Source organism: Orcinus orca, chromosome 4 (genome assembly GCF_937001465.1).
Source record: "Orcinus orca chromosome 4, mOrcOrc1.1, whole genome shotgun sequence".
NCBI classification, from domain to species: Eukaryota; Metazoa; Chordata; class Mammalia; order Artiodactyla; family Delphinidae; genus Orcinus; species Orcinus orca.
This window is the reverse complement of record NC_064562.1, coordinates 35,616,229-35,688,317: the sequence shown is the minus strand read 5'-3', so window position 1 is coordinate 35,688,317 and position 72,089 is coordinate 35,616,229. Positions and strand designations below refer to the sequence as shown.

At 35.4% G+C, this 72,089-nt stretch overlaps 1 protein-coding gene across 2 annotated transcripts; it reads right to left on the bottom strand.

The window, feature by feature from the left end:
- Positions 1–35,284: 35,284 nt before the first annotated feature.
- On the bottom strand, positions 35,285–71,526 carry RBM46 (RNA binding motif protein 46). Of its 2 annotated transcripts, XM_049709096.1 has the most exons (6): positions 71,220–71,523; positions 67,477–67,638; positions 66,180–66,647; positions 64,886–65,668; positions 43,743–43,802; positions 36,095–37,299 (listed from the first exon to the last, which is right to left on the bottom strand). In XM_049709096.1, exons 2-5 carry the CDS (start codon positions 67,625–67,627, stop codon positions 43,747–43,749), a joined length of 1,458 nt encoding a protein of 485 aa, XP_049565053.1. In that variant the 5' UTR covers positions 67,628–67,638; positions 71,220–71,523; the 3' UTR covers positions 36,095–37,299; positions 43,743–43,746. The 2 variants fall into 2 exon arrangements, with proteins under 2 accessions (XP_049565052.1, XP_049565053.1); XM_049709095.1 differs by lacking the exon at positions 43,743–43,802 and having other exon boundaries at positions 35,285–36,238; positions 71,220–71,526.
- Positions 71,527–72,089: the final 563 nt, after the last annotated feature.

Genomic DNA, 72,089 nt, shown 5'->3' with positions numbered 1-72,089 from the left:
AGCAACCTTAAATGAGCAACCAAATGAATATTAAGTCTATAATGATTTACTCAGCCTTAATAAAAATAAATCCTTACCTTTGTATAGAACTGTGTACTTCACAAAGGGCTTTCACATATTATCTGAGTCTCCCCCAAAACTTCACGAGACAAATTGAGACTGTTTTTTCCATTATAGAGGCAAGGAAAATGAAGCTCAGAGAACTCAAGTATGATGGAATTACAGCTTGGACATATTTAATGTTCTAAGTTCAACAGGTACAAGTCAGCCAAATGAGAAAGTACAAAAGTGTGGGCCATTAGCTTGCCAATATGCTCAGTGAGGATGTGCACCAGACTGAGCAGAAAACAGGACATGTTCCCTGCCCTCCCTCAGTCCCAGGCCCCTCCAGGCATCTTGTGGAATGAGCAATACTCCTCACTGAATGGGAAGCTAATGTTTGTTTAAAGACAGGTATTTTTATACCTCGTTTTCACTACACACATATACAATTACTACCTCTGTTGTCTGCCCAAAGAAGCAGCAGTCTGGTCCAACAGGAAGTTGGTAGAAGACTCACTCAGAAATGGTGAGCTGATCTCTAGTTACATAGACAGAGCCTAGAGAGGTGGCCTTCTGGCAGAGTTATACACCATCCCTATCTGCTCACCCAACCACCCCACATCATGGCACAGAACATGGCCACATTCAGTCTAGACCATCAATATCAGAGAGAGAGAATTTTTTAACTGAAAAACACTGAACTAGAGTCCAAAATGATTTTTTAAGGGATATTTTGACCATATGGAGTTTTTCTTTGTCCATTGATTTTATGACTTCCTTACTGACACTTAAGTAAAAATCAGTATGGCTGGTTGAATTTATATTTTCAGATTTAAAATCCAGATGTCAAGGCAACCAAATGAATGGCAAAAATATGGCTTTTATGAAAAATAGCTGCAGGGAGCCATTTAAATACGTCTTAGTATTCCCCACAGGAACACCTGGAAGAAGTACTTTACATGAGGTTATGCAAGAAGCACTAGGAAGTGAGACTGATAAAGGAGGAAACCAGTACAAGATGCATTCAGGAGCAGGTTACTGTTGTGGGAGACCTCTGGAAAATGGATAAAACCTACCTCAGAGTTGTCCCACCAGAGGGTGGGGAAGCTAGAATTCTTATCAACAAACTCCTGTTTGGCCATTGGTTAAAGTCTGCTCTCAAGGCATTTCTTTTCCTGCATGTCTTGCAAAGCCAAAGCTAAAGGAGTTCAGCACTGCTAAAACCGGCTTTATGAGAAATGTTAAAGGGACTTCTTTAAGCTGAAAAGAAAAGACACTAATTAGTAACAAGAAAAAATATGAAAGTATAGATCTCACTAAGTAAAGTCATATATCATAAAGGTAGTAGATTAATCACTTATAAAGCTAGTTTGAAGGTTAAAAGGCAAAAGTTGTGAAAAATGCCATAACTACAATAATTTTTCAAGGTACACACAAAATATAAATATATAAAATGTGACATCAAAAACATAAAACATGAGGGGAGGAGTAAAAATGTAGAGTATTAGAAAGTGTTCAAATGTAAGTTGCTATCCACTTAAAATGGACTGTTTTATATATAGCCTGTTACATGTGAGCCTCATGGTAACAACAAGGCAGAAACTTGTAGTAATTACACAACAGAAAAAGAGAAAAGAATCTAAGCATAACACTAAAGAAAGTCATCAAATCACAAGGGAAGAGAGCAAGAGAAGAACAAAGGAACCAAGAGGAACTATAAAACACTAGAAAATAATTAACAAAATGTCAATAAGTACATACCTATCAATAATGACTTTAAATGTAAAGGGACTAAATTCTCCAATTAAAAGAAATAGAGTGGCTGAGTAAATTTAAAAAAATAAAAATGACCCATCTACATGCTGCCTAGAAAAGACTCAATTTAGATATAAAGAAATACACAGACTGGAAGTAAAAGGGTAGAAAAATATGTTCCATGCAAATGGAAACCAAAAGAAAGCTGGGTAGCTCCACTTAGACAAAATAGACTTTAAAACAAAGACTGTAACAAAAGCAAAAAAAGAGCATTACATAATAATAAAGGGATAAATCCAGCAAGAATATATAACAATTGTAAACATTATGCACCCAACATAACAGCATCTAAATATATAAAGCAAAATTAATAGACCTAAAGGGAGAAATTGACAGCAATATAATAATAGTATGGGACTTAAATACCCCACTTACATCAATGGATAGATCATCCACATGGAATATCAATAAGGAAACTTTGACCTTAAATGACACGTTATACCAGATAAACTTAACACATAGGGAACATCCATCCAAGCAGTGGAATACACATTCTTCTCAAGTGTCCATGGAAAAGTCTCCAAAATGGGTCATATGTTAGGCCACAAAACAAGTCTCAGTCAATTTAAGAAGAATGAAATCATATCAAGCATCTTTTCCAACCACAATGGTAGAAAACCAGAAATCAATTACAAGAAGAAAACTGGAGGGCTTCCCTGGTGGCGCAGTGGTTGAGAGTCCGCCTGCCGATGCAGGGGACACGGGTTCGAGCCCGGTCTGGGAAGATCCCACATACCGCGGAGCAATTAGGCCCGTGAGCCACAACTACTGAGCCTGCGCGTCTGGAGCCTGTGCTCCGCAACAAGAGAGGCCGCGATAATGAGACGCCCGCGCACCGCGATGAAGAGTGGCCCCCGCTTGCCGCAACTAGAGAAAGCCCTTGCACAGAAACGAAGACCCAACACAGCCAAAAATAAATAAATAAATAAATTTAAAAAAAAAAAAAAGAAAAGAAGAAAACTGGAAATATCACAAATATGTAAACATTAAACAACATGCTACTGAAAAACTAAGGGTTAAAAAAAAATCAAAGGAGAAATCACAAAATGCCTAGAGACAAATGAAAATGTAGATACAACATACCAAAAATTAAAGGATACAGCAAAAGCAGTTCTAAGAGGGAAGTTCATAGTAATACAGGTCAACCTCAAGAATCAAGAAAAATACCAAAGTAAATAAATATAACTTTACACCTAAAGGAACTAGAAAATAAAGAACAAATAAAGCCCAAAGCTAATAGAAAAAAGGAAATTAAAAATGTCAGAGCAGAAATAAATAAAAGAGGGACTAACAAGACAATAGAAAAGAATGAAAAAACTATTAGCTGCTCCTTTGAAAAGATACTCAAAATTGACAAACATTTGGCTAGATTTATCAAGAAAAATAGAAAGACTATTCAAATAAATAAAATCAGAAATGAAAGAGAAGTTACAACTAATACCACAAAGTATCATAAGATACTACTATGAACAATTTATGCCAACAAATTGGATGACCTGGAAGAAATGGATAAATTCCCAGAAAAATACAACCTTCCAAGACTGACTGATGAAGAAATAGAAAATATGAATAGATGGATTACTAGTAAAGAGATTAAATCAGTAATAAAACCTCTCAGTAAACAAGAGTCCAAGACCAGATGGCTTCACTTGTGAATTCTACCAAACATTCAAAGATTTAATACCTCTCTCATACTCTTCCAAAAAGTTAAAGAGGAGGGACTGCTTTCAAACTCATTATACCAGGCCAACATTACTCTGATATTAAAACCAGTCAAGGTCATCACAAAAAGAAAATTACAAGCTGATACCCCTGATGAACATAGATGCAAAAAAATCTTAAACAAAATATTAGCAAATTGAATTGAACAATTCATTAAAAGGATCATACACCATGTTCAAGTGGGATTTATTCCACAGATGCAAGGATAGTTCAACATCTACAAATCAATCAATGTGACACACTACATTAACAAAATGAAGGATGAAAATCATATGATCATCTCAATAGGTGCAGGAAAAGCATTTAACAAAATTCAACATCCATGTATTATAAAAACTCTCAACAAAGTGGGTATACTGGCAATGTACCTCAACATAATAAAGGTCATGTATGCCAGCCCATAGCTAACAATATACTCAACAGTGAAAAGCTGAAAGCTTTTCTAAGATCAGAAACAAAACAAGAATGCCCACTTTTGCCACTTTTACTCAACATAGTACTGGAAATCCTAGCCACAGCCATCAGACAAGAAAAAGGAATAAAAAGCATTGAAATTGGGAGGAAAGAAGTAAAACTGTCACTATTTGTGGATGACATGATTTTATATATAGAAAACCCTAAAGACTCTACCAAAAATCTGTTAGAACTAATAAAGGAATTCAGTAAAGTTACAAGGTATAAAAGCAATATTCAAAATTTTGTTGTTTTTTTATGCACTAACCATGAACTAACAGAAAAAGAAATTAAGAGAACAACCCCATTTACAGTTGCATTAGAAAGAATAAAATAACTACAAATAGGTTTAACCAAGAAGGTAAAATATCTGTACACTGAAAACTATAAGACGTTGATGAAAGAAATTGAAGAAGACATTAATAAATGGAAAAATATACTATGCTCATGGATTGGAATAATTATTATCATTACAATGTCCATATTATCCAAAGCAATGTACATATTCAATGCAATCCCTGCCGAAATTCCAATGGCATTTTTCACAGAAATAGAACAAACAACCCTAAAATTTATATGGAACCACAGAAGACCCTGAATACCTAAAGCAATCTTGAGAAAGAAGAACAAAGCTGGAGGCATCATGCTTCCTGATTTCAAACTATACTACAAAGCTCTAATAAATAAAACTGTATGATATTGGCATAAAACAGACACATAGATTATTAAAACAGAATAGAAAGCCCAGAAATAAATCCACAAATACATAGTCAATTAATTTACAAGAAAGGAGCCAAAAATATACAATGGGAAAAAACAGTCTCTTCAAAAAATGGTGTTGGGAAAATTAGCCACACGCAAAAGAAAGAAATTAGACTAGTATGTTACACCATACACAAAAATTAACTCAAAATGGATTAAAGACTTGAGTGTAAGACCTGAAACAATAAAACTTCTAGAAGAAAACATAAGGATCAAGCTCCTTGACATTGGTCTTGGCAATGATTTTTTGGATCTTACTCCTAAAGCAAAAGTAAACATGTGGGACCACATCAAACTAAAAAGCTCTATGCAGCAGAGAAAACCATCAGAAAAATGAAAAGGCAACTTACCAAATGGAAGAAAATATTTGCATATCGTATATTTGATAAGGGATTAATATTCACTCAATAGTAAACAAACTGACAATCCTAATAAAAAATGTACAGAGGATCTGAATAGACATTTTTCCAAAGACATACATATGGCCAACAGGCACATGAACAGATGCTAACATCACTAATCATCAGGGAAATGCAAATCAAAACCACAATAAGATATCACCTCACACCTGTCAGAATGGCTATCCTCAAAAAGGCAACAAATAACAAGTGCTGGCAAAAGTGTGAAGAAAAAGGAACCCTCATGCTTTGCTGGTGGGAATGTAAATTAGTGAGCCACTACATAGAGGTGTCCCCCTCCCCCAAAAAAATAGAACTACCAAATGATCCAGGGATTCCACTTCTGGGAATTTATCCAGAAAATGAAAATGCTAAAGCTTGAAATGGTATATACAATCCTATGTTCACAGCAGCATTTCTTATAATAGTGAAGATATGAAAACAGCCTAAGTGTACATCAGTGGATAAAGAAGATGTGGTATATATACACAATGGAATACTACTCAGCCATAAAACAGAATAAAATCTTGCCTTTTGTGATGACATGGATGGACCTTGAGGGTATCGTGAGAAGTAAAATAAGTCAGACAGAGAAAGACCAATACCATATGATTTCTCTTATAAATGGACTCTAAAAAAAAACAAATGAAAAACCCAAATAAAACAAGAAAAACCCATAGAACAGAATGATGACTGCCAGAAGGGTGGGTGTCGGGGGTGAGCAAAACAGGTGAGCAAAATAGGTCAAGAGGTACAAACTTCCAGTTATAAAATAAATAAGTCATGTGGATGGAATGTACAGCATGGTGACTATAGTCAATAATATTGTATTTTAAAGTTTAAACGTTGCCAAGAGAGTAAGTCTTAAAAGTTCTCATCACAAGAAAAAAAATATGTAACTTTTATGATGATGAATCGTAGTTACATTTATGGTGGTGATTATTTTGCAGTGTATACAAATATTGAATCATTATGTTGTACATCAGAAACTAACATAATTTTACATGTCAATTACACCTTAATAAAAAGAAAAAAAACCCCATCAAAACAAAAGTTTAACGTTGTGTAGCTTCAATGTATATCTTTCTGTACTCCTGCTTCAGTTGGTCTTTACTTTTACAAATTCCTTTTGGTAACCAGCTCACTGATGCACTAGAAAAGATGATTTTAAAATATATCACCCAGTATTTTCAGTTGCTTACAGTGAGACAGATAATCAGGGTGTCTCGTATGATGAACCTGGAAATTAAGGAAATATTCTATAGGTTCTTACTGCTTTATAGTGGAATTCAAATGTGTACCTCATTGGGATAATTCTATTCTGGATTTACCCAAATCAACCATCCCATTTATGCTGTGAGTAGTATTTGCCCAATGGCTTGGGCAAATTAGTTTTGAAATGCAAAGACTAATTCCAAAATGCTTTAAGAGCAAGGACCCTCTCTTACTCATCTTTTATATTCCCAGGCCAGAATGAATAGAAAGATAAGTGAATGAATGATTTACATTGACATTATAGCTACATATGTGTTAGGATGTAAGAATTCCTCTGAGAAAATATGGAAGAAACCAGAGTTTTTTGTTTGTTTTTGCTATTCAGACTGTGAAATATATTGAGTAACTAAAGCTTGCTAAAAATGGAAATGTCTTCATCTATGCAGATACAGTTAACAAATTCCACAGAAAAGCCTTCCTATGAATTGCTGTACTTCAGTTTTCTGATTATCTACCTAAATAACTACAGAAAAGAAAAAGTCTGTAAATAGTACTGCCAAACAGATGCATATTGTCCTGGAGTTGTTAAAAATTAATGAATTATTAGGGGGACCTTCAAGATGGTGGAGGAGTAAGATGTGGAGATCACCTTCCTCCCCACAAATACATCAAAAATACATCTATGTATGGAACAACTCCTACAGAACACATACTGAATGCTGGCAGAAGACCTCAGACTCCCCACAAGACAAGAAAATCCTCACATACTTGGAGAAAACAGAGCCAAAAGAATAGGGATGGGACCTGCACTTCTGGGAGGGAGCTGTGAAGGAGGAAAGGTTTCCATACACTAGGAAACTCTTTCAATGGCGGAAACGGGGGGGTGGGTGAGGGGGAAGCTTCAGAGCCATGGAGGAGAGCGCAGCAACAGCGGTGCAGAGGGGAAAGCTGAGAGATTCCTGCACAGAGGATTGGTGCTGACCAGCACTCACCAGTCTGAGAGGCTTGTCTGCTCACCTGCTGTGGTGGGTGGGGACTGGGAGCTGAGGCTCAGGCTTTAGAGGTCGGATCCCAGGGAGAGGACTGGGGTTGGCTGCATGAACACAGCCTAAATGGGGCTAGTGTGCCACAGCTAGCCAAGAGGGAGTCTGGGAAAATGTCTGGACCTGCCTAAGAGGCAAGAGACCATCATTTCAGGGTGCATGAGGAGAGGGCATTCCTTCCCTGTGTGCCCACACAAAGCAGAGCACTGCCTAAGCAAGCTCCAGAGACAGGCACAAGCCATGGCTATCACCTCGGACACCAGAGACGGGCATAAAAAGCTAACACTGCTGTCGCTACTACCAAGAATCCTGTGCGCAAGCACAGGTCACTACACCCACCGCACCCCCTGGGAGCCTGTGCTGCATGCCACTGCCAGGGTCCCAAGATCCAAGGACAACTTCCCCGGGAGAACACACAGTGCACCTCAGGCTGTTGAAATGTCATGCCAGCCTCTGCCACTGCAGGCTCACCCCGCATTCCAATTATGACTACTGTACTCCTCCCTCTCCCCAGACTGACAGAGCAAGAGAGCCCTGATCAGACACTGCTTTAACCTCCTCTTCTCTCGGCGGGGAACAGACACCTGAGGGCGACCTACATGCAGAGGCGGGGCCAAAACCAAAGCTGAACCCCAGGAGCTGTGCGAATAAAGAAGAGAAAGGGAAATATCTCAGTGCAGCCTCAGGAATAGTGGATTAAATCCCCACAATCAACTTGATGAACCCTGCATCTGTGGAATAACTGAATACACAATGAGTGTTCCCAAAATTGAGGCAGTGGACTTTGGGAGCAACTGTAGACTTGGGGTTTGCTGTCTGCAACTGATTTGTTTCTGATTTTTAAGTTTATCTTTGTTTAGTTTTTAGTGCTTGTTATCATTTGTGGATTTGTTTATTGGTCTTGTTGCTCTCTTCCTTTCTGATTTTATTATTTTTTCAATTAAAAATTTTTTTTCTTCCTTTTTTTCTTCATTTTCTTCTGAGCTGTGTGGCTGACAGGATCTTGGCGCTCCAGCGGGGTGTCAGGCCTGAGCCTCCAAGGTGGGAGAGCTGAGTCCAGGACATTGGACCCCCAGAGACATCCTGGCCCACATAATATCAATTGGCGAAAATTCCGCAGAGATCTCCGTCTCAACACTAAGACCCAGCTCCACTCAATGGTCAGGTGCAGTGCTGGATGCCCCATGCCGAACTACTAGTCAGACAGGAACAAAACCCCACCCACTAGCAGAGAGGCTGCCTAAAACCATACTAAGTTCACAGACACCCCAAAACACACCACTGGATACGGCCCTGCCCACCAGAAAGACAAGATCCAGCCCAACCCACCAGAACACAGGCACCAGTCCGCTCCACCAGGAAGCTTACAAAACCCACTGAACCAAACTTAGCCACTGTGGGCAGACACCAAAAACAATGGGAACTACCAACCTGCAACCTGCAAAAAGGAGACCAAAAACACAGTAAGTTAAGCAAAATGAGAAGACAGAGAAACACACAGATGAAGGAGGAAGGCAAAAACGCACCAGACCTAATGACAAATGACCAGACAAATGAAGGGGAAATAGGCAGTCTACCTGAAAAAGAATTCAGAGTAGGCACCATACTACAGGATACAGACTACTGGTCTGCTCGACTCTTATACTCTATATTTCTGGCCAATCCACACGTCTTCAACACAATTAATTTCACCAGCAAAAACTAATTTCTAACCTTCATTTTGCTAATCAACAAAGCAACTACTGTTGATTAGAGATAAAAGTAGTTGAAGAGCTCACAAGAACTCTCTCCAGGGCCCTTTTGATTAAATGCCACAGCACCACCCCTGTGGTGTATATTCCCTCCTCAGGCAACTCACCGCTGCCAACGTGGATTAAATCTAATTAATATACTCCTCCATACCACACCATCTCTGATGAAGGATTCAAAAAGTAAATTAACACTGACACAGCAGGCGGAAAACAGCAATAAATCCTTTAGTGAAATAGAGTAAATATTGGCAGGGCCTTTCTACCCCACATGGACATTTTGAGACACACGTGTCTCCACCTTGTTTTTGGCCATGCCCAAAGGCATAATCCTTGCCTTCATGGTCATGGCCAGGCCTCTGGCACATCTGTATTCCAGTTCCTGCAAGAGGAAAAGAACTTAGTCTGAGAAAAGTGACTAGTCTTTAAGTTGGAGAACAGATGTAAGTTGAATACATCACTACCCCTCATGTCTACCTGGTCCAGGGTTAGTCACATGGCCACACCTAATTGCAAGGAAGAATGGGAAATATTGTCTCTACCTAGATTGACACATACCCAGGAAGAAAGAGGCAACTTGCAGTTGGCTATAGTCTTCCCCTCTGTCCACCCAAGTATCCTACACACCATTCTACCTGCAATACAACACACCGCCCTCCTCCCAAGGGAAAATACTCAAAATTCCATCCGTTTACTGCAGCCAGCTCAAAATTCAGGATGCCTGAGTGATGAGAAGCTTCTCCATCTTGTCCAGTGTGGCTCCTCAAGCCCAGAAAATGTATAACCTAGAAAGCAGGTTAGATATGTATCTACATACTTCCCAGTAGACACACAACACACAAATGAGGACCAAATACTAGCCTGAGCATTTTACTTCCTTATAACACTTTGCTAACAGTGTCAAAGGGTCATAGGAAAGCAAACCTTCAAATTAAGCAGTTTGGGTGCTCTAGGTCTCTGAGATCACTGGGAGTGGCTTCCTGAGCTGAGGGAGTTGTCAGTAGCTTCTTGGAGGTTCCTGAGATTTACAGCTGCCTACAGGTGAGCTCTCAAGCACTGACTGGTAAGATCAGCAATGGCAACTTCTCTGCTCTTCACTCCATTAGTCGTTCCATTAGTTGTGGAAGCTTCTAATTTCCTGTATTAAAATGTTTTATTCTTGGAATTTTGACTTTTATTTTCCTAAGCAAACCCAAACTGTTATGCCATATTTCATCAAACCTAAGTCATCATCAAATATAAGACCTACCATCAACTTTTTCAACATACGAAAAGAAAGACTATTGCTAGGTAAACTATGGTATGTCACTGATTGTTAAAACATTCTGATTTCAGAGATATTTGAATGTTTAAATATGCCTTTTAGAATCATATGGAAAGAGTTAATCCATTTGGAATTGTTTTTTTTGTATGAGATGAAGTAGGATCAATTTTCATATTTTTCCACATGGATACAATTGTCTCAGCACGATCTATTACAAATAATATTACATTTCTTCTCCCCTGACCTGTAGTGCTGTCTCTTTCAAATATCAAGTACCCATACTTGTGTGGATATGATTCTGGGCTCCCTAGTCCATTCCACTGGCTTGTTTCTCTCCACACCAATACAAGATGCCTTAGTTACTATATTGTCAAAATAAGTTTTGATAGCAAGTGAGCAAATCTTCCCAGCTTGCTCTTCTTCAGGGTGAGCTTGGCCTTTTGTATACTGTATACAGTTTAGACTCAGCTTGCTAAGTCACACACAAAGCACTCTGGGGATTTCAATGGCATTGACTCTAAATGAATTGGCACAGATAGTGCTTAGTCTTCCAATTTGTGAATGTAGTGCATCTCTCTCCATTTTTGTAGTATCCTTTCAATAAAAATATTTTTAATTTATTTAAATAATCTTAGAAGCCTGCCACATATTTTGGATTTATTCTAAAATGCTTCATATTTTTAACACTTTTGTGAATGGTATCTTTGTACAATTTAATTTATGTATGTTGTCTTTGCAAACTCTTGCAAGACTTTCTGTAAATAATGACAGTTGTGTTTCTTCCTTCTAAACCTTGTACCTTTAATTTCTTTTTCTCACCTTATTGAGCTCACTGAAACCTTGAGTAAAGTGTTGGGTGGAAGTGGTGATAGTGAACATGCTTGTCCTTTTCTTGATCATGAAGGGAAAGAACTCAACATCTCACCATTAAGTGTGATGTTAGCTATAGTTATTTTGGAAAATAAGAATTCTACCTTCTCTCTATTCCTAGTTTGCTAAGAGATAAATAGACCATTTTAGCAAATGTTTTATTATGTGATGACAAATGTTCAAGGGCATTCCAACCTGCAATATCTTTCTCATCACAAGCCACTTACACAACACATAGTATGCAACACATCATCATTTTTTGTTATGACAGGACACCATCTCCAGGTACCTATTTCTGAATTTGTTAAACTATTCTAACAAAGATATCCCTGGACACATAGTTGAAATGAGATGGTTCCTTTCTTTCTTACATAGCAGTCTGTCTGTCTACTCTCACAGGGATGCTCTGTTCTATGTCATCATTCACTTGAGATTCTTTTGAACACACTAAAGCTTTACTACCTAAGGAAGAGAAGAAGTGTAATAGTGTTTTGAGGAATTCCAACACAAAAATCACTGCTTAAAATGGCCATAAGTAATGTGACAGACTGTACTAAATATCCCTTCAAAGTCTATTCTTCCTTGTTCCCTCTTACATGTCTGCCCAGCTAAGGATGACAGTTCTGAACCTCCTTTGCAGCCAGGTGAGGCCACGTGACTCAGTGGCCAGTGGGAAGAGAGGGAAAGGAAGGCGGAGAACTTCCAGGTATCTCCTTTTTATGGACAAGCTGCCTTTCCAGGACCTTGGCTCCTTATTCTTTCCTGCAAACTAGAAGGCAGATACACCAGCAATCCAGTTTTGAACCAGCAGATGAAGATGATGATTGAGAGTGGCAGGGCAACTGGCAGAAACTTGACCTATTCTTTCTTTTTTTAATCAAAATGTAGTTGATTTACAATGCTGTGTTAATTTCTGCTGTACAGCAAAGTGATTCAGTTATACATATATATACATTCTTTTTTATATTCTTTTCCATTATGGTTTATCCCAAGATATTGAATATAGCTCCCTGTGCTATACAGTAGGACCTTGTTGTTTATCCACCCTATATATAATAGTTTGCATCTTCTCACCCCAAACTTTCACTTCATCCCTCCCCCACCCTCCTTCCCCTTTGCAACCACAAGTCTGTTCTCTATGTCTGTGAGTCTGTTTCTGTTTCATAGATAAGTTCATTTGTGTCATATTTTAGATTCCACATACAAGTGATATCGTATCTACTCCCTTAGCATAAACACCTTTTGGAAAAGACATTTTATTATCAGTCAATAAAATAAGAGTTTAAAAATTAATTGTGAAATTTCCTATTTCAGTATCGCCATTAGAAGGTAATAAAGTGTTCAGCTGTCTAGGAAAAGATCGTTGGAAATAGATTTTTTAAAACTAAGCCAACTGTTCAAGCATTTTCTTGTTTTACATTCTCAACCACTAAATGCAAGCCTAACAAACATTTATTGCAGGCCTATACTATTGCTTGTACTAGACATTATAAGAGGTGGTAGGAAACAATAACCAGTAAGACAGACAGTGACTCCATAACAATAATGAATAAGACAGACACCGACACACATTTTTCCCTCTATGTCTCTCTCTACTTTCTCCCTTGTCTCTGAAATTTGGCTATGAATTCAGGTAACCACTAAGGAGTATATTTTAAAGTATTTGCTGATATAGGACAGAACTCAGCCTCAAACTAAATCAAATCCTCCAGCTAATTTCAAAAAGATATCACATAGTTATTGCTGCAGCACAAAGAAAAATTATCACTGTGGTAGTTTGTTCTGGTTCTACTATTCTGAAGAAACTCAAATATTAGAGAAGAATAAATTACACTGTAAAAAATCAGTTGTTTGCTGATCATTATTTTAAGGAGTAACTAATAATAAACTTTAATAACATTTGAAGTTCATAATCTAAGAAACAATATTGCCTAAAACTATGACGCACTAATTATGTGTTAAGGACCTCACATATAAGTGATTCAATCCTTCCACAAAAACCTCTATGGGTAGATATTACTAATGTCCTCATTTTACAGATAGGAAAACAAAGACTCAGAGGGGTTGAGTAACTTGCTCAGCTAATACAATATTCAAGTGTCCTAGGCCTAGATTGTTAGTATATCATCCTTCTTTGTAGTCACTGCTTGATCTCATTTGGCTTCCACATAACCTTATCTTCCCTTTGCCTCATTTTCTTATCTATTTAAAGTGTATTTCATAAGAATGGACTGTCTGTATAAATAAGAGCTATCTTAACTTCTTTAGAATGAAGAAAGATGTATAAAAGTTAAATAGTCACTCAAATTCTATAACTTTATGTGATGTGAAGTCTTTAATGTTTAACTTATGTGTAATTTCCAGAATAACTGTATTTAAATGGCTTTAGTTACTATAAAATATAGTAATATTTTAGGAATTTATTCTATAATCCAATGTATATAATTATCAATGAGCCATAAATATTTTTCATGTTAAGAATCATGCAAAATAGAATTTGTCAGAATTCTTGGGTTTTTAGGGCACAGTCCTGTCGCAGTCTGCAAGTCATGAATGCAACTGTGTGTGAAGTCACATGTTTTATACCTCCCAACTACCATCATAAAAGACAATAATCAAACAGGCTAAAAGAAAGATTGAATTATCTTTCCCATACCTCTATAAAATTACATTAAATTGTTGTCATATGAATAGGCAATCAAAGATTATACTGTCAGAAATATAGGGAAAATGTCATACAGATATGTGTCAGATAGTAATAAACTATCAGATAGTAATAAACTATATTTTTATATTATAAAAATATAATTATTTTTCTGGATTTTATGGATGATTAGGGTATTTATCATCTTTTTAAGTTTGTAACTTACTGTGATTTCTTTCTTCATTCCAAATAAATATTCTTTCTTATATAATTTTATGTTCTTTTTCTTATTAAGCATCCTACAAATTACATTAACTTCTGTCTTCATCACAAAACCTGGATTCTTCTATGTTTGAACTTTTTGTTTGATTGACATGATTGTGATGAGGATAATACAATATGAATTACACAAAATAAAATAATGCCTTTTAAAGAACTTGGAACAGTAAAAATTACTGTAGTACTGAAAAAGTTTTGGTGTTTTACTGCTTTGACTATGACTCGTTTCCACCTAAATTTTCCACATGTGGTAGGAAGACTTCCATAAATGGGTTTTCCTTTCCAGCTCAAAATGGAATGTGGTTTCTTGGGTATAATATTCAGTTGTGGGGCATAAGTACTGAGTTATGTGACATCTCAGAAATTGGAGATAAGTTCCCTGCACTGAAGAAGTTTAGGAATTCCTGAGGAATTTCTTCAGATGCACAGTTATTCACTTGTTGAGCATCTACCATAAGCCAGACAATATATTGTACAACAAGACGAGTCAGAAACAGAGTCAGTCTTCAAGGTAGTCTCAGTGATGGCATTAATCCACTGAGAAGGGATGCAATTTTTTAAAAATCCAAAAGTCATTTGGAAGCAATGGAGTGGACATGTTGAACAAATTTGAATAGCATGTTGAGGCTGAAACAAGAAGTGACTAAAATAATGAGATTAATTTTTCTTGTATGTCCTTTTCAGATATGAATAAAACTTTAAAAATATTTGTTTACAATAATCACTCATGACTTTATTGTCACAGTTTTGACACTGTGCTTTGGAGACCTGCTTATATACACACCTTCAGTAAAAAGAAACAGTGCAGCTATATATTTACAAGTTAAATGTTTTGAAGAGTGAGAAGTTCACCAAAGCAGATTTTACTGAAAAACCACACCGTAAAGTCGATTTTTGAAATTGCATATGCACAAACATGGGCTGGCGAGAGCATGATTTTCTCTGAAGCCAAGCATCTGCTTGAATTAACATTAATTACCATTAGGTAACTAAAGCTTCACTCATATCTGTGAAAAACAGCTGTTGGTTTGCAATTTCAGACCAACTGTCAGGATTTCTTCTGCTTTCTTGAAGAAAAATTCAACTGAAGAAGATGTATGAAAGAAACACACGTTAATCAAATGTCAATTCAATGAAAATTTTTATGCCTACGGAAGCCCGATACCATCACTAAACTTATATGTGAACTTGAACCTCCTTAAATATCTATTCTTTTGCTTAGATTAACTTTAGTTTTACTTGTTATGGAAATCAGTTGAGTTTAATTCCTTTATTGCTTGTCTGTATTGGATTCATGGGTTTCTTTCCCATCCACATATCTAAGAAGAAAAGTCTCAGGATGACATATTCTGAAACTTAAGCAGCATAAACACGAAAGAAGGGTTCTGCCAAATGCTGCTTAGCGCCATCCTCACAGTTCCCCAAATTTCAAAACGTATACAGCAGGCTTTCTTTTCTTCTGAAGATGTCTCAAGGCCCATTCTGAACCCTGAGAGCCTATTCCTATAACGTGGAGAATCTAGTATCAATCATTTTCATTCATAATGGCCCTTTTCACAGTGCTACATATTTAACAGAAAAGTTGTGCATATTACTTATTGTAAGTAGATATTTTTTCAAAATTTATTTGTATTTTACCTTGTCCCACGAAGGTTGAGAAAATTTACCAAAAATAGATTTACTACAATCTGATAAGATAAAAATAAAAATAGAAAATCAAGGCCAGGAGGAAAAGGCAGTCATGCAGACAGTAATAACTGGCCTGCAAAGTGTATGGTCGGGTTAGCCAGTGCTCCACGAAGCACTAAGAGGGACCCCGAGTCTGCTCTCCAGACTACCTGTTAATTACCCTCATTCTTCAGCCTGGGATTTGAGTCACTTTCCAGCTAAATTAACAAATCCCTCTTGAGCACTTTCTAGGCGTTAGGGGCTGTGCTCAGCAATGGAAGACGCACAGCTTTATAAGGTGATTCCTGTTTACAATCCAGTGGAGAAGACTGGCGTGTTCACAGCTGGCTCCACACCACTGATAGGAAAAGTTCAGCAGTGAAACAGACATGCACATAATGAAAACAAGAGAGCAATCAATTCCACTTGGAATCAGGAAGGGCTTCTGAAGAAAGTGATACCTGACTTGAGCCTTAAGAGATAGAATTTATATTATACATTTGTATCATGTGTTTAATATATAATATATTATATTTTTCTAGATAACATTTATTAATTAGATAACCTTTTAATAGCATGTGTTAAGGAATTGTGGATGGGGTGTGGAAACGGCAGACCTGTTCCCTGTACCCGTGAGGCCATTGTTAAAGCTGAGCATTGGGCCTCTATTTTTAGCTGACAAAACCAAAGTGATAACAGGCATAATGACCCAGAGGTTGTACAGACCAAAAGATGAGCTGGAGGAGTTGTGGGATTCCTGGCGAGGTGGGAAGCGCACAGGGTTAGAGCCTGGGGGCCCGGGCCAAGCCGGGGAAGCAGAGGGGTGGGTCAGGGCAGCACGCGTCTGCAATGTCAATTATCTTCTCGGATGTCACTCTCCTCCCTATATAAAATGGCCCATCTGGGGAATTTTCTGGCAGTCCAGTGGTTGGGACTCTGCACTTTCACTGCCCAGGGCCTACGTTCAATCCCTGGTGGGGGAACTAAGATCCCACGTCACCATGGCTCCTCATCCACCCAGAAAAAGGCCATCAGTCACTTTCCCTTATCTCTTTTTCCTTCATAGCACTTACCAAGCACTACATTTGTATTGTTGTTAATGATCTCTCTCCCCAGCTAGAACATAAGCTGCAGGAGGGCAGAGATGTTTGACATTTACCTATATCTAGAACACTGTAGAACAATACCCAGCACACATATAGTATCACTCTATAAGAATTTACTGAATTTATTAACGAATGAAAGCCAGTCCACAGAGAAGGTAAGGAATGAATTAGATATGAAAGTAAAGCATAGATGAGGGACCATGAGAACGAGAGATGGTACTTGATTTTGGATAGGCTCTTTACTGCTGGTTATAATCCCTCATGAGGCCAGATTGTATTATATGCCCTTGCATTCTGTGAGATGCATACACCTGTATTCTTCCAAAATAAATATCCTTTTTTTATATAAGCTTGTTTTCACAAATTTAATTGTCTTGTAAGCAAAGGAACCCTGTAAAAGACAACTGGGAAAATAGGTATAAGCCAGACAGTTACAGTGGAGTTTAGACCTGGGTGCACCATGGAAGCCGTGCAACAAGGATGATATAATCAGAGCGAGCTCTGGGATGATCATTACAGCATCATCATCAATCCAACATTCATTCAATTAACAGTTATTTAGAAACTTCAATATATTATTCTAAGTGTTGTACATAATTGGGTCCTTGTTCTCAAGGAAATAGACAACAAACAAATACAAGTGCTGATAATATATAGTGACAAACTTTGTCAGCGGGAGAAAGTCTTTAATACAAAGCTTGACTTGAAGGCTACTGCAACAGTCCAAACAAAAAAAAATCATTCAGGGTCTAGGGAGTGTTGGTGGCAGGTGAGCAGGATAGAAATAAAGCAAGATACATTTGGAAATACAAAGGGAAGACTTTGTAACTGATGGGAGTAAGGGGATCAGTATTTTAAACCTCAGTGACCTAAAGAATGAAAGTAATTCCATGGTAATAAAGTAGTCTGGAAAAAGATTACTGTAATTGGCTTAGGAAATAAGAGATCTGGTTAATTGGATTACAGGTATGTTGAATTTTAGATATGCACAGGATATCCAGAGGGAGATTATAAAGAAAAAGAATATCTAAATAATAATAATGATAATAAACATAAGTGGTTATACACTTAGGTTTGGGGAGAGAGGAAAGATCCTTATCAATTCACTTAATTTTACTGTAGCTCAGCTTCATTGCACCACTAACATTACAGGGTTTGAAGGAGGATTAAAGAAAATAGTATGTGTGAGAGTACTTGCCAAATCACATACAAGTAAAGCTTTCTAAGAAACGGCATCAAATGATGCAGGAAAGTCAAAGAAAGTGAGGATCTGGCAAAGGCCTCTGGGTGCTGCCATTAGCTGGTTGAGGACAGGGTGAAAAATAGAAAGTAAAAGTAACTTCTCTCTAGGTCAAAAGATAAAGCAAGATGACAACAACATGCCTTATTTATGTCCCTGAAAAACAAACATCTTAAAAATCAGACTGAAAAAATTCTTCAAATGCTTAGTACCAAAACTTATGTTTTTTCTCGTTGAACTCAAACTCAAAAACATGACTGTTTTCACTTTTGTATCCCTAGCACATAGCACAGTGTCTCATACAAGAAAGGCTGTCAGTAAATTGAGGGAGTGGCAGTCCCCATTCTATTCATTCCTGAATATCTCACTTGTTCCTTTAGCTTTTACCTGTGACCTGGTAGCCTTTTCTAGCTTTGCACATAAACAAACTAAATAGAATAGGTGGACAGGTATGCTTTTAGATTACGTGGACCATCTAAGAACTGTATATGCAGTAAATATGGTCAGCTAAGATTTATTTAAGATAGCACACATTCTTTTAAAGTCCTTCTTTTTTTATTAAAAAATATGAGAATAGAATTATCATTCACCCAAGGAAAATAGAACAGGAATCAAGCAGACACATTTTCAACTTTTATTTTTAAAAAGAACTTACAATCTTTACTAAAGCCAGTTTGCTGTTATTACAGGTTTTAATTTTTTTTTTCCTCATAAACTGGAGGATGTTTCCCCCTGCAGGAAAATTCAGGTAAGTTCACAAACTGTTACAGAAAGATACATCTGGAACAGTCATTATTTTGGTTGGGAGAAAACGTAGACCCCACCTGAAAAGAGCTACTGAGAAAAGGCAGTTTGGAGGAAATAGCTACTGAAGCGCATTCTTTTGCATAAATTTTGACAAATGTGGGTGAGGAGGACGTGCTTATTTGTTTACTCCTGCCCATACACCTCAAACAAAAAGAAGCACAGAGTATAACATTTCCCCGTTCTGTTCTGCCCTTAGAATAGCCGTGGATTCTCTGATTGTTACAGAGCAGGACTATCTAAGGAGATGGCTGAAAAGGTGAGGTAGCTTATGAGTGATTCATATGATGCCGTGATGATTTGAGGAACATTTTATGCCTGGGGTTATTCTCCCATATCAGAGTGAGCCTATTTATGTATTCAACTTTTAACATTTTATTTGTTCATCCACTGAGTTTTTTGTTTTAATGAATAATGTGAGGTAGGATCTAATGATATTTCTTTCCCAAATTTTTAAGCATTTTTCCTGGATATATTTGACATTTCATCTACATTGACCTATGCAGGTTTCAATCTGACAGCTTACTCCTCCCCAAAAATTAAATTTTCAGATACTAAGTAAGTGATTAAGGTAACCAGCAACTTAGTAGAAATGGGTGCTCCATACTAAAGACAGCAAGAGATATACTCCCCATCCTGCCAGTGCAGGACATAGAAACCATTCTAGATATTTCAAGTGAAAAGGAATTTAATACAGGAAATCCTCTACATACGTAATGCTGCCTCACAATGCATCTTTGTGTATATTATTTTTCTCCCTGGAAGACCATGCCCTCTTCTCTGCGTAGAGAACAATTTTCCTTAGTTCACACAGCATATTATCCAGAATTATCTGTGTGGCACCCAAGATCATTAATCATTATGTACTATTTCAGTGATTGTATTGGAGAATTTAAAAGGCCAGAGAGCAGCAACTCAAGAGAAATTGGCATAAGATACCAGTCCAAAAGTCAAAGAGCCTTCAGTGGATGACAATTTGGTTTGCATTCCTCTCTCCAAAGTTGTCTGAATGTTGCCTTTTTTTTGAAGAAATGAATTATTTACTTCATTACTTTATTAGTAATAACAAATGACTTGCAATGTATCTCACAACTGATCATGACCAAACAGTATGCTCATCCTTAGAACTTTACATAAGATTTTGTAATTATTTTTTTTCAAAATAGTAAATGGACATTGTTACAAGTCTTTCAGTATGTTTGAGTTCTTAAAAAAAATCCAGCAGTCTCTGCCTCCCTGTCTGCTAACATCAAGTATAGTTTTTTAAATTTTTTTCACCGTTGGTTTTCTTTAAGTCATTTTTTTGTCAGTCTATTGCCTGTTGTGAGCCAAGCCATTTCTGAATCCTGGAGAAGTGGCAAAAGGCAAGCCACCCTTTCCTTGAGGAGCCTATGAATGTTGCCTTTTAAGCATTACCTATTGTTGAAGAACATTCTGAAGAGCCCTTTTGTATTGTCCATGGTTACATAATCAGAGCTGAGGTGTTTTACCTTAACATTTGTGCTTTCCAGGATTTCATGACATCCCGATGTTTGTTTTATTTATTGAGGACTGAATATCGGTGTGTACACTTGTGGTTCTTAGTAATATCTCTGTTACCAAGTAATCTGGAAGCTTTGACCTAGAGGGGGCTTTCATATATTTGGTTGATCAGTACTGCCTAATTATATCAGCTCCAAGAGAAGAGGGACAATGTACAAGTAATTACTGTAAACCCAACACTAATTACAACAGGAAAAAGTAGGCATAAAATAAATAGCTGCTGAATGAATGAATATAAAGGGTCTACATATTGAATACATGAGATCCTCAAATTAGAGGTGAAAGGTGACTTGAGGCCTACTACTCCAATCTTTCCTGAGAATGGCTTCTATTAGTTTGGAATGTCAGTATCATGGTATAAAAGGTGATTGTGAAAAATGTTTAAATGTGGAGAGACTCAGCTATATAAACATTTTTTAAACTTTATGTTGATCTGAAATACCTTATCACCTACCCCTATGACATATTGGACAACAGAAGACCCATAAAGTTTCCTAAGATTCTGGACACCAGACTAACCTTGTGTTTTTACTACATGACCCTAGAATTCAGTTCCAGTAACATCTATCCAGATGCTTCTTAAAATTATCTGGCCACACCATGTCATATTTTATTTCTTTATATGTTTATCTCCCCTACAATATTGTGATTGCCTTCAGGTCAGGGACAATATTCATGTGCATCTTTCTAGAATTCAGCACACAGGATGTGTTCCATAAATGTTTGTTTAATTGAATATAAATAATTCTCTCTGGGTTATTATCCCTGGTGATCCTCTTTCCAGCTAGTCATGAGACCTCTATATTACTGAAATAATGAAGCAACTGAAATTTGTGTTTTATCTATAACAGCCTTTTTTGGCCTAAGGACTTGACACAGCTGGTGATTACTTGGCTTGGCTTTGACCTTGGTATAATTCTCTCCAACCTTATATAACACCATGTTTTGGCTAAGCAGGAGCTGGGGCTGAAATGCTTACAGAAAGTGAATTCAGGTGTGGATATGACTCACTGGTTCACATAGGGGTCATTTCTTTCATCATCCTCAAAATGTAGCACATGTTATACTCTTATAATTTGTTTATTTCACCTACAGTAGATCCTGGAAATCACTCCATATCAGTTCATAGAATTTTTTCTTTCTTTATAATTGCATAGTACTCCATGGTGTGGAAGTGTCAATGTATTCAACCAATTTCTCATTATGACTATTTGTTTGCCACATTTTGCGATTACAAATTGTGCTGCAATGAATAGAGTTGTACATATGTACTTTTATTTCCATTTGCCTGGTATACACTTGCCATCCCTTTGTATTCTGCCTTTGTAATTGCTTTGTTTTATGTCTATCTCTTATATAGATCATAGAGTTGAAACCTGTTTTGTGAGCCAATCTGAAGCAAACCCATTCACAACTACCTTATTATTTTATGATATAATTACTATGTGTATTAAGTTATATTTATTTTTTTTCTCTACAGGTAGCTTTTCCTTCTTTTTTGATTCTTTTAATATCGTAGAAGGCTTGCATTTGTGCTCTGGCAGTCACATTTTTTTATTGAAGTACAGCTGATGTACAATATTATATGTTACAGGTATATAATATAGTGATTCACAATTTTTAAAGGTTATACTTCATTTATATATATTATAAAATATAGGCCATATTCCCTGTGTTGTGCAACATATCTTTGTAGCTTATTTTATACATACTAGTTTGTACCTCTTAATCCCCTACCCCTGTTTGGCACCTCCCCTCTTGCCTCTCCCCACTGGTACCCATTAGTTTGATCTCTATATCTGTGAGTCTGCTCTTTTTTGTTATATTCACTAGTTTGTTGTATTTTTTAGATTCCACATATAAATGATATCATACATTATTTGTCTTTCCCAGTCTGACTTATTTCACTTAGCATAATGCCCTCCAGTTGCATCCATGTTGTTGCAAATGGCAAAATTTCATTTTTTTAGAGCTGTGTATTTTATTGGTATATATATCCATATACACATCTTTTTTACACATTCTTCTGTTGATGGACACTTAGGTTGCTTCCACAGCTTGTCTACTGTAAATAATGCTGCTATGAACATTGGGGTGCATATATCTTTTCTAATTAGTGGGGTTTTTATTGATATATACCCAGGAGTAGAATGGTTGGGTCATATAGTAGTTCTATTTTTAGTTTTTTGAGAAACTTGCATACTGTTTTCAACAATGGTGGCACCAACTTACATTCAACCAACAGTGTACAAGGATTCCCTTTTCGCCACATCCTCGCTGACATTTGTTATTTGTGTTCTTTTTGATGATAGTCATTCTGACAGATGTGAGGTGATATCTCATTGTGGTTTTATTTGCATTTCCCTAATGATTAGCAATGTTGCGCATATTTTCAGTGCTTGTTCGCCATCTGCGTATTCTCTTTGGAGAAACATCTATTCAAGTCTTCTGCCCATTTTTTGATTGGATTGTTTGTTTATTTGATATCGAGTTGTATGAGCTGTTTCTATATTTTGGATATTAACTCCTTATTCGTTATATCATTTGCAAATATTTTCTGCCATTCAGTAGGTTGTCTTTTTGATTTGTCAGTGGTTTCCTTTGCTATGCAAAAGCTTTTAAGCTTAGTTAGGTCTCATTTGTTTATTTTTACTTTTATTTCCTTTGCTTTAGGGGATAGATTCAAAAAAATATTGCTATGATTTATGTCAAAGAATATGCTGCCTGAGTTTTCTTCTAAGAGTTTTATGAAATCCTGTCTTACATTTTGGTCTTTAATCCATTTTGAGTTTATTTTTGTATATGATGTTAGAGAATGTTCTAATTGCATTCTTTGACATGTAGTTGTACAGTTTTCACAGCACCACTTACCGAAGAGACTGTCTTTTCTCCATTGTATATTCTTCCCTCCTTTGCCATAGATTAACTGACCTTTAGTGTGTGGGTATATTTTTGGCCACTCTATTCTGTTCCATTGATGTTGGTGTTGTTTTTGTACCAGTACCATACTGTTTTGATTACTGTAGCTTTGTAATATAGTCTGAAGTCAGGGAGCATGATTCCTCCAGTTCTGTTCTTCTTTCTCAAGATTGTTTTGGCTATTCAGGGTCTTTTGTGTTTCTATACAAATTTTAAAATTATTTGTTTTAGTTCTGTGAAAAATGCCATTGGTATTTTGACAGGTATTGCATTGAATCTGTAGATTGCCTTGGGTAGTATGGTTATTTTAACAATATTAATTCTTCCAGTCCAAGAATATGATCTATTTTTCCATCTGTTTGTGTGGTCTTCAATTTCTTTCATCAGTGTCTTATATTTTTCTGAATACAGATTTTTACCTCCTTAGGTAGGTCTATTTCTACATATTTTATTCTTTTTGATACAATGATAAATGGGATTGTTGCCTTAATTTTTTTTTCTGAAAATTTGTTGTTGTTGTATAGAAATTCATCTGATTTCTGCATATTAATTTTGTACCCTGCAACTTTACTAAATTGATTGATAAGCTCTAGTAGCTTTCTGGTGGCTCCTTTAGGATTTTCTATGTATAGTATTATGTCACCTGAAAACAATGACAGTTTTTCTTCTTCCTTCCCAATTTGGATTCCATTTATTTATTTTTTTATCTATCTATCTATTTATTTTGTCTGATTGCTGTGGCTATCAGCAATACTATGCTGAATAAAAGTGGAAAGAGTGGGCATCCTTATCTTATTCCTGATCTTAGAGTAAAGGCTTTCAGTTTTACACTGTTGAGTGTGATGTTAGCCGTGGGTTTGTCATATATGGCCTTTATTATGCTGAGTTATGTTTCCTCTATGCCCATTTTCTGGAGGTTTTTCTTTTATCATAAATGGATGTTGAATTTTGTCAGATTTTTCTGCATCTGTTGAGATGATCATATAGTTTCTATTCTTTGATTTGTTAATTGACTGATTTGCAGATATTGAAAAATGCTTGCATCCCTGAGATAAATCACATTTGATCATTGTGTATGATCCTTTTAATGTATTGTTGAATTCGGTTTGCTAGTATTTTGTTGAGGATTTTTGTGTCTATGTTCATCAGTGATATTGGCCTGTAATGTTCTTTTTTGTGATATCTTTGTCTGCTTTTGATATCACGGTGATGGTGGCCTCATAGAATGAGTTCAGAAGGATTCCTTTATCTGCAGTTTTTTTGGAATAATTTGAGAAGTATACGCATTAACTCTTCTCTAAATGTTTGGTGGAATTCATCTGTGAAGCCATCTGGTCCTGGACTTTTGTTTGTTCGAAGTTGTTTAATCACAGATTCAATTTCAGTACTGGTAATGGGTCTGTTCATATTTTCTATTTCTTTCCAGTTCAGTCTTGGTAGATTGTACATTTCTAATAATTTGCCCTTTTTTTCTAGGTAGTCTATTTTATTGTTTGTAGTGGTCTCTTATGAGCTTTTCTATTTCTGTGGTGTTGGTTGTAACTTCTTTTTCATTTCTGATTTGGCCCTCTCCTGTTTTTTTCTTTTGATGAGTCTGACTAAAGGTTTATTAATTCTGTTTATCTTTTCAAAGAACCAGCCTTTGGTTTCATTGAACTTTTCTCTCTTTTTTTTTTTTTTGTAGTCTCTCTTTTACTTCTTCTCTGATCTTTATGATTTCTTACCTTCTACTAACTTTGTGTTTTGTTTGTTCTTCTTTCTCTAGTTGCTTTAGGTGTAAGGTTCTGTTGTTTATTTAAGATTTTTCTTGTTTCCTGAGGTAAGAGTGTATTGCTATAAATTTCCCTGTTAGAACTGCTTTTGCTGCATCCCATAGGTTTTGGTTTTTGAAAACTTTGTGGTAGTATTTATTAAAATTGAACATATATATACTCTATGACTCAGCAATTATTTTCCTAGATATATAGCCCACCCTCCCAAATACATATGTTCACCTAAAGGTATACACTGGAATGTTCATAACAGTGTCAGTAGTAATGGCTCCAAATTGGAAACACCCAGATGTTCATCAACAGTAGAAAGTAAGTTGTAGACCATTCATAAAGTGGAATCCCATACAGCTACAAAAAAGAAGGAAGTGTTGCTCCATATAACAACATGGATGAATCTCACAAATCTAATATTAAGTGAAAGGGGCAAGACACAAAGAATACAAATGAAATTATTCCATTTATGCATAGCTCAAGAACCGGTAAAACTACTGATGGGGTTAGAAGTCAGTTTCCTGGTTACCTTTGGGGAGGAAGAAGGGGGTGAGTGATTGGGAGGGCCATGTTGGGGACTCTGATGATGTTCTATTTCTTGCCCTGCGTGCTGGTATCATGGTATATTCATTTTGTTATAATTCATTGAGCTATACATGTCTGATTTGTGCACCTTTCTGTATGTCTTATATTTTCATTGACTGAAAAACAAAGGAGCATCTGAACTAAAGTGTTAGAAATAGAGGCAAGTGTGGGTTTCTTAGACCACTTTTGTGTTTTTTCTTTCAGTGTTTCCTACTTTTGTGAATTTAATCATTAAATCCACTAAAAGATATGTTGAGAGTGAACATATGCCAGGAACTATTTTAGATACTTCAGATATATAGGGAACAAAATAGAAAAAAATGATGCTATCATGAAGCTCACATTTTCATGGGGACAGAAAGGCAGTTGAACAAACAAATAAATAAAATGTCAGGTGGTGATAACTGCTATGAAGAAATATTAGGGGTTAAGGGGTTAGAGAATAAATCCCATAGGTTTTAGATCATAGTGTTTTTGGTTTCATTTGTCTCTAGGTATTTTTTGATTTGCTCTTTGATTTCTTCAATGAGCCATTGGTTGTTTAGTAGCATATTGTTTAGCCTCCACATGTTTGTGTTTTTTGCAGGTTGTTTTTTTTTAATAGCTGATTTCTAGCCTAATGGTGTTGTGGTCAAGAAAGATGCTTGATATGATTTCAGTCTTCTTAAATTGACTGAGGCTTGTTTTGTGGCCCAGTATGTGATCTCACCTAGAGAATGTTCCATATGCACTTGAAAAGAATGCTTATTCTGCTGCTTTCAGATGGAATGCTCTACAAATATCAAGTCCATCTAGTCTAATGTGTCATTGAAGGTCAGTGTTTCCTTATTAATTTTCTCTCTGGATGATCTGTCCATTGATTTAAGTGGGGTGTTAAATTCTCCTACTCTTATTGTGTTACTGTTGGTTTCTCTCCTTATATCTGTTAATATTTTATTTATGTATTTCGGTGCTCCTATGTTGGGTGCATATATATTTGCAATTGTTATATCTTCTCGGATTGACCCCTTGATCATTATGTAGTGTCTTTCTTTGTCTCTTGTAACAGTCTTTATTTTAAAGTCTGTTTTGTCTGATATAAGTATTGCTACTCCAGTTTTCTTTTGATTTTGATCAGGCCCTTTCTTTCTTTTGATCAGGCCCTTTCTCTCTCTCTGCTCCTGGGACCCCTATAATGTGAATATCAGTGAGCTTGCTGTTGTCCCAGAGGTCTCTTAAACTGTTCTCATTCTTTTTCCTTTTTTTTCTGTCCAGCATCAGTGATTTCCACTACTCAGTCTTCCAGTTTGCTGATCCATTCCTCTATAATCATTTAGTCTACTGTTGATTCCTTCTTGTGTATTTTTCATTTCACTAATTGTATTCTTCATCTCTGTTTGGTTCTTCTTTATATTTTCTAATTCTTTGTTAAAAACTGCTAACTTCTTGCTCTGTGCATCCACTCTTCTCATGAGTCCTTTGATCATCTTTATGATCACTAACCTGAACTCTACTTAGGTAGATTGCCTATTTCCACTTCACTTAGTTCTTCTTCTAAGGTTTTATCTTGTTCCTTCACCTGGAACATATTCCTCTGTTGCCTCATTTTGCCTAAGTTGGTGTTTGTAGTTTTATGTATCTGGTAGGTTAGTTATTTTTCCCAACTCCAGAAAAGTGGTCTTCTCTAGGAGACATCCTATGCATCCCAGCAGCACACTCCCCTCTTGTCACCGAAGCTATATGCTTTAGGAGTTTCCCTTATGAGGGCTAAGTGGGTTTTTCTGCTGTGGCAGGCTGACTATGTGGGCAGTCTTGTAGGCTTGACTGGTCAAGCAGTCTGTAGGCAGACTGCAGAACCCCAGAGGACCCCAGGATTAGTGCTGGACTACTGGCAGGCAGAACAGGATCATGGAGTCTGGCTCCAGGGCCTAGGAATCCCAGACCTGGTGTCAGATCACTGGTTGGTTGGGGGACCATTCCTGACACCATTGGGTACAGGGTCCAGGGTGTCCTGAAGCTTGTGTTGGCCTGCTAGTGGGCAGGGCTGGGGCCCAGTTGGCCCCAGAGCAGGGTCTCACCTGCTGTGGGCTTTTGGTTTCCTTGTATCTGGTGTCTGCCCCCTGATGGGTGGAGCTAGGTCCTGGGCTCTCTGGCTGGTAGGAACACGTCCAGAGGCAGCTGTGGGCTCATGTGGTCTTAAGACAGCCTGTATGCTGATGGGTGGGGCTGTGTCTTCACCCAGTTAGTTGCTTGGCCTGAGGTGTCCTAGCACTGGTGCCTACAGGCTATTGGATGGAGTTAATGAGCTAGAGGGAGGATTCTGCAATGACACCCACCTGCACCATCATCCACACAGCAGAAGGAACTCCTGTGAATGGCTGCTGTCAATGTCTGTGTCCTTGGAGTGAGCTGCAGTCACCCCCACCTCTCTTGGAGACTCTGCAAGACCAGCAGGTAGGTCTGGCCCAGCCTCCTATCAAATTATTGCTTTTGACCTGGGTCCCAGAGCATGTGAGATTTTGTGTGCACCTTTAAGAGTGAAGTCTCTATTTCCTCCAGTCCTGTGGAACTCTTGAAATTAAGCCCCACTGGCCTTCAAAGCCAAATGTCTGAGGGCTCATCTACTCAGTGCTGGATCCCCAGTCTGGGAAGCCTGATGTGGGAGCCAGAACTCTCACTCCTGTGGGAGAGCCTCTACAATATAATTGTTCTCTAGTTTTTGGGTCACCCACCCAGGGTTATGAGACTTGACTATATCACGAGTCCATCCTGCCTACTGGTCTCATTGTGGTTCCTTCTTTATGTCTTTAATTGTAGAAGATCTTTTCTGTTAGGTTCTTGTCTTTTTCATCTATGGTTGTCCTGCAAATAGTTGTGATTTTGGTGTGCTTATGAGGGGAGTTGAGCTCAGGGAGTTGAGCTTCTATCTTGGCCAGTCCCTTGGTGGTAACCTTTTTACTTATATCTTTTATAAAGCTTTTTAGTCCCTGTTTTCTTATTTGACATTTTACATTCTGGTTTGTCAGTCATTAAAGGAATCCTCCTAGTGCTACCGACCAATTACAAAACAAAGAGCTTATTCCACCTTCATCTTTCCCTTCTCCCATTTTTAGTTGCATTATTTCTACTTTGTTATAACAACATTTATGTATATTCCCACCCTTAGCCCCACCTTTTAGTCTTAGATCTACAATTAGTGAAATGCTCACCATCATTTCTTTTCCTAAAGTTTCCCTAGTCATATCTTTGTTGAAAGATCACTCTTTAGATTGATCACTCTTTAGATCACTCTGTAGATTCCTCAAGAAGCCTCAGAAGGGTATTTCACGAGTGCCTAAGGTGCTTTTTGGTTTTGTTTTTTCTCACATTGCCAAATTCTTGTTTGAGGATATTTCAGTTTAGTATATTGTGTCATTGTTTTCTGCTATTTAGTGGTTTTTTTTTCAGGAAATTTTCATCAGTTGAGATGTGTTCTCATTACTGTCTTCTTTTTATAGTGGCTTTGTAAAGAAGTAGACTGATTTTGTCTGCTCATTTCACCAGATAGGCTTGGCAATTTGGAATGGTTCATAAGGTTCCATGTTCAAAAACGTCCTCTGCTCTCAGTGTAGTAAAGTACAATTTTTTAAATGGATTTTTTTTTGTGGGTGATAGGGGTTGTATGCTCCCTTTTCTCTGGTGATTCTCATTTGTCTTGAAGAATCCTGAATTTCACCTTTTGCATTTTTTCCCCTTCACTGTCCAGAATCCAAAGGGCATGTCCCAGTACCTTTTGACCTTCTTCTCCAAGAAGAGACTGCTTGTATATACCAGGACTTTTTCCCCACTATTTTCACAGTTGAGGTGGACTGTTAGCTTACATTAAGCTTTCTACTCCCATTTCCTTTTCTACAGTTTTCTAGACCCCTTAACACATCCCTTGTCCTCCACAAAGGTTTGCATCAAGAACTCAAAAAATAACTCTACTGGAAGAACAAAGCTGGAGGCATCAGGCTTCCTGATTTCAAACTATATTACAAAACTATAATGATCAAAACAATATGGCACTGGCATAAAATAGACACGTAGACCAACGGAACAGAATAGAGAGCCTGGAAATAAACTCACAAATATATGGACAATCAATTTACAACAGAAGAGCCAAGAATATACAATGCGGGAAGGACAGTCTCTTCAATAAGTGTTGTTGGGAAAACTGGAGAGCTACATGCAAAAGAATAAGACTGGACCCTATCTTACACCATACAAAAAAATTAAATCAAAATGAATTAAAGACTTGAATGTAAGACCTGAAACTCTAAAACCCCTAGAAGGAATTATAGGCAGTAAGCTTCTTGATATCAGTCTTGGTGATGACTGTTTAAAAAGCAAAGGCAACAAAAGCAAAAATAAACAGTGGGATTACATCAAACTAAAAAGCATCTGCACAGCAAAGTAAATCATCAACAAACTGAAAAAGCAACCTACAAAATGGGAGAAAATATTTGCAAATCATATATCTGATAAGTGGTTAATATCCAAAATATATAAAGAACTCACATAACTCAACTGCAAAGAAACAATCCAATTAAAAATGGGCAAAATAGCCATTTTTCCCAAGGAACACATACATATTTTCAACAAGCACATGAAACGATGCTTAATATAACCAATCATCAGGGAAGCACAAATGAAAAGCACAATGGAGTATCACCTCATTCCTGTTAAAATGGCTACCATCAAAAAGACAAGAAATAACAAGTGTTGGTAAGGATGTGGAGAAAAGGAAACACTTGTGCATTGCTGGTGGGAGTGTAGATTGATGCAGCCACTATGCAACACAGTATGGAGGTTCCTCAAAAAATTAAAAATAGCACTACCATATGATCCAGCAATTCCACTTCTGCGTATTTATCTGAAGGAAATAAAATCACTATCTGAAAAAGATATCTGCACCCTATGTTCACTGTAGCATTATTTAAAAAGCCAAGACAGAAAAATACCCTAAGTGTCCTACGATGGATGAATGGACAAGAAATGTGGTATATATACACAATGGAAAGTTATTCAGCCATGAAAAAGGAAAATTTGCCATTTGTGACCACATGGTTGGACATTGAGGGCATTATGCTAAGTGAAGTAAGTTAAACAGAGAAAGACAAATACCATATGATCTCATGTGTGTAACCTAAGAGCAAAAAACAAAAAATCTGAACTCATAGGTACAGAGTGCAAATCCAAGGGGCTGGGAGTTGGCAAAATGGGTAAAGGGGGTAAACGAATACAAAATTCCAGCTATAAAATAAATAAGTCAGAGGAGTTAAGATGGTGGAGGAGTAGGAGGACATGGAGGTCATCTCTCTCCACGGATGCATCAGGAGTACATCTATAGATGCAACAATTCTCACAGGACACTGGCTGAAAACTAGCAGAAGACCTTGGACACCAGAAAGGACTATAAACATCCCTGCATAACTGGGTAGGACAAAAAAAAAAAAAAAAAAGAAGGGATAAGGAGGAGGAGAGGAAGCAGGACAGGACCTGAACCCTGGCGTGGGGGAGCTGAAGCAGAGGAGAGATTCCCGAATTTGGGGAAAACTCCTCCCTGAAGGGGAAACACCCTCTCTGGGGACAGAAGGAAAGCATTTGAGGCTGTCGGAAGAGGGTTAAGTGGCCGATCTATGGCAGACGGGACAGAGTGAGAAATACACAGACGGTCTGTACTGCGGCTGTACATGCCCCAGACTGGGACGTGTGTTCACAGGTGTGCAAGGGGGCTGGGAGCTGGAGTGTGGAGATTGGAGAACAGGCCCGGAGCAAGAACTGCTGTTGGCTGTGGGAAGATGGACTGAGGGGATGGGAAGGAGGAAACCTGCAGAGGAAGACCAGACAGCCATGGAAGCAGGGCACTATTGCTGAGTCACATGCAGGGGGAGGAACCACTATTGTAGCCTCTCTTTCTCCACATGCCGGTGCCTGCTGACAGACAATACAAGAAGCCATCTCAGGGCAGGCTCTTGTGTGCTGGCTGACGAGCAATTAAAAAAAGCCCCCTCAGGGCTGGTGCTCACAAGCTGGCTGCAGGGCAATTTAAAAAAACGCCCTCCCAGGTCCGGCCCTCACGCACCATATATCGGGCACCAGAAAAGGCCCTCACTAAGGCCATATCTCTTGCACCCCTGGCCGCCAGATTCCCTGTGCATTTGGTGCCAGCAAGGTTGCTGCAATCCAAGCAGTCATACCACCTCTGCACCCAGTCCTCACTGAGGCAGACCCAAGAGCTCCAAGGCAGCCTCAGGACCAGACCCCTGTGGGTGGACCACATGCAGAGGTGGGGATAAAACCAAGCAGAACCCCAGGGATGGGGCGACTAAGAAAGGAGATCAAAAATCTTTCCATAAGCTGTACAAGCTGCAGATTTAATCCTCACAATACCCTGCATCTATGGAATATCTGAGTAGACAATGTACTCATTTGTGTTCCCACAAATGAAAACAGTCTAGCTCTGGCAGCTGTGGACTTTGGGGGCAAACACATGCAGGAATTGGGCCAGATCAGAGTCTGAGTGGTCCCCACAATGCCCACAACAGGTCCAGAAACCAGCCCAGAGGCAGAGGAGGGGCTCTTGGGGAGGTGGAGGGGGGCTGTGGCTCATAGCATGTGCCAGGACACTTACAACTGAGACCCCAAGGGAAACATAATTATTAGTGTTAATTTTATTATGTTTTGATTCATTCTGTCATTCGTTCTGGCTTGTTTTTTTTTCTTTCTTGTTTGTTTGTAGTTGTTTTAGTCTTTTTTTAGTCTTTTGGGATCTTTGTGTTTTATAACAAATTTTTTATTTTTATTTTTTTGTATCTTTCAATTTTTACTTTGCTTTTCTGTTGTTTTCCTTATTTTTTCTTCTTTTTAATATATCTTTTTTTAGTATATATTTCCATTTCTACTTTGCTCTTCTGTTGTCCTATGTTTTTTCCCTTTTTATTTTATTTTACTATTATTCTTTTAAATCGTTTTTATTGGTTTGTTCTGTTTCCTTGCTTTATTCTTCAGTTGGCACACTGCTTTGGTTTTGTTTTTAGGTTTTGTATATTTGTTAGTTTTGATCCTAATTATTTGATATCATTGAGTTCTTCAATTTGTCTTGTTGTTCTTTTGCTTTTTGTTTTATTTTGTTCTGTTTTTGTTTCTTTTGCATGTGTGTGTGTTTCCTTGTTTCTGTTTTTGTTTGATTTTGTTTTTACCATTTCTTTAGGGTTTTGTCTATTTTTCTTTAATATATTTTCTATTTTATTTTTTTATATTTCTCTTTCTACATTGCTTTTCTGTTGATCTGTCTTCTTTCCCCTTTCTCTTTTTTAATCATTTTTGTTGGTTTGTTTTGTTTCTTTGCTTCATTCTTCAGTTGGCACTCTGCTTTGGTTTTGTTTTTTGGTTTTGTGTTTCTGTCAGTTTTCTTTTTAATTGTTTGATTTTGTTCTGGGGTTCTCTGGTTGTTTTCTTGATTTTTGTTTTATTTGGTTCCGTTTTTGTTTCTTCTGTGTGTGTGCATGTTTCCTTGTTTCTGTTTTTGTTTGTTTGATTTTACTTTTTACCATTTTTCTGGGGTTTTGTTAGACTTTTTTTTTTTTAATCCCCTTTACTGCTGGGATGAGCAACTCTCGGGGTCTTGGTTCCTTGACAGGAAATCGAGCCTGAGGCTCTGGGGTGGGAGCACCGAGTCCAAGATGCTAGACCACTAGAGAATTCCCGGCCCAAGGGAAGGTTAATCACTGAGCGCTCTCACAAAGGCCTCTTCCTGAATCCAAGACCTGACTCCACCCAACTGCCAGCCACTCCCAGTGCTGGACGCCTCACACCAAATGACAAACAAGACAGGAACACAAAACAACCCATCAGCACACAGACTACATAAAGTCATACTAAGCTCACAGACACCCCAAAACACACCACCTGAAATGGCCCTGCTCATCAGAGTGGAGACTGATGGAGTGGAGTGCAGAGTGGAGACTCAGCTCCACCCAACAGAACGCAGGCACCAGTCTCTCCCATCAGGAAGCCTACGCAATCCACTGGACAAACCTCACCACCGAGGGCAGAGAACAGAAGCAAGAGGAACTATGACCCCAATGCCTAGGGAAAGGAGACCTCAAATACTGTAAATTAGACAAAATGAGAAGACAGAGAAATATCTTGCAGGCAAAGGAGCAAGATAAAAAACACAAGACAAAATAAATGAAGAGGAAATAGGCAAACCACCTGAAAAAGAATTCAGAGTATTGATAGTAAAGATGATCCAAAATCTCAGAAATAGAATGGAGAAAATACAAGAAACGTTTAACAGGGACCAAGAGGAACTAAAGAGCAAACAAACAGTAATGAACAACACAATAACTGAAATTAAAAATACTCTAGAAGGAATCAATAGCAGAATAACTGAGGCAGAACAATGGATAAGAGAGCTGAAAGACAGAATGGTGGAAATAACTGCTTCAGAGCAGAATAAAGAAAAAAGAATGAGAAGAATGGAGGACAATATCAGAGACCTCTGTGACAACATTAAGCACACTGACACTTGAATTATAGGCATCCCAGAAGGATAAGAAAAAAAGAAAGTGTCTGAGAAAATATTTGAAGAGATTATAGTTGAAAACTTCCCCTAACATGGGAAAGAAAATAGTCAATCAAGTCCAGGAAGCTCAAAGAGTCCCATACAGTATAAACCCAAGGAGAAACATGCAGAGACACGTATTAATCAAACTAACAAAAATTAAACACAAAGAAAAAATATTAAAAGCAAGAGAAAAGCAACAAATAACATACAAGGGAATCCCCACAAGGTTATAAACCGACCTTTCAACAGAAACTCTACAGGCCACAAGGGAGCGGCAAGATATACTTAAAGTGATGAAAGGGAAAAACCTACAACCATGATTACTCTATGAAAAAAGAAACTAATTTACTCTCCGATAACTTCTGCTAGAAAAAACTTTAGTAGAAGAAATATATGCAACTATTTCATATTCTATTAATGAAAACCCTATACCCCATACAATGAGTTGATCAACAAAGTTAATGTCTGGTATTCTAAGAGGAAAGATTTTTGTCTCTATAAATTATGCAAACCATCATTAGAAACTGATTACAGATGTATACTGCTAAACTATTAAACAGTCCAAATAACCTGGATTCATTAATTATTCATAAAAAAATGGAGGAAACGTCACAGCGTTCATGAAAAAAGTATTTCTATTGGCCCCTGAAAAGGACTTTTGTTACGTTTCACAAAACTATTAATTTTCTTTCTGCAGTATCCTTTGCTTTGGTCCCAATGAAGACACTGAGCCTATGTGTACCAAGTAGGGAAAATTGTTCTCAGAAGGTCAAAGCGGTTGTGAGAGCTATTTTTTTTGTGCATACCAATAAACAAAAGTGAAACACGTACATATTAGAAGCATTGTATATTTAATGTCAAAGAATTTGAATTCAAGTACAAAAATTAACACATGATTTCAACATTAAAAACCATAACACTTATTACTCAAAGAACTATACAGCGAATATCAAAAACACAAATGGAGCGTAACTATAAAAACCTTAAATACATTAACAGCAAAATTATAATGTATTTCTACAACAAACAATTAACTAAAATATTTATAGTTATTTTCAAGGACCACAATGGTAGATTGCTTTTTCTTTAGTACTGCATAAAATCTGCATTTTAATCTTTTTGCCCTTCATTTCTTTCTACATAATAGTTAGATGCTTCTGTTTATATAATTGTTCTAATCGCTAATACAGGTAGTGATCCTTGGTAATCAAATCTAGTGCAACCATTGTCTGCAAGTGCTTTAATACTTGAGAAACTCTATTTAGCAAAGTTACAATGAAAACTTCTGGGTTCTACTGACCACTCAGGAATCAGAAGTTATTTAAAATCCCAAAAGTTTAAAAAGAACAGCAGTTTGTTATAACTTTATCAAGAGAAATCACTAAGTAACTTTTTAAACTTAGCATTTTTAAAAGTTTTACAATGGTAGGTTATTCTGAATTGTGACTGATATTTACTATGTTGAAATAAATATATAATTATCATTTTAAAACCAAATGTACAAACCCGATTCTAAAATAAAACAGTATTTTAATTTGCATGTTTTACAAGGAAACTTTCATACTCCTATTTATAATATTTTCTTCAGAAGAATGAGGCTTGATTGGAGATATATAGCCGCTGTCCAACATGGCTGCCATTAGCAAGTGATACTGTTGGTGACAAGGGATAGCCTGGATAAGAATAAGGCCTTGAAGTGTAAGGAAGCAGGCTGGGAGGCCAAGAAGAGAGGGTAGCACTAACAGGGGAAAGACTATTTATTGAGCTGCGACGGAAATTGTAGTCTGTAAATAAATACATAACAATTATGCTTCACATCTTTATGGTTACAAATTTAATTCAAAGAGACAAAGCATTAAAACTATAATCACATTTTAACATAATGTTCTAACATTCAAAATCCTGATAATCTTATATTGCTGGTAAAGACTGTTTCAGCATTCACTGCACTGCAAATCCTGATAGTTTCATCAGTCAGTATTACATAAACTTTCACTGACACAATACTTCAGAGATCTTACTAGAATGCATTCTTGGATATCTATTAATTGTTTTGTGTCTTTATGATCACCGAAAAAGAGAACCTCTGATTTCTCTTGCTCTATCCACAAGGAAACTCCTTTTAAATTTGGTACTGACACTAAGGGATTGTCCAAGAAGAAAAGATATAGAACAGTGAATTCATATTTGCTTCTTTTTTGAAACTGTATTAGGTATCAAACCAGCAGACACATTTACCCCTGGACTGCAAAAATTGTCTAATATTTCATTATTTAAATACTAATGTAAACATTTATATAACCCCACAAACCAATTTAACATTAGAATCCTACTGGTACCATAAAACAGTAAAATGAATCATCTTTATAAAATAAACTTCAAGAAACCATTATCAACTTACAGTACAGAAAAATCCAAAAATTAAACCAAATTATTTCTTTAGAAACCAACATTTGAAATACTACTATTCCACAATAAACATTCATCTTATGTATGAATAATTTCCTGCTTCATTAGTTATAATGTTTATAGATGTGTGTGAGTACTAAAGACCAAATTTGCAAATCCTGTACTTTCCAAAAACTCAACTATGTTCTTTGGTGTAGAGTAAGCCAAGGGTGTGAAAATGACTATGAAGTGATTATTTATAAAAGGTATGGTGTTTCTAAGAACAGAAGAAATTAGCTCATCTAATGCACAGGTAAAGTTTTTTCTATATTTTCCTGGTGCTATAAATGAGGCCTAAAAATGAATATTAACTTAGTATTGTCATGGGACTTAATATTAAGCCAACAGGAATGAGATCAACTGCAGGAGAATAAGCTCAAGCAACATCAGAAAGGACCTAGTTAAGAAAAAAAAGAAAAAAATCAGTTAAATATAGGTTTAATTTCTAGCACTGTAAAACTCTAATTAGAATAATTTTATAACCTTTTTATTTTTATTAATGGTACCATAAGATCAATACAAGCAGTTTGTTCCAAGAAAACATAAATACATTCAAGGCATACAGTTCAAAATATTTTCAGTATTTTGAAACTGGATAAGGAATGACTTTGACACCATTTGCTTTTCTAATATCCCAAAGTAGGATAACTCTAGGTATTAGAGAACTTTTTTTCTTCTCTTCAAGGATCCACTTTGCCTGAAACGTTATGGCATTGAGTATAAACAAAAACCTTAGTGTTCCTGATAATTCAAATAATTGCTAAAAAAAAAAAGTTCTGATACTCTTCTTCTAAACGTTATCACACAAATACAATAAATTCCTTATTAAGCATGTATATATAACTAGCGCTTTCAAATTTTAACAGTGTGGTACAGACAACATGATTTAGAAGAACAGATCTTTAAATATTTACACTTCTGTATGTGGGGAAATGTAGTTTTCAGAGAAATCACTTTCACTTTGGGTTTATATTCATTCAAGATCTAATGCAGCCTACTCATGAACTGTGGATAAAAAAGAGATCTTCAGGAGAAGATTTCACAAAGAAGATAGACAGACAACTGGCTACTAGCAGAGTGCTTATCAGGTCTGAAAATTTGTATTTCTGATATTCCCCTGATGTAAACCTTCAATTTACAAATACCCTAATGGACTGTTTTATTCTCACATTTTTAAGGAGACTAAATTAAAGTATAAAATTAAAAGTTCACTTTGATGACTTTATTCACAGAGGATAAATCAAGAAAAAAATTTCCCCCAATACTACAAAGATTAGGAAACGAAAAACTTCAGATGTTTATAAGCATTTCAAAAATATTTTTTTTACAAGTTAAGAATCTAAATATATTCGGGAAAACATCTGGGTGATTAGAAAATATAATACATGTCAAACTTGAGACAATAACTGTGAGATAAACCTAGATGAACCATGTTTTCCCCTAACATACAACTTATATATCACAGACAATAAAAATCAGAAAACATCACTGATTCACAAATTAACAAATGAATTAAAATTCCTAACATATACTTACTTGCCCACCCCTGCTTTTTCTTCCCAATGAACATCCTTAGCTCTTCAATCCCACTGTTTCTGCCTCAGACTGGGATATTACTCCCCTTCCCCCCTCTTCTTAAGGGAACGATACAGAGCCAATTTCAGAATTTAAGTTTTACACTGAGAATTATTCAACTGTCTTAATTAACACTTTTTAAACTGAGGTACAATTTACATACAATAAAATGCATACATCCTATGTGTTCATTTCAATGAGTTCTGATAACTGTATAAAGCTATGTAACCAACACCCAAAACAAGTTATAAAACATGTCCATCAATCTAGAAGTTCCCGTCATCCATTCCAGTCAAGAGCTCTTTGGAGGCAACCACTTTATGATTGCTATCACTATAGCTTAGTTTTGACTGTTCTTGGACTTCATATAAAATGTATTCTTAAAGTATTTTTTTATGTCTTCTCTCAACATAATTTCTAAGATTCATTCATATTGTATGTAGCAGTAGCTTCCTTTTTATTGTTCAGTAGTATTCCACTGAATGAATATACTACAATTTCTTTATCCACTCACACTCACCTGTTGATAAAGATTTGGGTTGTTTCTAAATTTTGACTATTACGGATAAAGCTGTTATGCACATTCTTACACAAGTCCTTTTGTGGATACATATTTTCATTTCTTTGGAGTAAATAACTAAGAGTAGAATTGCTGGGTGGTAGGTTAGAGATAGATACTGCCGAACAGTGCATTGTGATCATTTTTACACTCACGTCAATAAAATATGAGAGGTCCAGTTGCTCCAAACCCTCACCAACATTTGTTATTGCCAGTGTTTTTAATCATCGCTATTCCAGTGATATGAATGGTATCTCATTTTAGCTTTAATTTGGATTTCTCTTATGACTAATAACGTGTTCAGTGACCACTTGAATATCTTCTTTAGTAAAGTATCTGTTCAAGCCTTTTGATCATTCTTATTGGTTTTGCCTTTTTACCATTGATATCAATAAAATTTTTGACTAATTAGATTCTTTAAATCAAAATATTAAATAGCAATAGGTTGAGTCCTCGGAAGTCTCTAATTCAAACCACCTCTTTCACTGAAGAATATTACAGACAAAAGATGGTTGATTAAGTGACTTTTCCATATTCCCACAGTTAAATGGAGAAAAAAACAAATCAAAAATTAGGCTTCCCAGTTCCTAGGAAAGTATTATTTCCACTTGATCAAGCATTTTACTCTGGCAATCTTCTCAAAACTGGGTTGAGAGAAAGCGTTTCCAAAGGTTGTTGTGCGTAGGGGGAGAGAAATAAAGTAGAGGGTGCTCTAAGCTACCTGGCTTCTGCTTGAGCCTGCCCACGCCCACACTTCCCACTTAAATTCACACAGCTCTGCATTCCCTTGCTTTATACGCTAAACTTTTATGTAACATTTCATTTGAAGAAAAGGCCCTTTTAACGCTTTAATATAATTATTAGAGATAACATTTTGATCAAATCCTCTAAAATTTCATATTTATATGTTGAATGGACACATTTTTACAGAATAACTTTGACCTATATTAAGACTAGTAAATAGGCTTAACCTTAAGTGCCAATTCAAATCAAGCAGTAATCGCTAAAAGGACCCTGGATTCCAAGGGATTCTGATGCTGTGTCTGGAATAAGCAAGAAAGTGAGTAGTAACTGTAGCGCCACATCTGACATGGGCACAAGAGCAGAGCCTGGCAGCACATTCATCACCTGCTTGCCAGTCCTGCCTCTGCAGCGATTATAATTTGGTCTCCTACCTTTCTCTGTCCAGCACAAGAGATGAATACCACCAATATGTTCCTCAGTGAAAACTAAGCAATAGATATATACTGATTTACTCTCTTCTTGTGTGTCCCTTTTTTGTTTCTAATTCTCTTACACCTCTTGACCGAACATCACAGATTCTCTAGCTGCTTTTGTTTCATATGAAGAGGGGGAAACCCTTAATAGAGACCTTAAAGTGAGTTCAGTTGAAAGCATCTTCTCATACTAATCTTTTTCTTTTAGTTTGTTTCTGACCAGATATTCTTTAAACTAATTTTCCATTAGAAAGTAAATTCTTCATAATTGGTTTTTTTCTTTTCCTTGTTAGCTCTGAGTTCTACCTTCACCACCCACCCCCTCTCTTTTTGATGCACCTTTTTAAAGTGTACAATTCAGTGGTTTTTAGTATATTCACAAAGTTGTGCAACCAAACTCCACTATCCAGAAATTTTCATCACCCTCAACAGAAACTCTGTACTTACTAGCAGTCGCCCCCCATTCCCTCTCCACCAGACCCAGCAACCACTAATTTTTCTGTTTCTATAGATTTGCCTATTCTGGATTTTTCATATAAATGGAATCATATAATTTATGTGGTCTTTTTTAACTGGCTTCTTAGCATAATATTTTCAAGGTTCATCCGTGTAGTATGTATCAGAACTTCATTGCTTTTTATAACCACTGTCTGGAGATACTGTATTTCATTTATCCATTCATTAGTCAATGGACATCCAGGTTGCTTCCACCTTTTGGCCATTAGGAATAATGCCGCTAAGGAATAATATGCACAAGATTTTGTGTGGACATATGTCTTCAATGTATGTCTTCTCTTGAGTAAATAACTAGGAATGGAATTGCTGGGTCATATGGTAAACTCTACGTTTAACTTTCTGAGGTATTGCCAAATATTTTCCAAGGCAGCTGTACCATTTTAACACTTCCAACAGCAATGTATAAGGTTTGAAGCACCTGATATTTTAACCTATGAAATACATTTCTCACCTTAATACATATTTTAAGTATTTCTTTAGATTTCTATGAGATCTTTATAAAAATTTTGGAAAAAATTTCATTTTACCATTTTATTATTTCAATTTCTAACATTCCAAGAGTCATAACTATAACTCAATAACTTTCTTTTACTGAACCACTGAATTTCATCTGCAAAACAAGTTTTTGGTAACAGTGTTTATTATACATACCCAGAATATAAAATACAGCTGGGTTCAAACACAGAGATTTACAAAAATCATCTGTATTAGAATATTATTAACATTTATCATTTATTATTTTGTACTTTCTCCTAGTACTGAAGACCAAGAGCTAACTATAAGGCAGAGGAAAGAATTTTCAGTACTGGTACTTATTAAGCAACTTATAACCTATGAAATATTTAAAAATCATTAACTATAAATTTTTAAGTGATACTTTTGGCTGGAATACACTAGTATTATCAAATTTACTGGCATTTTTACTTCATTTACTTTCCCTACTTCAATTTTTAAAAAGTATTTTTATTGTCTACTTAATTTTTCCTATCAGGTGACTGACAGCAAAGGGCAAAAAGTAGATGGGCAATGACCAACATTTTTTCTAAGACTAGGCCCACAGGGTAACTCAGGCCACTATTTCTGTTTTAAGATGATTTATAGGAGGGTTTGAGTATGATAATCTTAGCAACAGGTGGCTGGATAAGAAAATTATTGTCTATAACTGTTTCCTTATAAGGTTCTAGTTAATTAGTTCTCTGATTTTACTAGATGATTATATTTTTCAGATTCAATTTTGGGGGAAAAATCATCTATTTCTGTTTTCAACTAAATTAGTTTTTTAATTTACAATGTATTTTCCCATATAATTTTGAAAGAGTGATTTGGATTTTAAATTCTTACTCTGAAACTTCGATATTGTATAACAATCATAAACATATACTTTGTCAGATATCAGTACTTTTATTTTTAAGAAATTACAGCCATTTTGTTCTAAATTATCTCTAAAGATTATAATTTAAACTTCAAAAACAAGGGTTTGAAATCCTAGAAAATGCAAACTAATGTCACTATAGTGACAGCAGTCAGTTCAGTGGTTGCCTAGGAAAGAGAGTAGGAGGAATGGATTATAGTAGAGGTGATAGAAATGTTTATTTTCTTGATTTTGGTGTCATTTCACAGACTTATACATAAAGCAAAACTGACCAAAGTGTACACTTTAAATATGTGCATTTTATTGTATTTCAATTATACCTCAAAAAAGTTATAAAGAAATCCCAAATGTTTCTCTAGGTTAGTTTAAATGTTTCTCAAACTACATCCCACACAATTCAAGTACCTTGTCAAAACAAGAATCCCTTAGGCCAAAAAACATTGGGAAAATTTTAGGAAAGATGGGTTTAACAGCTAAACAAATTGCTACTGCAATTATTCAGGATGCTAACATGCATTATGATTTCCAAGGGGAGTATATATAGTACATGGTTCTTCCCAAACTTGACCATAGAAAGAGTTATTTCACTCAACAACTTGGCAAATCAGTTTGGGAAGAACTTTTAATAGGGATACTATATAATGGGAAAACATTAAAAACAAATCAGAAAAATTCTTAAAATACATTAAACACAGCAATTACAAACTCAAATGCCTTCACAGTCCAAGATGTAACAAACAAAAGAAGAACTCAAAAAGGAACAAATATAAAACAAATGCTGTCCAGCTATTTGTACTGAAATGAAACCCAGCTGCTTTCCTTTCAAAAAACTGAAGAGACCAAACAAATCATATCAAGAGCTTCCAGTTTGCTACCTTTGTATTAAGAGATTGAATTAACATCAAATTCCTTTCCATGCTAGTTTCTATACCATTTTGGAAAGAGAGGAATAAAAGAGCAGCCTATGAGAGGGAAAATTATGATCCAAGCTATAGCAAACTAGGATTGTAACCTACTCAAGAACATACGGATTACTACCCAGGGAACTACAACATTCTTTTTGCCTCTACATGTAAAAAGGAGTTTGGATAGTAATAATCTTTACTCAAACTTATTATAAACTACCTTTAGCTTCCTACTAAAACTTATCCTTCTCAGTACCATGTTGGAAAAACTAAACAGTGAATCCTAATAAACATAACTTTTATTCTAAATTGTATCAACAATAATTTTGGTTTAGTAAGTTTGAAAAAACTAGAGTTCCATTTTCAAATAAGTTTGAGAAATTCTGGGTAATCTACTTTATAATACACTCATTCCAACTACATCCACCTTAATACTGTTTGCCATCCTGGTGGTTCACAATGTACACACTAGCATGTTAAAAGTTTTCAGAAGACCTGAAATATAGAAGTCAGTTTAACTCTAAAACTTTGCTCAATGCATCTATAATTAACAAAACTATAATAATTAAACATTTTCACAAGGTTTCACTGAACAATTTTACCTATTTCTTCTTAAAACCATAAGAAGAATAATTTATAACTGGCTTTCTGGAAACTAAATATATCACTTAATATTCCTAAGAGAATTTTTCTTACCTGTTTATTTTCTCCAAATTCTTCTACATAAGTCCAGGCTGAAGAGACTGTGTTCCCTGTCTGTAAGCAGTGAAGACAGAAAAGAATTGAGTCTTTAGATTGATGTTACCCCTTATCTTGGAAGTGCATGGAATCCTTGATAACTTTAGGTTAAAAGTATTTGATCAGTAAATATGAAAATAAATTTAGAGGAAAAGAAAAAAGTGATAGTTATTTCTGAAGTTCTGCAAAGATGAACAAAGAGAACAGTACTTTGATTTTGGAATGAAAATTATGAGTTAATACATTAACAGAAAAAACATATCTTTCTATACACATTAAGTCCTTATTAGTTGGTTTCTCCAAGAAGTACTACTCTACCAATAAAATAAGAAAAGGATTTTAAAAACAACTGAGATTGCCCAATTTTTGATAAGCAGATAGCCAAAGAATCTAAGTGAATTTGAAAAATATCAATATCCTTTCTTTCCATCTTAAAAAGAAATAAATGGCCAAAATAATACCATAAAAAATATCTGGGTTATTAACAGCTAAACTTTAGAAGCCTAGTTTAGCCATATATAGTACAACTCTGGACATCCATCCATTTTGGTGGATCTCTCTTCATAGGAATGTATATCCAAAGCTATGCTAAGAAACTGCATTAGAGTATGAACAAATGAAAAATGTTTGATGATCCACATAAAACTATAGATTTTTAAATACCCATCTTGAAGATAACTCAGCAGAAAAAACAGTCACAGTATTTTCTGAGTTTTACATAATGAAATAGGTAATTTAATCAACCCCCCACCCAGTGAGAACTATAACACCTAGACAATTATTAAAAGCAAAACTACCTAGATGAAAGCACTGAGAATGGCCAAGACTGAAGAACTGTGGGACTGTGATCTTAGACAAGAAACCCAAAGAGGTGCGCACGTCTTCTGGAGGTGTGTTTTGCCTAGGAGGATTGGCCAATTCTAAAGACTCTGAAAGGCAAGGGAAGATGGCAAGAGACAGACAAATTTCTGAGGACAAGAGGACAAAAACTGGAACTGAGGAGCTACTGATGAGGCAAGTCTGGAACCGTGAATAAAACTGAACCAGAAGTAGACCAACTTTAATGATGACTAAATTCAAATCTTCTCAATCCCTGCCTGGATTAAGACAATGTGGGATTGCCAGTCCTTTGGTCACCTTTCTGAAGCAAAAATAAATCCTCTCTGAATAAAGTTAACAGCACGTTCACTTTTTTCATATACAATATCTGGAATTCAATCGAAAAGAACCAATCAAATAAAGAGATACAATGTGACCTAAAAGCACAAGAAACAAAAGTCAACAGTAACAGATCTACAGGAAATGTAGATAAAGTTTTCAGAACTAGATATTAAAATAATTATGACTAATATACTCAAGGAAATAAAAAACCTGAAAATTTTGGAGGGAAAGTGTAAATCATAAAAAAATGTCAAATGAAATTTTAGAACTGAGAAATAAATTCAAATAATGGTTTTATCATGCTAGACACAGATGAAAAAAAGAATTCATGAACCAAAAGATAGGTCTGAAGAAAATATGCAAACTAAACATACAAAAGAATGAAAAAGAACAGAAAGAACATAGTAGATAAATGGGATACAGTAAAATGGTCTAAGAAATGTATAACTGGAAGAAATGTATAACTGGAAGAAATGGAAATGTAAACTGGAAATGTATAACTGGAAGAAATGTATAACTGGAAGAATAGAAAGGATACACAAAATGGGACAAAAGCAATACATGAAAAGAGAATCACTTAGAACTTTCTAAAACAAGTGAAAAACACTGATCCACAGATTTTAGAAGTGGTGAAAGTGCCATTTAAGATAAAAACTAAGAAAGCTACACGTAAGTCTATCACAGTAACACTTGTGAAAATCACGAGAAAATATTAAAAGTAGCTGGGGGGTGGGGAGGTTTACAATAAAGGAGTAATAAGCAAATTATAGCTGACTTCTCAACAGAAACAACAGAAGCCAGAAGACAGTGAGTGGAATTAATAAGTTCAGAGAATTAAAGGAAAGTAACTGCTGATCTAGTAAAAAATACCCTTTCAAAAGGCAGGTGAATTAAAGACATATTCAGGCAAACAAAACTGAGGTAACCTGTCATAGGTATATTCATACCAAAGAAAACACAAATGAAATGTTCTTTGAGCAGAATAAAGAAATAATCATAGTTGACACATAGAAGGAAATAAAGAGCAAAGGAAATGATATATAAATGGTAAATGAATACTAATCTATATTAACTAAACACTATTATAATTTGGTATGTGGGGAGTTAAAACATATAAGTTAAAGACATACAGAAATATCAAGACACTACACAAAACTGGAAGAGAAAATTTAAAAAGTTAAGAGTGTACTAAGGTCCTTGCATTGTCTGGAATGGAATAAAAGCAGTAATTAATATTAGATTTCAGTGAGTTAAGAATACATGTTGGAGACTACAGGGTAATAACTAAAAGGATAATAAAGACTCTATGACTAATACAGCTAAAAGAAGAAGAGAGAAAAGGGCAAATAAATAATCCATCAAAAGAAGGCAAGAAAGGAGAAAAGGGAAATAGAATAGGGACACAGAACAAGGAATAGAAAGCAAATGGCAAGACAACAGACTTAATTCTAAGCATTTCAATAAGTATATTCAGTTCAAGCTGAGCAAACTCAAAACACAGACTTTCAACAAAAACAAACTTCAGCGACAACAACAACAAAACCTAACCATATATTGGGCTCATCTTAAGACTAAGATTCAGGGAAAGTAAAAGTTAAAATATAGAAAAAAATACACATGCAACCCTAATCAAAAGAAAGCTTGTAAGGCTATGTTAATATCAGAAAACGTATTCTTTAAGGCAGGGATGCGTGATAGAGACAGAATGACACAGTATAATAATAAAAGGTACACTTCACCAGAAAAATATAACAATTCTAGATTTCTATGCACCTAATATACAACCTCAAAATATAAAAAGCAAAAACTGACAGAAACAAAAGGAGGAAAAGATAAATTTGTAGTCATAGTAGGTGATTTTCATGACCCTCTCATAGTAATAGAATAAGCAGGCCAAAAACACATGAAAGATAAATAAATTTATACATATAATTAGTAAACTTGGCCTAATTTATATTATGAGTTGAACTGTGTGCCCAAAAAAGATACATTGAAGTCCTAACCCCTAGTACCTCAGAATGTGACCTTATTTGGAAATAGGGTAACTGCAAATGTAATTAGTTAAGATGAGGTCATACTGGAGTAGGGTGGACCCTTAATCTACTATGATTGATAACCTTATAGGAATAGAGAAACACAGAGAGGAGAATGCCACGTAAAGACACAGGGACACACAGGGAGAAGACAACCATATCCAACACAGGCAGAGATTGGAGTAATACATCTATAAGCCAATGAACTAAAGGACTACTGGCGAACACTGGAAGCTAAAAGTGGCAAGGAAATTCTCCCCTACCAGCTTCAGAGGGAATATGGCCCCAACAACACTTTGATTTCTGATTTCTAGCCTCCAGAACTGTGGGAGAATAAATTTCTGTTGCTGAAGCCATCCAGATTGTGGTACTTTGTCACAGCAACCCTAGCAAACTAATACACAGCAATTAACAACTGGAAACACATTCTTTTTAAGCAGGCATGAAATATTTACTTTAATTGGTCATTAAAAAACAAAAGACAAAGGACTGAAATGATACATAATATACTTTCCAATCATAGTAAAATAAAAACAATATAACTAAAAAATCGTCATATGTTTAGAAATTTATACTCGTGAAAGGAAATCAAAATATTTTCAAAAAGATGATGATAAAAATAAAGTACATCAAAACGTATGTGATGCAGCTATAACCACACTTAAAAGGTCAATTTGTAGCCTGGAAATGCATACAGTGTAATAAAAGAAAGGCTGAAAACTCTAAACTAAGGTGGCTTCTTAAATGATATTCCACATATCCAAAAAATAAACAACACCAATCTTAAACAAACTCTCCCACAGAATGGTAAAAGAGAAAAAACTTCCTAATGTTTTTATGAGGAAAATTATGGGCCAATCTTATGAATGAACATAGATACAAAATCCTAAAGAAAGTATCAAAAATCAAATTCATCAATACATAAAAAGGATAATGTACCATGACCAAACTGGGTTTATTTCAGAAATGCAAGACTGATGTCACATTCAAACATCAATCAATGCAATTCACCACATTAAAAGAATAATAGACAAAATGATATAATTATCTAAATAGATACAGAAAAAATTCATCACCCATTTGTGATAAAATCTCTTAACAAACTAGGAAGGGACTTGAAGGGACTATTCTTACTGTGATAAAGGGCTTCTATAATAAAAACCACAGCAAACATCATACCTTAATGGAGAAATATTGAAAGTATACAAGGATGCCTTCTATCATTATTTGTATTCAAGACTGGACAAGTGGTTCTAGCCAGTGCAATAAGGCAAGAGAAAAAAGAAAAGTATAAGGATAGAAAGGAAGACAAAATTTCTCATTATTTGCAATTGACATGACTGTGTATACAGAAACATTTTAAATAATGTAGAGCCAAAACAAACCATTATACTCAAATGTTTTATTCAATACATAAAAAATAAATTGTATTTATATAAACAGGAACAATCAGAAATAGAAAAGGCACCTTTTACAATGGCACCGCAAAACATTAAATACCTAGGAATAAATCTAATAAAAAATGTAGGAGATATTTAAATAAATATTTATGTTTAGAGAAATTAAAGAAAGTCTAAATAAATGGATAGATCTATAATTTTCATGGATCAGAAGGCCCAATACTATGAAAATGTCATTTCTTCACAAATTGAGCCACAGGTTCAATTCAATTCCAATCAAATTCCCAGTAGGGTTTTTTTGGTAAAAATTTATAATCTGATTCTAAAATTCATGTGGAAATATAAGGGCTGTGATGAGTCAAGATAATTATGGAGAAAAAAGTTGGGAAGATATTCTCTACCAAATATTAAGATTTTCATAATTAACACACTGTAATAAAATCAATCAGTGGAAGAGAATACAGAATGTATAGTAAGACTTATATATATATGTATGTGTATATAAGTATGTGTATGTGTGTACACACACATACATACAATACATACTTCACAACCTCACTAAATTTGAAAGATAAAAAAAAAGTTTCCAGAAGATAATACAGGAGACTATTTTATCACTTCAAGGTAAGCAAAGATTTCTTAAGCAGGGTACAAACAGCACTAACTTTAAAGACTGATAAATTGAACCACACTAAAATTAAGAACTTCTGTTATTTTCAAAGAGTATCATGAAGAGAGTAAAAGGTAAGCCACAAGTGGAAGAAGGTATCTGTTAAAGTATTATCTCCAACAAAGGGCTTGTATCTTAAGTAATAAAGAAAAAAAACAGATGACCCAATACAATAAAGGGACAAGAGACTTAAATCAAGAGACACTTCATCAAGAGGATATCTTAATGCCCTATAACCCTATTAAAAGATGCTCACTAATATTACTAGTGATATAGAAGTTATAATCTCAACGAGACAGCAATATATACTAACCAGAATATTCAATATTAAAAGACTGATAATACCCAAGGTATTGACAGGGATATGTATGGAACAACTGAAACCCATGTGCTGCTAATAAAGTGTAAATTGGTATAATCACTTTGGAAAACTGTTTGGCATTATCTACTCAAGTTTTAAAACTATGACCTACCACTTTCACTCCTATGTATTCAACAGAAATACATGCAAGAACACCATGTACAAGAATCTTCACAGCATCATTATCTCAAACAGCCCAAACTGAAAGCACTCAAATTTCTAACAACAGAAACAGCAAATAAATTCTATGATTTCGATTGAATCCTTACATTGATGAGAGTGAATGAACAGTACTGCTACATGCAACAACATGGGCCAATCTCATAAACATAATGTCAAAATAAGCCAGACAAAAGTTTACAAAATTTTGTACAAATTTCAACAACAGAAGTAGTCAGAAGACTGGTTTCCTTGGGAACAGAGAGAGTAATATCTGAGTGGGGGTACAAAGGAGGCTTCTAGGGTATTGATTGATATTTTATGTCTTCACCTAGTGGTTACACTGATGTGGTCCCTCTGTGGCAATTCACAAAGCTTTCAGTTATGAATTGTGCACTTTTCTGTTTGTATGTAATGTAATAAATTATAAAAAAGAGGAATTAGAACATACACATGAGAAGTTGATCATTTATAATTATAAAAAATTAAACCACTTAATAAAGTTACTATCAATACAGAATAAGATAAAAGAAAAATGATTCAAAGTAACTTTAAAAAACTATAATGGTGATTGATTTTCAGTAGAGATGCTAAATGGAATTACTATTAAATATGGAACAAGTCTTCCTTCCAAAATGCCTTCACAGACTACCACCTGGACCTGGGGTTTTAAGAATTAGTTTTCTGTTAATCTTTAAGTTGAATGAAATCAAGTTCAACAGGAAAAAAATGCTGGGTTCAATTACTGATATAGGACAATTACATTTCTGTTAATAAATATACAGAAGAGATGGTGAAAACCTATCAGCAGAACCTCAGTTTAATATCAAACACAAGGTTACTACTGGTGCTTTAGTCCAGTTTAATTTGCCATTTATTAGTGTTGTTCCTTTAAAAAAAGACATATATTCCGATAAATTATTTTGAATGAGATTATTCAGTAATCAAGATACAGGAAGAGGCCAGGAAAAGAAAAGGTATATTGAAAGTCAAGAATAAGAATAGGATACATTAAACTTCAAAGGTCAGAGACAGGATCTTGTTTTCTGAAAACTGAAATCATTGGATATGTTATTTTACTCTTCTGCTATGTAGGAATAAGAGCCAAAAGAATGATAAACTAAGTATAATTTCCACTAATTAGGATTCTAATTTTCATTATACTCATGAAGATATGACACTGTAGAACTATGACCTGTTCTGTAAAGATGTGATGAAAAGTTTTAAAAGTCACTTAAAACTAAATGTTACAAGTATATTCTGTATCTTTGAAGATTTTACTGGTTTCAGTTTGAAGAAGATTTCCATATACATTTTATAGTAAATGGTATGAAGATGAAAAGCTGTTTTTCAGACTCTCGGATGTGTCATACTGCTATTTCTTCTTCTGAAAATAGAAAATGACTAAATGCACAGGATTCCAGTATATTCCAAGTAAGACTGCTATATCAGCATCCTGAATTTTCAGGGCTTTTCCTGCCTTTAGGAAACTAAACTGAAACAACTGCATCGCCTAGGTCTATACCTGTGTAGAAGAATGAAGAAATGCAATGCTAATATAAACTAAGTTTAGAAATAATACACAATAAGCTATTGCCAATTATTTTCCACTTGTGAAGTCCTAACAAATGGCACTAAATAGAACTGTAGATTACATAATGAACTTACGAAGCTATCACAATGTTCATTAAAATAATAATATTGTACGTAATACAATCCATTATATTCTACACTACATTTTGTTGACAGAGATAAAAACATGAAGTTTTTCTCAGATAATTTAAAGCAACTACTACAACCATACTCTCCTGTTCTTCCAATATCCAAATTTCATTCATATATATACATACAGACACACACAATACATATCTATATATTCAATATAAAATAACCCACGACTCAGTCTATATTTCAAAGGTTTCACTATTTTAAAACACTTTATCAGCCTTCTAAAAATTATTTACTGTTCATTTCTACTTCAGTGAAATATACATATATATCATCCTGTTAAACACCATTCATAATCTGATTGTGTATCTGCACCTACCAACTCTATATCTCAGATATTTCTTTTTTAATCCTTTCTTCTTTCTGCTCAAAGCACAGCCAAACTTTATCTTTCCTCGGAATTTTATCTTTTAATCTTACAGAATGTAGATCACTTTCAATTATTTGAAAAGCACCACATGCTCAGAGTATTAAAGGAGGAGATAGTACTGACCTATAATAAATGAAGGACATAAAAACAACAATTTAAAAAAATATATGTACAAAGTCCCCTGGCTTTATAATCCTAATGGATCAAAACTTTATAATAGTAAATAAACAGTAATATAAAAATTACTAAACTGTTGAGTAATATTATAAAGAACAAATCATTCTCAGTTACAATGTCCAAGAAGAGCTTTGTATAACAGATAAAGCAGATAAAAGTAGAATAATATTCCAAGCAGAGTAAGCAGCACTAGGAAAAGCTTGGAAACACCAATGAGCATGGCAAGTTCAGATAATCAAAGCAAGAGGTATTATCTATGGTTAGGTAAGATGGGGCTAAACAACAGAGCATCCTGAACAGAAGAATGTGGAGTTCAGAGGACTTTATTACATTACAATGGCAAGCCACTGTAGGTTCCTGAGCAAGGAAATAATGATGAAAAAGAATAATCAGACCTAACTGGAGTGATAAATTATGTTGCTGAATTACAAAATGAGACATTTGGAGTATAATCAAAAAGCAAAATGAGAATACCAAGCAACAAGAGACCATGAAATAGACGTAGACAAACTTTGCCTATTTGAAATTCTGTCTAGCATCTAATGGAGGAAAAAAACACATATCTTCTGCCACCTTGACACATATACCATCAGCTGGCAATGCTTATCCTACAGTAAACTTAAAAATCTCAAAGCTACAATGTAAACAAGCTATGTTCACAAGATCTTTGTAGCTCAGAATGATTCTTCCAGGATTCAGAAAGATGTCCTAGGTCCACACTACATGGAGTGGTCTGGTATATGGGTTTGTTGGACTAGTGGAGATAAAATTGTCTCTGAAAAGGAGATAAAGTATTAAACAAAAGCCCATTACACTATATTTTAAGTTTTAGAAGAATAACTTGCCAATAATATTCCACGAGTTCACAGCCTGTTATCAAAAGTTTAACATTAGACAAGGTCAGTTTTTCACTGGGATCATGTGAAGTTAACAAAGAACAGCAGTTAAGAGCACAGCCTCTTAGCCAACTGGGGGATCCTGGGCAAATTATTCAATCTACTGAAGCCTTGGTTTCTTAATTTGTTAGAAAAAAGAAAGTGAAGACATTAAAATAATATCTATAGTACCTCAAAGAATTGACAGAATAATGTAGTATCATGTAAAGGCATTAAGCACAGTACCTAACATACAGTAAGTGCTCAAAGAATCTTAACTATTATTATTACTAATAAAATTCATTATTATAAATAATTGGAAAAATCTGTTGTCTTGGATTTGTTTTCTAAGTATTATTCTTCGATACTTATATAGCATATTTCAATATAAAAGGTACTGCTGTAGGCCCTTTACAATTTTAACTCATTTAATATATATAATTACCCTATGAGATAAATACTGTTAACATTCAGATGAGGAAACTGAAGTACTGACAGGTTAAAGTAACTTTTCCAAGTAGGTAATGAAGCTGGGATGTGAATCCAGGAAATCTGGCTCTGAATGCCATGCTCTTTTATTCAATGTGGCCTGTATGCTATACTAAATTTAAAGTACTGAACTTCCTTTTGCTGTAATTCTTTCTAAAATGCAATGTACTATTTCCTGACCCTCTCATCTCAGATTAGGTCAGGTCATGCAATTATATTTTCTCATAACACCCCATACTTCTTTAGAGTGTTTATCAGAACTGTAACTGAATAACTGTCTCCTTCAATACAATGTAAACTCTATGAAGGCAGCAACTGTGTCTGATTCACTACAGTGATCGTCAGGACTTCATATAAAGCACAGTGTTCAATATATATTTGTTGCATGAACATATATATTAACAAGGATTAACCATCAGCCAGCTAATAAACTGCAAATGAAAATAATTAAGCCTACAGGACTGAATAATAACAAAAACTGAATAAAAACAAAACAATAACAAAAACATATGATAAACATAAGGATTCTAAAAATAAACTTTCTTAAATCGAAGTGTGAAAAAGGGCAAATTTTTCAGAGGGCATCAAAATAGCAAGGCTAATACACTCCACGTGGTGTTAAAGTAGATAATTCTGAGTTAAAATAGTCTAGTAAAGAATCTTGCTTTGCCTCCATACATTTACTTAACAATGTAAACAGGTTTAAGAGGCGCAAACTACTAAGTATAAAACAAATAAGTTTAAAAAAGTGTAATGTATAGTACAGGGAATATAGTAGCATTTTATAACAGTTTAGCATGGAGTATAATCTATAAAAATATCAAATTACTATGCTGTACACCTGAAACTAATATTGTAAGTCAACTATACTTCAATTACATAATTAAAATTTTAAAATAAATGTTAAAAAAGTAAAGTTTTTTTTTCCTTTTGTACAAAGCTTTTAGTAGTTTAAAAGCTTACATTGTTCTGCATTATATTCAATCATAATCTACCTCCTTGAAAATTTCCTCTATTAGACTTAATTCCAACCCCTGGAGCTTCATATTGAAGTCTCTCTTCTATGTGACAGCTCTTCAAGCTGTTGAAGACAGCAATCATATTCCCCCGTAAATACTGCATTAATATTTACAGACTAAACAGATCTACATACTTCAGTTGTTCACTGTCCCAACTTCTTATTACAGAGTTTCTAAGTCTTCCTTAGTTGCCAATGTTTAATTAAATGCTGGTGCCCAAAAGCAAACAAAACATTCCAGATATAGGCTGAGCAGAATAAAATTATTTGGTCTGAATACTACATAACTTTCCAATTTTGCCTTGAGTTACAGTTCACCCTTGAACAATGCAAAGGTTGGGTGCTGAGCCTCTCAGCAGTTGAAAATTCGCATATAACTTATAGTCAGCCCGCCACATCTGCAGATTCAACCAACCTTGGATCTCGTACTACTGAAAAAACTCCACATATAAGTAGACCAGCACAATTCAAACCCATATTGTTTCCAGGGTATGTATGTTAATCTGACAATCTCTAGAGTAGAATGACTCATTGTGGTTTTGACAAAATAATTCAGGTTTTTACTATTGGTTGGTTGGCTGACTTTCATTCTTTGTCACCGTATTTTTTTAATTATAAAAGTATGTTATACAAACAGAGGAATGTATAAAATATAGATGTACAGTCAACATAATTTTAAAAATAAAAACATGCACTCACCACTCAGGTGTAGAAACAGAAGATTATCAATACCTTAGAAGTCTCTCTTATATCCTTTCCAACTTCTCCTTTTAGTCCTTAAAGTAATCATGATCCTAATTTTTAAGTGTTAACCATTCTCTTGCTTTCCTTTATAGTTTTGTCATATATTCCTTCATCCCTAAACAATATATTGTTTAGTTTTGCTTGGCTTTAGTTTCCTACTCATAATTTCCCATTGCCTCAATTCCTTCAATGTAAGATTTGAATCTTTTCGTATTTTATTTATTTTTAATAAGCCACCTCATATCTTTCAGGGAGTGAAGCAGGGACTACAGTGGATAGCCCATCACATGTTAAAAAAAAAAAAGAGAAAGGTAAGATTAATATTCTGCTTAGGTCAGCCTGCCCCATCGATATGAGACAATGCTATCTCTCCCCAAAAAGAAACTGAGCTGAGGGGAAGTTGAACATCTTTCAATCTTTCTCCTAACCTGGATTTTATAATAGGGCTTTAGAATGTATGTAAATTCCCTGAATTAATGAACTACATCTTTAAAGAGCATCCCAGGATAAATATAATTAAATAAATGAGGCAACATTTGAATTATTTAGTTTCAATTTATTCATACCTCATATGTAAACATAAATATTTGCCAGTTGACTATAGAAAATTTTCTTCTCATATAAAAACTTTAAAAATAGAACATCAGACTAAAAGAACTGAAAATAATCATTACTGACTAAAAATTCAGATAAAATCTCAAGGCAATGAAATTTGCCTTATTTACCAATTTAAATCAAAGACTGGCTGATATCAGTCTACTTGCCAAAGCCTAAGACGATTGATGGAAAAAGGCTGTTCATCCTCCTTCCCAAGTCATTGTTCAGTAACATGCCACTCCCTGCTTGTGGCATAAACCACAATAAATAAAAATAAATAAGCAAGTAAATAAAGTGCAAATATTTTTAAAAATCAGGAGAAGTGAGGTTTAAAAAGGACACTGGGCTTCCCTGGTGGCGCAGTGGTTGAGAGTCCGCCTGCCGATGCAGGGGACACGGGTTCGTGCCCCGGTCTGGGAAGATCCCACATGCCGCGGAGCGGCTGGGCCCGTGAGCCATGGCCGCTGGGCCTGCGCGTCCGGAGCCTGTGCTCCGCAACGGGAGAGGCCACAACGGTGAGAGGCCCGCGTACCGCAAAAAAAATAAAAAATAAAAAAATAAATAAATAAAAAGGACACTGGTGCATAAATGAGAAATAGATGATTGTAAAAAAGAGCAGATATCCTAGAGAGTCACAGATATCCTAGACGCATTTCAATACAAGCACTTAAAAATCTTAAGTCAGTAAATCATAGACTTAAAGAAATAAAGAAGGAAAAACAAACACAGCTATCTCATCATATTTGTAAATCCCCCTCAGAAGCCAAAAGAGTGCTTTCACAGGGTAAGTAATCCTATTTTTGCTCAGTATCTCCTCTTTCCCTCTAGTTCTTAAGAGAAAAGAAATTAACTTTCCAACGATTTGATATCTTTATTATTCCTACACTTGATATATTCTAAATTTTACACCTAGGAATCCCTCAAGGAAACTTGATTTGTGATCTCTCAAAGAAACATATGTAGACACCTAATACACACAAGTGAGACATTTAAATGAGTAAACATTTCTCTGTTTGAATTATTTTGCTTTTGGTAAAAATTTTAACTTTATAGTGCAGAATACAATTTTAAACCTGTTTTTCAAAGAATCATAATGGCTCACTTGGAACCTTTTAAATTCTGTGCCCCAAATTATCCAATACAGGTATCCCCCACTTTTCAAAAGTTCACTTTACACCATACATTAGTATCTGTTTTTGCTAACCAAAAGAAATCCAAAGAGGATTTTCCCTTCTATGAAAAAAGGCAAAAAGCAAAAATAGCGTTCAGGGTTTGTTTTGTAGCAATTTCGTTATAAAGGCAGCATGCAGCCTGAACATCCAGACTGGCATGGCCAAGATCCTTCCCCCAGAACTACATCAGTGCCTCAGCAACAAGCCATCATAGCTTTGAACTGTGTCTGTGAGCGTTTGTGCTTTACCTTGATTTATTTTGTCCATCTGTTAGCAAGATGTGTCCTAAGGTAACTGCTTCTTCGCTTTATTGCCATTTCAGCCTACAAAATGTTTCACAGGAATGCTCTAACTTGGATAGTGGGGGGAAACTGCACTTTCACAAATCTATAACTACATATTTGGTCACCTTTGGACCAAAAATTGACATAGCAGCAGAAGAAAAAAAAGCCATAGACACATATGGCACATCTGCTGTAAATCTGTTTACCCCCTAATCTGGCCAGTAAACAAGCAGACTGGAACATGTATGTTGAAACAAAGGTAACAAGAAAAAAATTAATTTCATGGGCTTGTAGTCTTACAACAATCCACCTATAAAACAGGATTACAAAAAAAAGCGTGAAGTATCTCTAGAAATAACATCCTTAGAAAATATAACGAAAGGAAATCAAATATGCAAAAGAAAAAGTGAAGGTCACCATAACTACTGTATAAAAGAAGCTGGAGTTGTACATCCCAGTTTACAATGTTTATTTATTCACGTTTATTCTTGATTAATCTGTGTATAAAAATCAAGCTATACTGTTTAAACATGTAAGAAATGAGGGAGTTCAGAATATACTCATCAAATTATCAGGCAATACAATTACAACAGACGTGTTTTCTAATGACTGCATTCCTATATGCTTTTTAACATAAAGTTATAAATACATTTATGGTAGAAATCATTATCGGGGTGGTATGTAGATTATATTTAGTAAAAGCAATGCAGGAAGGTATACAGCTAGCCAAACATCATTTTCTTAAAATGTCAATTATTATATATATATAAAAATCAATATACAGGCCATTTTTACAGCTCAAATGTCACTTACTGTAAGGAATGGCCCACATGTAACTAATAGATCTTTAACCAAATATTACAAATTTAAGGGCAAGAAAATCCAAGTTGTTATTAACATTTTGGCAATTTAGAGATTCTAATTAGAGTTTTTTTTTTAATTTTGTTTGCTTTTGTTTTGAATCTCCAGAGGGACGTGCATTCCTCTTAGAGGTAACGCACTATCAGATCTTAGATAGAGGATGTATCCTTCTAGGATAGAGGATGAATTGCTCTAGGATAGATAATATATCTGATACTAACTAATAAAAGTAGATACTTAACCATACTTAAGATTAACAATACTTAAGACTAATTTAATCTTAACCAAAAGGCCTGGAAGCAACTCACATTGAATAATCTTAAAATGGTTAAAAGCACAGATGATCACTTGAATAAATTCATCACAGTAAAACCGTTTTTCCAAAACATTTTCCATCTCCATTCACTAGTCCATTCATTCTATAGCACAAGCAATTACTGTCTACTAAATATTAAACAGGAAACAGAAATAAAGGCATGATAGTGCAACCTCTACATAGATTTTCACTATTCTAAACCCCTCCAAAATAAGTAAGCCTTAGAGGAGAGAAAAATCAATACAACATTGAAATTCCTTTTAAAGCCACACTGAAAAATATTTTAGGGGACATCATGTGGCAAAATTATGAATTGCTGCTGATATCTAAGAATGCACATGCAAAATTTATTGTGTGGCCTTTGATACAACAGGCGAAAATTTACAAACCATGATTTTTTTAAATATTAAATAAAAATGTCATACATTACATTTATAAATTAAACAGCTGTAGCTACTATTAAAGCTAGTGTATTAGAACAAATATTTTAGGAATGTATTAACCAAAGATACTAAGAAACTGTAGGACAGAGGATCAAGCATGACTAAATAAATGTATAAAGTAAATGAAATCACATGATCACATTCATCAGTTAATAACATAACTATGGAACAAATACTGGTCACATGATATGTTTTAATATATATCATTATTTTCCTAGATTTTCTGTTACAAAAAGAAAACTAATTTCCAAACTGTTAAGTAATTAGGTTGTTTTATAAAATCTTGGTTTTGATTATAATTAATTGACAAATTCAGGGAAAGAAATAAAAAGTAATTACCTGTCATCATGAAAATGAAACAGGTAACTGACTCATTTTTTTTATCTAGTTGTTCTGCTATGAAGTGGACAAATATAAGCTTTGAATTATTATATATAAAGAAAGGAATATTAAACTGAGAAGAGTTAATTCCTACAAAAGTAGCTCTTGATTTTAAACTATTTTTAATTCAGATATCTATCTCAGTACACACACAAAAAAAACTCAAGTATTATTTTTGGTACTTCATAGAATTTTTGTCATATTTTAAACAAAACCATAATTTGGGGGATAAAAATGTCCTTAGAGGTCACCAGTTAAAACCCTGATACTCTAGATATGAAGGCACTGAGGTCCACAGAGTAAATGATTCATTGCCCATTTCAAGGTCACAATTTGTTGGCAGCTGAGACTACAGCTTCTTTTACTTTTACTTGACTACTCATTACTCTGTTAAGCTTCTCCTCTCACAGCAGCAACTCCGTAACAATTATGGTCTGTTAATACAAGTGTTAGTAAGATAAGAATTATGCGTAATACCAGATGATGATCTTTCAGGAAAAAAACTGTAAGTTTCAAGAGGAATAGAAACACATTTTCATGAACACTGGGCCCTCTCAGAGGGTCAAAGAAACATAGTTGAGTTAATGGAATTTTCATCTCACCACTTGGTCATATGAAAACAAATCAGTGTATAAAATGCTGGTGCTCATCCTACATAACTAGGTGAATTTTAAAGCAAATTCAGCAAATTATTTTTGTTCTTTAAAATGTAAGTGTGAAATAGTATAAAAGTTAGATCTATAATTAAAACTGGAAAGAAAAGAATAACTTTCTAAAAGTATTATTATTTTTCTTCTAATTATTTATAATAAAATGTCACTATAATATAACCATTATATTATACTTAGCTTAAGTGTCTTCTAAAATTATTTCTTAAATTTAAAAAAACTAGAGAAGGTTTCTCTTTGTTTCAAAGCAATTTATTGGCAAATTTTTTAAATCAAAATTTTATTTTTTCATTTCTGCCCATCAATCTGTAAATAATGATAGCTCATAAGAAAAAAGCACCAGTTATTTTTCAGTAAAGCTTCTCAGAATAGTATACCTTCAGCCTGCTGTGTCTTCTATTTCAATAACTTTCAACCAACTTACAAGTGATAATAGAAATCAAAACCTAATCCCCTAATCTTTAAATGATATTAAAGAGATAGCAAACACAATGGCTATCATGCTTAGAATATATATATATATATAAAATATTTTAGCACTCAATGATGAGAAAAAAATTAGTTTCTGATGATGTTTGTTATTACAAAGTCAAAATATGAGAAGCAATATGCAAGTCAGACACAAAATAAATACTGAAGAAAGTACAGAAGATATAAAAGATGAATATTCACATATAAAATGGTCCACACAAATCAGAATGGATTCATCTAAGAAAAAAATTACTTAGAGAAGAAGCAAGCACAGTCAACACAGTTGTACTAAAAAAAAAAAATCTTCAAAGTCTCAAAAAGCAGGACTGATAAAATTTCAGTTAACTAAAAGTCCACATCTTCTCAATTTCTAATTCTTAAAATCTCACTGAAATCACCAAAGCAAATGCTATACAGAAATGTTTGCCATTAAGTCACCATCACGCTGTTTTTCTAATAGGTGTTTGCTCATACTGTGCCCCTTTCTGCCCATAAACTCTCCTCAAGATTTACAACCAAGATCAGATGAGAGGCATCCCCTTCCTCTGTACTCCCCAAATAACCTGTGCTTAGCGTTTGTGTCTCTGCCTTCTTCAGCAGACTGTGACTCCTTAAGAGCCAAAACAATGTTTTATTTATCTTTAGCTCCAGATTACTTAGGAAAGTACAATTAACACATGAGAGGTATTCAAAACACATTTGTTCTTTAATTAAATTTTATCAGTCATGGGCAAAACAACAGTACAAAAGTCAGATGAAATTAAATCAATGGCACAAGCTCGTTTGTGACAGAGGTTCTTCACCTCTGTTTTAAAAGTTTTAGCTGGTCATTCAAGTAAAAAACTACCACTTGCATCAGGATTACACAAACACAGAAATGAGACAAGAAATGCCTTGCCTACAGTTATTTGTTAATAAATTATTTAATAAAATGAATTACGAACACACACTGAGGCTACCTCACTCCTTCCACTAAACATTTTCCAAGACTTTCTTCTTCAAAACTAAGACTTTCCTTTATCTCCTTGATTTTGATCTCCTAGATGGTGAAGAATCCTCCAGGGGAAAGCAGTGGCAATATTAGAAGGCCCAGATTCAAAACAGAGGCAAAGTTTTAGCAAAAGCAGGATTATTCACACTGATAGTCTGATCCATTATTAAACAGATACAAAATTATGAGATAGAAAAGGCTTATTGAAAAAGATGTGATACTGAATGACCTAAGATGTTTCCATACATCAAATATTTAGTATAGAACCTATCACCTAGCCCCCAAGTCTGTACTCTACCCATTAAACCCAGTAAGTATCCTATTTATTACAGCTTCCTAATATAACCAGGTGATAGATAATTTCTTACCCTGCTGGTTGGGTGCTGAGTTCCCAGTGAGGTTAGGGAGGTTATTCTCTGACATTTTGGAGATGGAGACAGTCTCTATCTTTGAAGTAAAGAAAGGTGTGTGTGTGGGGGTAATTTTGGCATTAGCCCCAGTTTTCAGCTTTTCTTAAAATATTTTGCTTAAAATAAAGCTCGCTATAAATGGAACCAAAAAAAAAAACCCAAAATATTTTAAAAATTTATTTTAAGGTACTATGCAATGAGAACATTTGGGATTCTAGTAAGAGCACTAAATGGTCACCAGAAGTACTCTGGCTTTAGTACTTATATAGATGCCTGCTCTCCCTTGGAAAAAACTTCTATTTTCCTCAACACCAATGATCGTCATTTAACTAAATAAAGTCTAATTTTTTTCTCTTTTATTTTTCAGACTTGAAAAATGAGCGTGGTAATGCCAAAACAATGTGGATAGTAAAAGCACATTCTTAAAGACCTCTGAAATAAAAATGTAAATGACTGTTTATATCACATATAATAGCAAAAGATCATTAAGGTAAGATTTGATAGTAATGCTCGAAATAGCATCAAAACTGAAAGGGTAATAGAAGAGTGTCAAAGCAAATTAAAAAAAAAATACTATACCCAAAGAAAACATCTTAAAATAGCAGTTAAACTCACTATCTAGAAAATTAGATTCAAATTCTTCAAGAAAACAGAGGCAAAGGATGATCTAATGGAAGTGCATTTAAGGGACTCTAGGAACCAATAGCAACCTCTCAAGATCTCAAAACAATCCAATGCTTGAAACATGCAGGATATATCAGTAACAGAGTATCCCTTCCCCTCTAAAAACACATCACTACCACCAAAGGATCTCAACCCTGAGCCATCCAGCAAAACCCTACAACCTCTATCTAAAGGAAACTGCACATAAAAAGGCATCAGCTCTTTAAAGCCCAGAAGATCCAATATTAACAAAAGGAAAAGGTAAGCCCGAACACTGCCAACAATATTCAATCTATTCTTAACCTGCCCTGTGGCAATATGTAACTTCCTGGCTGTCTATAGCTCCTGCCCCTACTTTAATGACCTCTGAAGATCTGATATTTGCTTTCTTATCAAAGATTCCTAGACCCCTGATCTCTGATTCTTCCACTTCCTTGAATTCTCTCTTTTCCTGCTTAGTTGCCTCTTAACTCAAGCTTCACTCATATTTCTAGTCAATCACAATAAGGATTTTTGTGGTACTGTCTGTAGACAAGGCCTCGAGCCTTGTGTTTACAAGCCCTAGTATTTAATTGAAATTTTTGGCTTATATTTGGATCTTAGCTTTTGCCTCTGATGATGAACTAAAACTGAAAAAATATATAACACACAAATTGTTCAATTTTTTGTTATAAGCAATTTTGATATAAAGTTTATAAAATCTGAAATAGAATGACTAAAGCAAACTGTCTGCGCCCTCTAAGAATTTCAATTCTTGAAGCTAACTGTATCCCTAATGAACATAATCAAGTTGGAAATGCTATAACTGAACAGGGGTTTTCTTTGGGAACTACAGGTGAATAGGAAGTTAACTATGGCCCTACGACTCAAGTAAAAAACATCTTAAAAGTCGAATTAAAAGCAGATGAGTAAGGGCTTCCCTGGTGGCGCAGTGGTTGAGAGTCCACCTGCTGATGCAGGGGACACGGGTTCGTGCCCCGGTCTGGGAGGATCCCACATGCCGCAGAGCGGCTGGGCCCGTGAGCCATGGCCGCTGAGCCTGCGCATCCGGAGCCTGTGCTCCGCAGCGGGAGAGGCCACAACAGTGAGAGGCCCGCGTACCGCAAAAAAAAAAAAAAAAAAAAAAGCAGATGGGTAAACCATGTTTAAATAGAAAATCTGACAAACTAAAAACAGTTTTAAGAATCTTGAAATTTAAGTTAACTTTGTAAGGGAAATGAATGGATATAGAAATAAACTGTTTCAGCATTACCATGTTAAAACAGACGCAAGTATCTTGCTCAGCAACTAAATGCCTAATATTCCACTCCAAAAGAATAATTTAATCCAATTTGCTCTAAGAACTCTGTTAATCATTTGCTATCCACCTAATTTTATCTTTAACTCAGTTGTCTTTATTAGAAGAAAAATGGAAGTATTTCTATTTTGTAATTTAATAGAAATCATACCTAAGACTTTATTAACTTAGATGATTGTAAAGTTCCCAAATTCCAAACTAATAATTGAGGATACTGCTGAAAAGTTTCTTGTAGGGAACCCTCCCTTCAGGTCTAAAATTCTGACTCCACCTCCTAATCAGAATCTCCTAAAAATATTCATCGTAATACCATGGGAGTGGCCATGATGGATAAGCAAGTCTATACAGTGTATAAAAATTACTCTCCCTTTTGACAATGTTTTTTCTTTTCAATTTCCTTTTCTTACCAAATTTGAGAATATCAATTTTAAATAGATATAAGCTTCAGTAGTATGATTCTGCAACTATATTCAATTTAAGCTATGGCTTTGAAATTATAATCAAGAACAATTATAATCCTTAGTAGGAGACCTTTTCTTTCTATTGGACTTTTCAATAAGCCAATATTCTTCTAATAAATATTATTTTAAGCATGAAGTAATAACCAACTGAAATCTACAGCTGCATTAAAAAATGAGACAAACTGGTGTAGGGGGAGGGGGGAGGGTAGAGGTTAACACAGTAACAAACAGGCAGTAGGAAAATACCAGAGTGATATTACATCTCCTCCTTCACAATGCCAAATATTTAGTTAGCATATGGCCCAAAGCTTGTCTTAATTATCCTCAAATGCTTTAGAGAAACTTACTTTTTTTAAAGCATGAAATTAAAGAGAATGGTCATAAACATCTCTTCATGATGCTTTTTGTCTTTCATGAGTAATAATGACAGATTTCCAGATTGGTGAGCATAAGGTTGTGTCTACACATGACCCACCTGAAATGCCTCTGATTTTACCAACTCCCTATCCCTGCCCTCAAAAAAAGATTATTGTGTAGACTTCACCAAAGATGCAGTAACACTCTTATAAATTGGTTTAAGTAACAAATCTTGTAACTTATATAGAAATCATTTCAAATGAGGATGTCATTACAAAAACAGTAAATTGATGAAACAGGATCATGAACTCTAAAGTAAATCAAAACTAAATGATCCCCCCCAAGTAATGTTTAAATAGCTAAATATAGGAAGTTTATACAAAAGAAAGGTCTCAACAAAATTTACCATGAATTCACAAAATTGAGGTAAAATTTATGTTAAATACTCACCACTAATGTTGAGTTCAAAAGAAATGAATTTATAATCTATAATACTTCCTAATTTCATATTCTACAATATTGTTTAAAGTACTTTTAAACTTACCCAAATGAAGTAATGTAAACTGGGCTGCCAGTTCCTTTGCATCTTCCAGAGTAGTACAGAGTTTGTCTGGCATGAAGTAACTCTGGGATCCATTTGCAATAGCAGGAATAACGATTTTATATATCAAGAGTACTTTCCCATCTTGACTTGTTGTTGAATATAAATAATATTCTGGTGGTGCCCAATTATTTTTGTTGCAGTAATAATCCAAATGCATTACTGCAGAATTGAAATGACTGGATTTTAAAGAATACATACTAATTGGAGTAAGTTTTGTTCCAGGAAAAAGTGGGTAAGTGCATCTTTCAATTTCAGGGAGGCCTGGGCTATGCTGGCCATTGAGTCGAGCTGGAAGAGTTGGTGGCTTGCCTAGAATTTTGGGGTAGCTCTCTTCTTTGTTAGCAAACACAATCAGGTTTTCCGAATTGGGGCTAATCTGACCATTAAGATGCTGTCTCCAAGTGTTTTCTTTAATTACAGGTTTTGCCAGTGTTACCTCAATACGTGCTCCATCAATGCATTTTCCATTCATAACAGACATAGCAGCCACTGCATCTTCTCGGTTGAAAAAGTGAACAAAAGCATAATCTCTAAGTTTCTTTACTCGTTCAACTGCACCAGGTTTGAATTTACTGAATTCTACTTTAATTGTTTCCTCTGCAGTTGAGATCATTAAATTTCGTACATAGAGAACTTTAACTCTCTGCATGGTTTCCTCATCAACCTCTTTCTCTGGGTCAGCCCAATCTACCTGAATGGTATGGCCCCATAGTTGGAAGGTTCCTGTAAAAAAGAATAAACTAATTTGAAGACAATTAAAACAAAAGTCAAAATTAAGTAAATCTGTTTCTCCAAAGAAGCAGAAACTCAAATACATGTCGATATATTTAGTCAGCATTAGTTTCCTACTCACAGAATAGTTTTTACTAAGGCAAACCTAGCCAGAACTTATGGTGAAATTAATTTTAAGAGTCAAAAGAACAAAAACACTTCAAAGATGGACCTTTATTAGAAGAATTAGCTACTGTCCTTTGTATTTTTATCAGACAACAATGAACAGCTAAATTAAAATGTATACATTTAGTAAATCAGTAAATTATTATAAATAATGACTCATAAGATCAGCTTCATGTCTTTTGGAATCACTTGACTTATTTTACTTCCTTAAACAATCTCCATTCCTCTTTAAGGGCACTACATATTTTCATAAATTGATCTATGAGGTACTGTCGTCTGTCCATATGTATAGTAAGGTTAACACAGAAAAATAACCTTTGAAAAAGGATAAGTTTACCTGGGATTAGTTTTCTCCTAGCCATAGCAGCAGCTCTGTGAGATTCATATTCAACAAATGCAAAACCGCGATTTTTGGTCTTATCAGTTGCGCTTGGGTAAACAATGACATCTACAACTCCTTCTGTAACTTTCTTCATTTCATCCAAGATTTCTTCCTTCTTCTTTTCCTTTGGAATAGCTCCAATAAATAATCTGCAATTATCCAAGCTTACACACACACCAATAAACTTCCCTGGTCGAATCTCATAATTATTAAGAATTCTGATGGCTAACTGGGCTTCTTCTTTTGTAGTATACATCACAAAAGCATAACCTCGATTTTCACCACTAAATTCCATCATAAGTCGAAATTCATATATCTTCCCAGCTCTTTCAAATACAGGAACTAACTCATCTTCATACATATCACGAGGTATTTTTCCTACAAAAACTTCACAGCCTCTAGGTGGAGGTGGACCTTCCCAACCTGAAAGACAAAAATAAATAAACAGACAAATAAATTCTAATAAGATATTTATGTTCACTATTCAGTAATTCATGCCACAAATCTACTGTGAGCCTTTTATATGCTATGCACTATTACAGGTGTTGGGGATACAACAGTGAACAAACTAGAAGCCCCCTTCCCTCATGAAGCTTATATTCAACAGAGAAAGGAAACAATGAGTAATAAGTGCTATGGAGAAAAATAAAGCCTGAATGAAATGAGGGAATGAGCCTTGAGGATATATCAGAAAAAAGAAAAGCAAGTGCTTTTTATATTAGTTATATTAGAACAACCAGAGCATGCAGGTCTGTATAGGAAATGCATACTTGAGGGAGGAGTAAAATGGTAGCCATCAATGCAGTCAGAGGCCAAGATTTTCTTTTAAGTCTGACAGAAAGTTAATTGGAGGGTTTGAGCAAGGAAATTGTACTGGTTATTGGTAGAAAGGCAAAACATTATATCCAATAACCTGTTTGCATCTAGTATAAACAGCACTCCTCTACTCACTACTCTCAAATTCCTCTCCAAATGACCACCCCTTTCATAGCTAGAGTACCCTTTCCCGACTGACCTAATCCTGACTTCTTTCTCAACTGCTTCTTAAACCAAGAGGAGAGTTAAAAAATGTAAGGGAAAGACATGCATAACCATATAATCTACCTCTTTTCCCTCCCAACAGTAAAAATGATTGCTGACGTCTTAAAGCGGTTACAAGGAAAGAGCTATTGTTTGGGATACTTGTGGAGATATACCTGATGTAAATGACTACATTAAAGATTCAATTTTTTGAACATAAACAAATTCACACCTGGAGGTGGACCACCAAACTTCCTTTGCCCATTTTCTTGAACCATGTTGTATCCAGTCTTTTCCATCAAAGCAAGTAATGCTGCTTCATTCTGAGTACCAGTTCGGACTTTACTGCATCCATTTGTTCCATCTGTATTTTCTTCATTCATGGTTGCAGTTCCTAAAGCAAAGTTTAAAAGCAGTGTTTATGACATGGAGCGCCAGGAGGAATCTATGAAGCATTTCTTTGAGTAGCAAAAAACCAAGGATAGTTGTGGCTGCTACATTTGGTTATCACTGTAGCCCTGCCCCCAAAGTTCTTCCCTACAGTGGAAGCTGGAAAACTCTTTTAATGTCTCTGATCAATTAAGCAGTACCTTTTTAAGGCCTAAGCTACAAAGAAAGGAAGTCAAAAGTGAAAAAGAGAAAGGCAACAACAAAAACAAAAGTGGGAAAACAGAAGTAACTGAAAGGGAGAGGAGAAAAAAGCAAGCAGAAGTGTAACAAAGTATTCAGAAATTATAAATTGATAGAGCTAAAATTAGGTGACCTCCAAAAGTCCTTCCTTGTTTTAAAATACCTGAGTTTTTCTGAGTGATGAGGAATACAGCTACAAACACATCCATATCATACACATCACACCCAATCTTTTTACAGTCTTTAAATTTCTTTCCAAGCAATCCTATTGCATCCAATCATGTAATTCTGAACACGGGAGGAGAGTAGCTCATGCACCCATACAGCTTCTACCTGCCATCTACCTCATTGCCTTAAATTTAGCAGCCCAGTGTTCTTTATTAAACTACTATTAAAGTAACTTAATAAACTACTACTTTATTAAACTACTATTAAAGTCATTTATCAAACTGCCTACTGAGTTTGCCTAACGAGCACTGAGAATGAGATTTTCATTTGGTATCCTGAATTCAACAGATCCAGAACTGAATGTCATTTTATCTTCCAAAAGTGTTCCTTCCTGTTTTACCTGACTTCCATCAATTCATCCATCCAACCAATAAATGGCACCACAAGGAGTATGTATTACTCCTTCTCCAAACTGTCATAACCAGAAACTTGGGACTAAACCCTCAAGTCCTTCCTTTGACTCACAGCTATCAGTCACAAAGACCTGCATATTTTCCCTTCTAAATATTTTTTTTTTCTTTTGAAGGAAAGAATTTTTCTTTTTTATCACCACATCTAACAGTTCTCAATAACTTTGAAATAACTCTATTATGTGCAACATAAAATTTTTTAAATCTGAAAAAAAAGAATGCTGTAAAAATAAAGAAATGAACACCGTGTAGAACCAACTGTAGACCTTGAATGTAACCCTACAATACCTATTTCTTACTTCTTTTGGCTGAATTTTTCCATGTAAATTCTACCATTTCGAAATAAATTGACCTCCCTTCCTTCAGCTCACAGAGCACGTAATTAATTTCTACTTTTCAAAAATGAAATGCATTTGGTAAATATACCAGAAAGAACTGGTTCTCATCGAGAGGCAACTGCCGTAGAGAGATTACAAGCATATACACACTACCAAATGTAAAATAGCTAGCTAGTGGGAAGCAGATGCGTAGCACAGGGAGATCAGCTTGGTGCTTTGTGTCCACCTAAATATTTCTTGAAATCAATCTTTTCCTGTCTATCCCCACAGCCTGTTCTCAATTATTTCTTACTTGAATTAGCATAATCCTTCCTCATTACTCAGTATCCATAGGGGATTCCCACAGATACCAAAACCCACGTACGCTCAAGTCTCATAAAATAGCATAGTAGTTGCCTATAACCTATGCACCTCTTCCCACATACTTTAAATCATCTCTAGATTACTAGAACACCTAATAAAATGTAAATGGTATATGAACAGTTGTAAATGCAATGCAAATATATAAATAGTTGCCAGCATTCCTGGCAAATTCAAGTTTGGGGAACTTTCTGGAATTTCTTTTTTCAAATGTTTTCGATCAAAGATTGGTTGACTCTGCAGCTGTGGAACTGCGGATACGGAGGGCCAACTATGCTAGGTTCCTAACCATTGTTCCAGGTTTTAGCCTTGTCTCTTACAAACAAAATCTCCACAATGCTGTCAAGATGATATAAAATATGTATATGACTACTTTAAGCTTCTCTTACAAATCAGAACTAAGGGAAAAAATGGGTAAATTTATTTTTAAAATCTTATAGTCAAGAAGGCACTGCTAAAAAATAAACAAAAAGCCTCAAAGAAAAATATTACTAGATTATTTTTACTACCTAAGTATTAACTATTTTGAAGGCAAAAAATACCACAAAACTAAGATGGAAAATTACAAACAGGGAAAAATGATCTGCAACACAACATAATAAAAGGTTAATTTCCTTCAAATAAGAAGAGCAGCATGGTGTCATAATTGAGAGCAAATTCAGGTACCTAAACGACTGCTTAAATGTGAACCCTGGTTCCTCCCCTTTACTAGCTATGACTTTGGGCAAGTTTGGCCTCAGTTTGTCTCTAAAAGATAGATAGTAACAGTTTCTACTTCATAGAGTTATTGTCAGGATTAAGCATAAAGTGCTTAAAATAGTATTTTGCATATAAGCACTATAAATGTATTTACTATCTAATTAATAGAATATATAATTAATAGTAATTTCTAATAAAATAATACTGTTGTATAATAAATTAATAGAACAATAAAAAAACAAACTGCTGACCAGGGACTGCAAACTCTAATTCATTCATTTACTCAAGAAATGTTTATTAAGGACCAACTGTGTGCCAGGCACTATTCCTTATGTCTGGGATACATCAGTAAGTAAAAGACCAAAATTCCTCCCTTGTATAGCTTATACTCCAGTAAGGAAAACAAATGATAATACAAGTAATATGTAAATAATATATGTTAAAAGATAACAGTAGGGGGAAAAAGAACAGAGATAGGGCACATGGGTGGCGAAGAGGTTTGCAGAAGACAGGGTGTAATTTTAAACAGATAAGCAGCATAGGCCTCCCTATAACACTGAGGAACCTAGCCATTGCAGTTATTTGGGAAGAACATTCAACACAAATGGAAAAACGAGGACAGAGGCCCAAGAGTAGAAGTATGCATGGCACATATAAGGTACAGCAAGGGGACCAGTATGGTAAAGCCAAGAGGAGAACAGTGGGAGATGAAGTCAGCAAGGTAACAAGCTGCCACATCACACAGACCTTGTAAGTCAGGTGCCGAAGGACTTCACGGTTTATTCTGAGTAAATAAGGAGCCACTGGAGATTTTGAGCACAAGGGTAATATGATCTTTCATTTTAAAAGGAACACCTGGGCTTCCCTGGTGGCGCAGTGGTTGAGAGTCCGCCTGCTGATTAAGGGGATACAGGTTCGTGCCCCGGTCCGGGAAGACCCCACATGCTACAGAGCGGCTGGGCCCGTGAGCCATGGCCGCTAAGCCTGCGCGTCCGGAGCCTGTGCTCCGCAACGGGAAAGGCCACAACAGTGAGAGGCCCGCGTACAGCAAAAAAAAAAACAAAAAAAAAAACAAAAAAAAGGAACACCTGGCTATTGTATTGTTCTACTAAGCAGAGAGAACTGCACAAAGTTGGAAAGTGCTGAACAGAAGGTATCTTCCCGCCAAACTGAAGTATTCAAATACAGGTTGGACATGCTGGAGAAATTCAAACAAAAGGTGCATTGCTGGACCACGTGGCTTTTAACGTTCCTTCCAAAATTTAGTACAAAGAGAGTTCACGCATAGACCCTGCTTTAAAAGGACTTACAATCCAGGAAAGAGCAGTATCATCATCATCATCCAGTTAGGTGCCTTCTTTGTTTTAAACCTGCATTTCAGAGAGCATTATCTCTACAAGAGATTCATAGTTCCTTGAAAACAAAATGTTGCAGGGTTTTAAAAAAAACTGGAAATTAATTCAATTAAAAAAACAATAATAAAAACTGTAGAGACCAAACGAAATACCTGCAGACTTTCTGTGGTTTAAACTCTGGGCTGCATAAGAGCAGAGATCCCACCTGCCTTGAACACTTTCCCTGTTACCCACCACAGTGCTTGGTATACAGTAGGTACTCAGTAATTATTTGTTGGATGAAGAATCTAACAGAAAATTCAAAAAAATCCTTAATATAACTTCATACACTTTGGGCAGGTGTGCATTAAATTGGAATGATTTTTTTGAGGAAAATTTGTTAATATTTATTAAAATCTAGGGCTTCCCTGGTGGCACAGTGGTTGAGAGTCTGCCTGCCGATGCAGGGGACACTGGTTCGAGCCCCGGTCCGGGAAGATCCCACATGCCGCAGAGCGTGAGCCATAGCCGCTGAGCCTGCGCGTCTGGAGCCTGTGCTCCGCAACGGGAGAGGCCACACAGTGAGAGGCCCGCGTACCGCAAAAAAAAAAAAAAAAAATCTAAAATGTACATATACTCAGTAATTCAATTACTAAGAAATTAACCTACAGGTATAGTTGCACAAGTATATAAAGATATACGCACAAGCATGTTCACTGAAACATTGTATGCAAAATAAAAAATCTAAAAACTATCTAGTTGTCTACCAATAGGGGAATGATTTAAAAATTATGGTATAACTACACAATGGAATGTTATGTAGTTATTAAAGAATGTCATAGATTT

What these genes read in the sequence shown, in the direction of transcription:
- RBM46 (XM_049709095.1), bottom strand. Translation starts at nt 67,627, where the DNA reads ATGAATGAAGAAAATACAGATGGAACAAATGGATGCAGTAAAGTCCGA. An exon ending in GTTTGGTGGTCCACCTCCAG is followed by an intron (nt 66,648 to 67,476) that starts GTGTGAATTTGT and finishes TTTGTCTTTCAG; the next exon opens with GTTGGGAAGGTCCACCTCCA. An exon ending in GTTTACATTACTTCATTTGG is followed by an intron (nt 36,239 to 64,885) that starts GTAAGTTTAAAA and finishes ATTTATTTACAG; the next exon opens with ACTACAATTTCCGTCGCAGC.